Source organism: Chenopodium album, chromosome 5 (assembly GCF_948465745.1).
Source record: "Chenopodium album chromosome 5, dcCheAlbu1.1, whole genome shotgun sequence".
Lineage (NCBI taxonomy): Eukaryota > Viridiplantae > Streptophyta > Magnoliopsida > Caryophyllales > Amaranthaceae > Chenopodium > Chenopodium album.
Window position 1 is genome coordinate 9,757,352 of NC_137838.1, and position 62,677 is coordinate 9,820,028.

The following is a 62,677-nucleotide window of genomic DNA, read 5'->3' on the forward strand; positions in this document are numbered from 1 at the left end:
TAAGAGTAGACTTAGAAACTTCTTGTATAAAGGAAATTTTCAAATCATCAATTATTACTTTTTGGATAAGTAAAGAATACATTGTTCCCAAACTTAAATTTCAATTACCCCAAAACTCACTCTAAGTTTCAGTCTCATTTTACCATTATTTATTTATTTTATTTACTTTTAATCAATCAAACCCAACCATCTTCTTATTACGGAGTAATTCTCTTCCCGAAACTTGTGCAAAAGGCCAATGAGATGTTTGATTGAGGAGGGTATGGAGGCAGAACCTTGGGTCTTTTAGAAAGTTATAATAATCACATATACAAACATTTGTTTCCTCACAAAAAAAAATTATAGGTTGTACTCCCTCTATCCCTAAATTACATTCCCACTTCTCTATATTATGTGAGAAATAAATGCTAGAAGTAGGAATGTAATTTAGGAACGGAGGGAGTACAAAATTTGCTATTGAAGTTTACACATCGGTTTCTTTCAGAAAGTTCTACACAACCACTAATTAAAGTCTTATATTCCACTAAGTTGACTTCATGCCTTTTCCTTAACAGCAAAAAAGTAGACTTCAAGTCTTCTCACCGTATTTGAATGTTTGTTGATGGGGTCCTTTAGACTTTTTCAAATTAAAGAATTCAGATTTTACTTCTAAGTATTCAAATACTACCTCCGTTTCTAATTTGCAACAAATGAATTTTTATGTCTCACGTATAATACCTTATGAGAGTGAAAGATAGTTCAAGTGGTTAGAATTTTTCTTTCGATTTCAGGAGATTCTTCTGAAATCGATAATAATAAGAATTAAGAAATGAAGGTAGTAAATCCATTCATCCATGTGTTCGTTAGACATGTGCTTAAACAGTTAAGACATTTCACCGGTGTCTATGCAAAACAGGAGGCAAACTATGATTCTATGAGGGGTTCTAAACAATTTATCGCGAATTTGAGAACTATTTTATATAAATAAATCCCCAATATCTGCAAAAAAACCCTCTCTTAAACCCTAAAAAACCCCACGATCACGATGAATTAACAATCTGTATCAAATTGATGAATTGGGCAACAAAATGGGGCAATTTAACATAATCAAGTCAGACAAATTCAAAGTATATGATGCATGAATTTGGAAAAAGCAAGGCGTAAACAATCAAACATTGAAAATGACAAGCCAATTACAGCAAATTAAGAGGTAAATAAAAGTAACTTATAGTAAGTAGCTAACAATGTTGAGTTGAAAACATGCCTTCATAAGATATCCAAAAGGCAAATCACCAAGATGACCCAACAAGGCAAGAATTCTGGCAGGTCAGCTCATTATCGCTAAGTTTGATTATACTATTGAGTTAATAAGGGTATCAAACAGAAAAAGCGAGAGACGATGAATGGGAACATACACTTAGGCTTCTAGTGAATAGTGATACATCGGTCATCGGGGCCTTACCCTTTGGTGTGCGGTCTGTCCACTAGGGTGATGAGAATCAATCTCAAGATATCTTGGAATCGGGAGAAAAACTTTAACCATTTGGGTTATTCCTCACTTTCTCGGTCCACCTTATTTTTACTATACGTAATACTCCCTATGTCCTACTCCCTCCGTCCCTGAAAAAACGACTCATTTGGCCTAAATTTAGTCCCAAAAAGAATGACTCATTAGCATTAAAATACCCACTAATTTGCAACAATATTTGTGCAAAATTAGCTTCCCCATGTAAAATTTTTGTTTTTCCATATACTTTTATTATTATCTCTCTCTACTTTTTTTGTAAACCCCATTAAAATTTATCTTTCCAATATACTTTTATTTTTTTTTATTAACTTTATTAATAACCGCGAAATCAACCCAAAAGGGTCGTTCTTTTAGGGACGGAGGGAGTATAATACTTAACACAGTTCTCATTTTTGTCCATCCCAAAATATTTAACACGTTATTATAAATGAAATAGGACCACTGATAAAATAATTTTTCCATATTTTCTCTCTCCTCACCTACCCGACTCCCACAGTCCCACCCAATTTGTAGTTTTCTAACCATATAAAATATAAAAGAGAATATTTTATATAAAATATTTTAAATGCACTCATTTGTAATTTTTTTAAATTACGTATCCATCCCAACTTTCCAAATATTAGGGACGGATGGCAGTGACGGAGCCAGGAATTTCCTACCGGGGGATAAACGGACATCACTTAATTAATTAATCCGACAAAAATGGTGTAACACACAAATATTTAAATAGCTAAAGTTTTACAATTATTTTTTTAAAAAAAATGGATTACTTACAATACTTAGTAAAAAATACCAACATCATATTAACATTCTTGGCTTGTGGGTTTAGAATTATTGCATAATTTAAACATTAATTAATTGAATGCATTTAGCTTGTCATAATAAAATGTAAATCAACAATTACAACTATTCAAATAAAGATATGAATATATGGAGTAACTGCTAAGAAAAAAAAAGGAAGGAAATAAATTTAAAATAAAAAAAATAGTAAAATGAGTTGATTGAAGCCAGTGCGATTTGAACCCGTAAGGTATTAACCTCTACACCAACTTATTTTATAATGAATTAATGATCTATTTTCACAACATATTGTATTTAATTAAAAAATTTTTTTTTAAAGTGGGGAGATAGCTGTCCTCCCATGTCCCCCTTTAGCTACGCTCCTGAAAAATGGAATATTTTTTAATCAAATAAAAAAATAAAGGTAATAATATATGTAGTCCTAAGGTATATAAGCATTCAATACACTATTAAAGATTGTATAAAATTAGGAATTCACGATAAAACACGCGTAAATCATTGTAATTAGTATTTATGTTTTTATGATTTCCTAAATTTTAACGATTTTCGAGTGTATATTTAATGCTTATATGTAGTCTTGAGGGATATGTATAGCATTTTTCTTAAAAAAAAAAAAAGTTCATATTATATTGAGAAAAATAAGTTCTATCACACTTCATAATTTATTGGTTTTTTATCGTTAAATAATAAATATCATTAATTTCAAAATGAACAAAATTATCAAGATTGCATATTACTATAATAAATTACACAATCTTACATTGTTTTTTTTTTAAGAAATCAAATCAATTAAAAAAAAAATACAGAGTAAAAGTTCAAATTTGACTAAGTAAGGCCCTGTTTAGTTCACCTGATTTTTGCTTATTTGATCTGGTCTGATCTGGCCTAATCTTTTTGTCTAATTTGACCAATCTTTGACATTAAGTGTACGATAATCAATAAGGTAAAAATATATTAAGTGTGATCTTGTTAGATTAGTAATAATGTGTATTTTATTAATATTTAATTTTCATAATTTTTTTCAATGCGAAATTAAAGAGATAAAAAATTGCACATAAAACAATGATCTGATCTGGACTTATTTTTTCTGATCTGAATTTATTTTATCTGATCTGAACATTTTTTTTTCTAAAATAAGTAAAAATAAGGTGAACTAAACAAGACATAAGATTATAAAGAGTGGTGATTTTTAAATTTATTTACTTTAAGGGATGGTTATTTAAAATCAATAAAAGGTGGAAGGTAAAATCAAGTTAAGGTGATTTGAAGGTAATTATTTTTTTTTAAAAAAAATGTTGATTTGAGGGTAATTATTAACATATTTTCCTTTTTTTTTTTAGAGACAGTGAATGCATTATTATTAAATCATTAGAGAATCTGCAAAGCATATGTGGTAACCTCACTTGGAGCGTGGTTGACCCAACATTATTCAACATCAAACGACACTAACTTAGCAAGATGATGAGCTACATAATTACCTTCTCGCTTTACATGAGATCAAAAACAGACAAAAAGAAATAGCCAGTAGCAACAATATCTTCTAAAAAGCTATCCACAAAGGTGAGCGACACTAACTTAGCAAGATGATGAGCTACATAATTACCTTCTCGCTTTACATGAGATCAAAAACAGACAAAAAGAAAGAGCTAGTAGCAACAATATCTTCTAAAAAGCTATCCACAAAGGTGAGATCAAAAGAGTCCTAATGTCAATTAAAACACACCATACGCTATAGAAGAATGGAAAAGGAAAAAAAAGTAAAAGATTGAATGCATTACTTTTTTTTTTTTTTTTTTTTTTTCTAGTAACTTTATATTATACTAGTTTTGTGCCCCGTGCGATGCCCGGGTTATTTATTAAATTTTAACATAAATTTTTAATCTATATGTCAAATTTTAAAATATATCATTGATACAAAATTAGTTAGCAATTGATGTGCTATTGTGACTATTTGCTATCAAGTAGGCATGTAATGACTAATACTAATTTTGGTGGAAATGTTCGATTTAGTACATTAAAAAAAAAAGTAAATAAAATAAATGTTCAAAATCTGTTGGGTTGACTTGAAACCAAAACTTTGGGCAAGAGTTGAACATTTCTTGACTCATAACTTGAAGTGACTCAATCTAAGATGACTCATGACCTGACCCTAATTGACAGGTCTACGTAGTAATAAAATTCTATTAGTTGTGAAGTATATTATTCTAACCGATTAGTATATATTATAAATAGATGTTTTACACTTTAAACTACTTCCTTCGCTTCAAAAATATTATGACATAAAAAAAATTATAAAATAATTTTTTATTATTATAATCTAATAATTTTTTTGAATAAAATTATAATTCAATTTGTACCTCTGAAATATTGGTATTTTATAATAAAACTCTGGAAATTTTGCAAAAAACCACCTTTTATAAGTAGTTTTTTGCAAGAAACCACCTTATAATTTTTTTTTTGCAATGACACACATTAATAAATTTTTTTTTCCGCAATGCCACACCTTTTGCCGGAAAATAGGGTTTGACCCTATTTCTAGGCATTGACTCGACCACGTGCGAGGCACATGACCTCATAAAGCCACTCTCCAACTACGCCACCCACCAAAACGCCAACAAATAGAGTGGTTTCGGTGGTGGTGGGGTGGGTAAGACGATTTTAATGGGTGGTTTCGGTGTCGTTCTGGTGGTTAGCGTAGTTTGAGAGTGGTTTTAAGATGTCACATGCCTCGCACGTGGTCTGGTCAACGCCGAAAAATAGGGTCAAACCCTCTTTTTCGGCCAAAGGTGTTTCATTGCAAAAAAAAAATTGATTAAGGTGTGTCATTAAAAAAAAAAATTGAATTTCCTAAAATTCTAAACCAACAATTTTATCCTAAAATTCTATCCAAATATAATCCTAAATTAATTTTTTTATCTTATGAAATCTATCCAACGTGGCGCGACATTTGGCGAAAAATTGGAACGGCAAATGTTGCGGTCACATGACCTGGCTAAAAGTTTAGCTTTATATATTAGGGTTCGTTTGGCATTGTTGCTGTTTTCAGTTTTTTGAATTTTAAAAGTGTATGATATATGTTAGAGTTAAGGTAATAATTGGGGACTAAAGTTTTATACTTTTCACCTTTTGGGACCCGAACTTTTTTCCTTCACCGTTTGGGACCTAAGAAAGAATTTTAAACAAATAAATTAACTATGGTTAAGCATTGGAACCCACTAATTATTTTAGGTCTAATTTATTTGCAAAGAGAATTTTTATTGGTTCTCCAAAATAAAAAAAAAATAACCGTGTTTACCCAAAAAAAAAAATTTTAAAAAGGTGTCTTTTCAACTCTCATTGTTCATCAGAGTACTCCTTCATCATCAAGCTCCCTTTGAAAAAAATTGAAGCTTTAAAGTTGATTTTAGTGCAGATAATTAGCGGTATATTAAGTATCTTAACACAAGTAAGTTGTCTAATCTTGTACAAATTTTTTACTTCAATTTTTTTTTCTTATAAGTTATCGCTGGGTTTAGGGATTTTTTTGTAAAAAAAATAAAATTATGGGTATTCATGAATTTTGATGTTAAAATTGACGATTAGTGTTGCTATAGTGTTGAATTTATTTGTTTGTTCTTGTATTTGAGAATGTATAATTACAGTTTGGGTCAATTTATGCCTAGTCAAATTTATGCTCTGCAATTCTCGAACATGGTACTAGTAAAATTATCAATTATATAATTTGGCAAGATAACATCCACACCACTAGTAGAATTACCAAGTATATAGTTTTGATACGAAAGGTTAAAAGTTAGGCAACTAGTTTACTACATTCTCATATTTAATAATTTTAATTATATAATTAATGGATCAGACGATCAGTTGAAGAACTAGTTAACCGTTTCAAACTAAATCAAATGATTGTACATTGATGCAGGGTTTTAGTTACCGAACCAATAACCATACTAACTAATGAGAAATAGAACATAACTTTTGGAATTTTGATGTATCCCTGCGAAAAGGATAATGCTCACCACCCAATACCTCAAGGTGTTTATTTGGTTTGGAATTTTTTTTTTTTTTTTATAAAAAATATATATATAACTCCAATTAATGCTCAAGTTGGTTAGTAAATTTTTCAGATGGGTTAAATGGCTTGAAATTTAACTACAGGTCCCAAACGATGAAAAAAAAAGTTTAGGTCCCAAAAGGTGAAAAGTATAAAACTTTAGTCCCTAATTATTACCTTAACTCATATATGTTATATAATGAATAAAAAATTAGTCAAACTTATTAAAATCATGCTAATTTTGAAAACTAACAACAGAAAAGTGAAAACACCTTTTTCTTGTTTCCTGTTTTTGGTTTTTTGTTTTAAAAAAAAAAAACTGAAAACTGAAACAAAAAATAATGCCAAACAAGCCCTTTATCTGATTTGATTATTTATTTCTATTCCCTAATTTAAAGCCCCGCTCAAAATATTTTTCATTTTTTTTTCTTTTTCATGGTCTCTATGTTAAGTAAGGTTTTTTTTTTTTAATTATTTTTTTTTTCATTAGCGTGATTTCCCTACAAAAAATAATAAAAAAAATTAGTTTCTTTACTTATTATCTATGTAATGGTCCTCCCTTAAAAATAAATAAACTATGTAATGGTCCTAATTGTACTTTTATTCAAATAAATTAATCATCCATTTTTCCACTTGCAAAGTGTAATATAAAGGCAAACTAATTACTCCCTCTGTTCTTGAAAGTTTGACTCACTTTGTATTTGCACGGTCTCCAACGACCATCTTTGACAATTAATTTTAAAAAATTGACATTTGAAGGATCTATCATTAGGGAATCTAATAAGATCAAACTTGTTAATTTAATTTTGATCGTATAAATCATAAAATGTGGTTAAATTATTTTAGTTTGACCACATGAATAATAAATGAGTTGAACCTTCATGAACGGAGGTAACATATTAAAACACTGTGTAAATACAAATGATGCATTGAAAAAATTTAAGCATTAAATTTACACTTGAAAATCGTAAAAATTTAAGAAATCATAAAAAATATAAACACTAATTACACCGATTTATGCGTGTTTTTGTCGTGAATTCCTAATGTTATACAATGTTCAAGAGTGTATTTAATCTTATATATACTCCCTCCATCCTCAAATGATAGTCGTCCCATATGGACAAATTCTAGTCCCAAATGTACACCCCATTTGCTTTTTCCAATAACCATTAATATTAATTTTTTACCAAAATTCCCTCCAATTTGCAATAATATTTGTGCAACTTCAACTTTCTCATGTAAATTTTGTTTTTTCATGTACTTTTATTACTTTCTCTCTCTATTTTTTTGCATATCTAATGTCAATTTACTTTTTCAATGTAATTTTACTAATCTTATTTGTATTTATTAATTCCCAAGAAAAATATCCATAAGAGACTATCAAAACAGGACGGAGAGAGTAGCCCTTAGAGCTACATATAATATTACCCTTTTTTGTTAATGCATAATTAAAGATAATGTTAGTAAAAGGTATATTTACCAACCATGAAATGTATTTGCTATTGAAAAGTTTCTACCATGCCCACGAATTAAAGTCTTAGTTGTTAACGACTGCAAGTCTTTCCATCAAAATATATTTTTTTCAATAAAAAGAAGTTGACTTCAAGTCTTCTTACCGCGTTTCAAATGTTTCGTTATTTATGATGGGGCCGCCTTTTCACATTGGAAATTTCAGGTATTATTTCCCTTCAGGACCTAATGACTAACACTCCACTAATGTATAATAGGCTTATAGCTAATAGTTTATACTAACTCCGTTGCAGGTTATGTGCAACGATTAGACATTTTTTCTCTCTGCTTTATGTCAAGTTGTCAACTCGTTGCACATAACCTGTAACGGAAGTAGTATATTCCACATCTTCTTCATACAAATAAAAGTGTCATTTCACCCTATAATTTTGTCTCTACAATTAAGGGTTTGTTCACTTCAGCTTAATTTTAGTTCAGCTCTAATCAGTTCAGTTCAGCTACTAATTTCCTTCTCTCATAAAGTATTATATTCATTTCAGCTCAATTCAGTTCAGTTCAACTCCAATCAGTTCACTTCAACTCAATTCAGTAAACGTGAACATGCCCTAAGTTAATTAGACTTTATTTATTTTCTTACTCGTAATGTTTTGTTAGGAAATAGACGAGGATCGATTGATTTAGGTCATGTGTTTGATATGCGAGGAATATAGACAACAATATACTTTGTATAAAACATAAATATAATTTGAGAAATAAAGTAGAAAAAAAATGAGGTGAATACACATATATACATGGTTCGGTTAAATAACACCTACGTTCACAGGATAAGGGATAGTATTTTCTTATTAGTTTTCATGGAAGATAACAAGAGATGAAATAAAGGAGATACAACACTCTACTCCATCTCACAAAATAACTCAATGGAGTTACATATTGGCTTGAATTGGTTAGGCTAATTAAATTTTAGCACTTCTAATTTTCCACCTAACGACTTTTTATAAGAAAACCCTAAAGAAACCCTAATTTATTTCCCAAGGAATACCGTTAGTAGCCGTCATAAACAAACCCAAAAATAGGAAGCAAAAACATCTTCATTCGACTAGGCACAAACATGCTATGTAGGGTATGTCTGTGTCCCTTCCCCAGCTTCGATAATCTTCTGTAAAATGATTATAACTTTTTCGTTTCTTATCGGAATTGGGCGTATAATATATCGTTGGAAAGATCTTAAAACAAGTTATAACCACCAACTTGAATCATCACTTTTGGCCGGTTTGGGAGATATTTGTGTTTGAAGTTTGCACACTAAATTTCAAGTCACAACTAACAGTTTTAAGATGAGATTGATGAGAAGAATGGGTGTGCATAGATTTTGAATTGAACATTTATATATAATTACAAAATGTAGAAATTTGATTTTCGATTTGTTACAGAGTATAATTTTCCAAGTTTCTGGAAATACAAAAAGCCATGCACAATTGCACGTTATATATACAAAAAAAAAATATATGAGATTGAATTCAACATACTTCAGTAGTCAAAAATTTTGTACTCCGTACATATTTATTTAAAAAATATACAAATTCTCTACAAGAAAATGTTAATTTACCTATATATATGTCCAAAAACAATTTAAAACCATTTGTATGTTAATTAAGGACAGCTCGCCATCGATAAAGTGTCATCGGAAGTTCGCTTGAGCATAACTCTACGTACTGTAAAAAGTTATATTGGTGAAGTGATTACACTACGAATTTAGCATTTGTGACCTCTGAAGTCGGACCACGTATATAGCTACACTCACATATATCTGGTTCATTATCTCGTATATAGCGTATCTCCAAGAATGTTATTTGACTAACATCCGGAGGGTTTTCCTCCATCCTGACCCTCAGTTCATTGTAAGCGAGGGAGTGCTGCTAAATTACATATTCTAGGACAAGATGAGAAAAAATTGAACTCAAACTTACTATCCATGCTAAGAGTATCTAAAACAGAGGATTTTTCATTTTGTGCTCCCCGGAGAAGCTTGTATATGGTAGGCCATGAGCAAAATATTTTTTTTTTTTTATTAAGATAAATTCTCCTTGTCAGCAAGGATTACATATTTACATGATTAACATCTTAGTTCATTGTAAGCGAGAGAGGACTTAGCATTGAAATGTGCAGCTCTATTACATAATCTAGGACAGAACGAGAAAGTACAGAACTCAAACTTCCTAGTAGTGCTAAAAGCATCTAAAACAAGAATCTCAACAGGACTTTTGATTCTGTGCTCCCTGGAGAAGCTTGTATTAGGTAGGCCGTAAGCAAAATAAGTCAGTTCCTCTAGCACCGAATCTTAGCCAGCTGCATATTTGTAAATTTGTTACATTCGATACAATCATATTAAATTCATCATAGATACAGACATACAGTCAATACTTGATAATATTCTGTCACAGTCAACAAAAAAATTGAAACTAGAAAGAATAAAGATTAAGAACTTATTGGATTTAAAGCCTCCTTTTAAATTTAGCCTATCTTTCATGTCATCAAAGAACTGAAAAAAGGCATGCCTCCAAGATCTCTTCAGCACCAATGTTCCATAAACTCCCCAAAATCCTATGATAAATCCGAGCACAACACTTACATACAACCCCAGAAAAAACACCTTGTCATCATCAGTGTCATCCTGGGGAGCAGTATTATTATCTCCCCCTGTCGAGTTGTGGTGTGGTTGATCCCAAGAGCAATTCGAGAGAGGAGCTCCACAAAGTTGAGGATTTCCAGCATATACTGAAGCATTGAAACCTTGAAGTTGAGTGCCCTTCGGAATTTCTCCTGAGAAGTGATTGTTTGACAAATCCAAGTTGCTGAGAGAGTTGAAAGCAGTGATGCTTGCAGGAATTTCACCAGAAAGGTGGTTGTTTGATAAATCGAGAACTTCTAAAGTTGTCAATTGTCCGATTTCTGGTGTGATGCTTCCAACCAAACTGTTTCTTGATAAGTTCAACGAGACAAGACCTTGCAAAGCTGAAATTTCTATGGGAATTTCTCCTTCCAACTTATTGTTTGAAAGATCAATAAGCTTGACTAGTCCTAAAAACTCCCCAAAGTCCCTTTCTAATTGCTTCCACATAATTGTTGCAGCATCAATGTTTAGACTGACAACCCCATCACTAAGGTCTTGCACAAGGTTATAATATTGCAATTCTGGAGTAAAATCTGTTGCATTTCGCATTGCTGTAAGATTATGAAGGCAGTTTGGAATGGTCCCAGTAATTTGGCTGGCTGCAAGATCCAATATTTGAAGAAAGGGCAATTGCTCAGAGGTATTTCTCCAACAAAATCATTGCTTCCAAGGCTAAGCAAACTGAGATTTTTGTAATTAATTCCAATGCTTGGCAATATATGCCCCGTAAAAGAATTATGAGCAAGATCAAGAAAAATCAGGGATGTGCAATCTTCTAATGATCTTAGAACTTCTCCCGAAAAATTATTGTTGCGCAAATGCAATGACTCCAATCGCCTCAAGTAACTAACAGAAGGTGGTATACCACCAGAAAAGTTATTGTTCTCTAAACGGAGCATTGATAATTGCTCGAAATTCATCCAGCAATTTGGAAGTTTTCCGGACAGCATGTTATTTGATAGATCTAGATTAGATAGGAGTACTTTAACTTTAGGACACAAAAACAGGATAGGATCAGAAAACCTGTTGTTATTCAAGCGTAATGAAGTAAGGTTTGTTGGAAATGTTGGTATTATATTGCACCTTCAATATTGTTAAAGCTCATATCTATATCAAGGCCAGTATCTAGGGACGTTGCAATTAGTGTTTCAAAATTTGGAAGCGTTCCATAAATCATATTATGAGACATGTTAAGATAAGCGAGAGTTGATGGCAATGTAAAAAATTTCGGAATGTTGTCTAAAATTCCAGTAGAGGAAATATCAAGACGCGAATAATGTTTTTGACTCAGAAGCCAATTTGGAAAGATTGGTCCCAACCTACAGGAACGTAATGTTATAGAATCCAGCTGGAATGGAGGAACCCAATCATCTTCAATATCGAGCACCAAAGCTGGATTATTTGAAAGGTCTAAGTCCCGTAAACTTGAAAGATTTGAGAAGTGATTGTTGGTGAGAGTACCATACAGAGAGTTAGAAGAAAGAATTAAGCTATTGAGCATTGATAGTTGCCCCAAACGAGGACTGATGGTTCCATTCAAATGGTTATGATCAAGATTTAATTGTTGTAATGATGAAAATGTGCCAATCGTGTCAGGAATTGGACCCCATATATGATTATAACTCAGAGATAAAACCAATAAGGACTTGTTTGCGCATCCTGTTAGTGTTTGGATTATGTTGAGAAGTTCATCGGTGATGTTGGCTTCGTCCAAGTGGAGTTCTTGTAAGCTACACAGATTGCCTACTATTTTAGGAAATTGTGATAACGGAAAATTATTTGATGAGAGGTCGAGATGTAGGAGAGACTGTAAATTTGAAATTGTGTCTGGAATCGGACCTTGCAGTTTATTGTAGGAAAGTCCTAAATAGGAAAGATTATGCATATTCCCAAATGCGCTTGGAAAGAGACCATCAAGTTGATTGTAAAAGAGATCAACATGTGTAAGGTGAGTGTAAATTCCACTCAAATTAAAAAGCCATTGGAATATTGATGAATCATTGAGACCATTATAAGCAAGACTAAGATGTGACAGAGTGGTTGTGGAGTTTTCGTATGAAAGTGGCCATTGAACTCTAGAGGGAAGGTTACAACTCGAATGTCCTCTTTGAATTTCAACAAAGCTTCTTTCTCTTTCTCAATACACATGATGTTGTTGTAGTGGCTGCTAAGGGTATCAAGCCCATGAGCAACACAACTGACGTAGGAAAATAGTAAAAACCAAGAAAGGAGGAGTTGATGAGAATTCATTGTCAGCCAACTTTGGTTTGATCAATGAATGTATGCGTTAATTAAATATATAGAATTTGGTATGGTTGCATTAGAAATTTAAAATTGCACTCGGTAAAAATTAGCGTGCCTATGCTCACAACTTCACAAGTCAAAGTATGTGAGAGTGAAAGGAATTTGTAGTGGACTTAAAAAAAGTGTTAAACAAATCTAACTCATATATATATATTCTCTATTTCCAAATAAAAGTCTCACTAAAATACACCCATGTTAATAGGCGAGATTAAAAGTGTTAAAACCAATTTGATTCAAAATCGGTCAATAAAATCCGATCCAACCCAATCGATCCATAAATTCATAACTTGTTGCGTGACTTTTATTTTGACTCGTTTTGAGGGTAATGAACCCTGAAATTTTATCGGGATAGTTTTTCGCATGCAAATTGAAAAATTAAAAATTTAGTACACCGGTTCTGACAAGAATGGTGGCTGAAAATCTTACTAAAGCCACGCTTTGCACCCAACTTATTAGTTTGTGGTGTTTTGGCTACTACGCAAAGTATAGGGTGATGCCTCTTACAAAAAAAAATTATAGAGTGATGGCTTGATGGATGCACAGTTTTGGTGATTATTTTGGCCCTTCAGATTGAATTTAAGATTAGAATGAGAAAATTATTATTGGAAATGTCTTGTTTTCCATGTTAACATATAATTACCTCGGCATGCTTAACACAAAAAATAAGACATTTTCAATATGTTTAACAATTTTAACCTCAAATTTAATGTCTCAAAACACACTTTTTTTTTTTAAGTATTGAAATCTAACTTTTTATTTTAAGGGGTGGTATATTAAAATATTGAAAAAGGGTGGATTTTTAATTACTTTGTGCTTATAAGTGTTATACTTTGAAAGGCACATAATTGTTGACAATATAATCGACTTAAATAAAATAATAGGTAAATGGAATATGAAATATTAAAAAATTGTAAAAGAAAGATAGTGTATGTGGATAATATTTTATTGAAAAGTAATGAATATGAGCAAAAGAAACAATAATAAAAATAGTACTAGTGGGTTTGGGTGAGCATCATGAAAGGTGAGAGATATAATTTTATAACGTAGTTTTTGCCAACAAAAATTTTGTGATCAAAACTTGACCAAAGTTTTGATAGAAAAAACATAGTTCTTTTGGTGCTTAGAGAGCCACTACAATGACAGGGATAAGAATCGATCCCATAATCTTCTAGCATAGAAAGGGAAGCACTAACCACTCTCGCTACTCACTCTCACTCTCATAGAAAAAACAGAGTCATGTGAGTCATGTGACGACCTCATTCTTTTACTCCCTCCATTCTTTATTTGAATGCATTTTTTTCTATTTTTTTTAGTAACTTTGTATTATATTTAATTATTTATTTGTCTTCCCTAATTTAAAGCCCCACTCACAAAAAAATTTCATTTTTTTATTTTCATGGTCTCTACGTAAGTAATTAGCCTGGTTTTCCTAAAAAAAAAAGGTAAGAAACAAAAAAAACTAGTTTCTTTACTTTATCTATGTAATGGTCCAAATTGTACTTGTATTCAAATAAATTAATCAACTAATTACTCCCTTTATTATTGAAAGTTTGACTCACTTTGTATTTGCACAGTCTCCAATATCTTTGACCATTAATTTTAAAAAGTTGATATTTGAAAGATTTATCATTAGCTAAATCTAATAAGATCAAATTTGTTAATTTATTTTGATTGTATAAATCATAAAATATGGTTAAAGTTATTTAATTTTAACCACATGAATAATAAATGAGTTGAACTTTCACGAACGGAGGTGTATATTAAAACACTGTGTAAATACAAGTGATGCATTGTAAAAATATAAACATTAAATTTACACTTGAAAATCATAAAAAGTTAAGAAATTATAAAAATATAAACACTAACTAGATAAAGCCCGTGCGATGCACGGTTTGTTAGTATTTTTTTTTAAAAAAAAATTCATATTTATGTAATTAAAATTGTTACTCCGTATTATATTAGTTTTAAAATATTAGATAAATTCCTAATATTAAAATATCTATTCTCTCCTCAACTTTCTTCCCTTTCTCTTTAATTATATAACAGTTTTAAAATATTAGATAAAATTTCTAATATTAAAAGATAATATTTTATATCCTATGTGACTCTCTGAAAACTCGGGAAAAAACTCCCCTTTATATATATACTAGTTTTGTGCCCGTGCGATGCCCGGGTTGTTTATTGAATTTAAAAATTAATTTTTTAATATATGTGCTTTTGTGACTATTTAAATTATGTAGTAGAAATGTAATGACTAATAATGACATTGGGAAAATGTTCGATTAAATACATAAAAAAAATTATGTAAGCATGAAATATTAGAAAATTCTAATAATAACAAAAAATAAATTAAATTAAAAAATTGTTCTACGCTCGTCGATCCCGAACACAAACTTAAACTTTGGGCTAGGGTTGAATATTTTTTTACTTGTAACCTAGAGTGACCCGATCCGAAATGACTCATGATCCAACCCAATTAACATGTCGATCTATATTATGGTGTGTTTTATTCACTTGGTTTTTATTTATATGAACTTAGGGCCTGTTCTCATTGACTGAACTCAGCTGAACTGAACTGAACTGAGCGAGCTGAACTAAACTGAACTGAACCGAACTGAATATTTTATAAGAGAAGGAAATTAGGAGCTGAACAGAACTGAACTGAACTGAGCTGAACTGAACTGAACATTTTATAAGATAAGGAAATTAGGAGCTGAACTGAACTGAACTGAACTGAACTAAACCGAGTTGAACTGAACTGAACTGAAATGGATTTCAACGTAAGAGAACATGCCCTTAATAAACTTATTAAAACTTATTTTATTTTTAATTTGTACTTGGCTAAACCTTATTATATTTTATTTTTCCTGAACTGAAACTTAACTACTTCCCTTCGCTCCAAAAAAATATTATGATATAAAAAATAAATTTAGATGATATTTATTGACAATTATAATCTAATATTTTTTTTGAATAAAATAACAATTTTATTTGTATATATAAATATTGGTATTTTATCAAAAATAAGATTCTAAAGTAACAATTTTATCCCAAAATTTTATCTAAATTTGATTGAAAATAAAACTTTAAACTAACTTTTTTATCTTACAAAGTCTGTTTAAATCTATCCAACGTGGCGCGACACTTGGCGAAAATTTAGAATGTCAAGTGTCGCTGTCTCGTGACCTGGCTAAAAGTTTAGCTTTATATATTGGTTTTATGATTATTATGATTATTATTATTATTAGATTAGGCTAATTCACACGTGTTTTTGTCCTGAATTCCTAAATTTATACAATCTTCAAAGTATATTTAATTTTATATATAATTCTTGAGGCTACATATAATAGCATTATCCTTTATGTTAATGAATAATTAAATACTTCCTCCGTTCTGTTAATATTGCAACAAGGAGGAAATTACGCATCCCAAAACACATTTTATATGCTAAATATCTATAATTGTGTAAGTGTAAAAATTATAAAAAGTTGATATTGTGAAAGTATTATATGAGACGAATCCAACAAGATCACACTTGACTATATTTTGCTTAACGTATAACTCATATTGTATGGTCAAAGAAGAGTGATGAATAGTGCAAAAAGTCCATTGTTGCAATATTAATAGAACAGAGGAAGTATAATATTACTAAATAAAAGGGACATTTACCAACTATGAAATGTATTTGCTATTGAAGAGTCGTTAACAACTACAAGTCTTTCCATCAGATTTTTTTTTTTTTTTTTTTTTAATAAAAAGAAGTTGACTTCAAGTCTTCTTACCACGTTTCAAACCTTTCGTTGTTTATGATGGGGCCGACCTTTTCACATTGGAAATTTCAGGTATGATTTCCTTTGAGGACCTAATGACTAAGTAACTCTTCACTAATGTATTATAGGCTTATAGCTAATAGTTTATGCATTCCACATCTTCTACAAATAAAAGTGTTGTTTCAATTGGGGATGTCAATGGGGCGGAGCGAGACAGAGCGGGGCGGATGTTGGTCTTCCCACCCCCACCTAACATTTTCATCCTCATTCCCACGGTGGGTCCAATATTCATCCTCATCCCCGCTCCGGCGAAAATTTAGAATGTCAAGTGTCGCTGTCTCGTGACCTAGCTAAAAGTTTAACTTTATATATTAGTTATATGGTTATTATGATTATTATTATTATTAGATTAGGCTAATTCACACGTGTTTTAGTCCTGAATTCCTAAATTTATACAATCTTCAAAGTATATTTAATTTTATATATAATTTTTGAGGCTACATATAATAACATTATCCCTTTTGTTAATGAATAATTAAATATAATATTACTAAATAAAAGGGACATTTACCAACTATGAAATGTATTTGCTATTGAAAAGTCGTTAACAACTACAAGTCTTTCCATCAGTTTTTTTTTTTTTTTTTTTTTTTTTTTTTTTTTTTTTTTTTTTTTTTTTTTAATAAAAAGAAGTTGACTTCAAGTCTTCTTACCACGTTTCAAACCTTTCGTTGTTTATGATGGGGCCGGCCTTTTCTAATGTATGGTTGGTGCACCCGGAAAGAACATAAGGTATATTTAAAAGAACATGGGTAAAAAAAGAACATTATATATATTTATAAAGAACATGAGCATAATATATATTTAAGTTTGATGATTATGTTCTTTGAGTTTGAACTATATGTTCTTTATATTATACAATATATTCTTTAATGCATATACATTAAAAAAAACAAAAAAAAAAAAACCAATAACTCGAGTAACAAAAAAAAAGAACATGTTCTTTAATGTATTATCATGTTCTTTTTGTAAAGACTTTATGTTCTTTGGCTAGAAGTGATCAAAGTTAGAACGGCCCGACCCGATTTTGCACGGGTTTTGGGCAGAATTTTTTTCGCCCCCAAAATCGGGTCGGACCCAACCCTTAAATTTAATTTTTTGGGCAAGTTTGGGAATGCATTTTATGCATTTTAGTTGATTTTTTTACTCGACCCGAAAAGCCAGCACGACCGGACAATTTTGGGCACAAAAACTTCGGCCCAAAATTTGGCCCGACCCGAAAAGTGAGCTGACTTTTTAACCTTGGCCCGGCCCACCCAATGATAACCTACATCTTTGTCAAACACGAACATGTTCTTTTTTGTCAAATATAATGTTCTTTTTCAAACACGTTCAACACCTAAATAACCATGAAAAATAATATGTTCTTTTTGTAAAGATTCTATGTTCTTTGTAATGTCATGTTCTTGTCAAACACAAACATGTTCTTTTGTCAAACATAGGTAGGTTCTTTTTCTAACACTAGCATGTTCTTTTTTTTTTCCCATGTTCTTTAAAATATGTCTAATGTTCTTTCCAGGTGCACCATGCGCATGGTGCACCCGGGTGCACTATACTATTTTCAGACCTTTTCACATTGGAAATTTCAGGTATGATTTCCTTTGAGGACCTAATGACTAAGTAACTCTCCACTAATGTATTATAGACTTATAGCTAATAGTTTATACATTCCACATCTTCTACAAATAAAAGTGTTGTTTCATCAACTGGGGATGTCAATGGGGCGGAGCGAGACAGAGCGGGGCGGATGTTGGTCTTCCCACCCCCACCTAACATTTTCATCCCCATCCCCACGGTGGGTCCAATATTCATCCTCATCCCCGCCCCAGCGGATTCAACTCCAATACCATCCCCCCCCCCCCCCCCCACTTGGATATACATCCCTACCTATTCCCCACCAAGACCAGCCTAATCCCCACCCAAAATCCACTTAATCTTCGTCTCTTAAATACACAATCCTACATAATTAATATGGATTGAAATAATAAAAAAAAATTCTAAATATTACACACATTTGTTTATAATATAAGTATAGTACAAAGTATAATAATTAATATTTTATTTCACATAATTATTTTATAAAATAATATAAAGTATATGATTTGCTTTTAAAGATATATAGATGTGGATATGAGGTGGAGATGGGGCGGGTACGAAATGGGGCAGGTACAACTTAAAATCCACCCCTGCCCAATCACCCACAACGAGTATGGTTTTTATCCCCATCCCCGCCCCACCACCCGCCAAACCGAGATTCATCCCCGCCCGACTAGGGCGGGGATGAGGCGGGTCTATTACTTGACCCGCCCCATTGACATCCCTAATTTCACCCTTCAATTTTGTCTCTACAATTAAGTTAATTAGACTTTATTTTTTTTCTTACTCGTTTTGTTTCTAAAAAGTTGAAATTCAGCCAGCAAGTTTGTTAGGAAATAGACGAGGATCGATTGATTTAGGTCATGTGTTTGGTATGCGAGGAACATAGACAACAATATACTTCGTATAAAACATAAATATAATTTGAGAAATAAAGGAGAATATAAATAGTATTTTCTTATTAGTTTTCATGAAAGATAATAAGAGATAAAATAAAGGAGATACAATACTCTACTCCATCTCACAAAATAACTCAATGGAGTTACATATAAGCTTGAGTTGGTAAGGATAATCAATTTTAGCACTTGTAATTTTCCACCCAACGACTCTTTGTTTAATAATTTAGAGGTGGTGGCTGCTACAACTTGGGTTAGTTGGTAGGGGTTACTAGGTCTAGTAGGGGTTATTAGAGGGGTTACTAAAGGGGTTACTTGGTCCGGTCAAGGGTTTTTAAATCGGAGGGGTTACTTAAGAGGTTACTAGAGGGGTTACTTGGTCTGGTCAGAGGTTACTTGGTCCAGTCAGGGGTTACTTGGTCCGGTCAGGGGTTATTAGATATGTTACTTAAGGGTTACTTGGTTCGGTCAGGGGGTACTAAGTCCAGTCAGGGGTTACCAGGTGGGTCAGGGGTTACTAGGTTGGTGGGGTTACTTTGTCATTTGCTGATTTGGCACCCTGCCGCACGGTGCGGCCAGCCGCACCAGAAATAGACCTTAGTCCTTGGCATGTTGGTAAGGAGATGATAATCATGAGTTAAGAATGAGGTACAATCTCTATTATTTATTTTTCTATGGTCCCCTACAGTGGGAATTGGCCTGTATGTGGTGTGGTTCAAGGTGTTTTTAGTTATTGAGAGTATTCAAGATTTTATATTTGTTGGTTTGTTATTTGATTTACCCATGTCCAAGGCTAGGTATGGAACAAAGAGCATGTACGCCACACTTATGGGATAGAGATTTGAGTAAAGAATTGTATTATTATTCGAGGTTGAATTGTTAAAAGTTATTTTCAGAGTATCACTAGTAGAAAAAACCAAATTGGCACCGGTTCAAAACCCCTCAATGCCACCGGTTTTGAACCGATGCCAATGTGGGGGGTGCCAATAATCGCATTAAAAAGCCACCAGTTTGAACCGGTGGCAATACTTAAAATTGGCACCGGTTAACCGGTGCCAAAAGTATCCAAAAAAATATTATCCCTCCTAAACGGTGCCAAAAATGTCCAAAAAATATATATATTTTTTATTTTTTTTTGTGTGTCTTTGTTCACTTAAAAATTAGCAGGAAACTAATACAACACCAATTCACCAAATATAAAAGTAATTCATAATCAGTAATAACACACCAAATGCTACACCAAATATAATTGAAATTCATAATCACCAAAATGTTATATATATACATAATACATTAATACATAATATAATTGAAATTCATAATCAGTAGTTTTACACTTGCCAAAAAAAAAAAAAACGAATGGATTCGACGAGCTCAACAGCTGAATTGTAGAAGCAGAGTATCGGCCATCAGTTTTCTCCTCTGACGATGACTCACGAACTGAAAATTGAAAAAAAAAACCGATTAAATTCGGATAATTATACCCAGAAAACACAAAATTAAATAAAAAAAAATCCCAAAAAAAAATAACCCAGAAAACTCAAAAAAAAAAAAAAAACACATGCATGTAATTATAAAAAACACCCAAAAAACACATGCATGTAATTAAAATTGATTAATCAACCCAAAATTAACCCAGAAAAAATAAGAAAAATCGAATTAAAATACAAACCCTTTAAATTCGAATAATTATACCCACAAAATCAAATTAAATCTAAAAATCGATTAAATAAATCTAGAAAAATCGATTAAAATCCAAAATCAATTACTTAAACCCTAAATAAATCCAACAAAATCGAATTAAACCCTAACCTCGTATTAATTATACCCAAAAATTGTTGTTGATGTTGATGTCGATGAGATTTGCGGTGGTGTGGTCGAACTTTGTGGTGGTGGTGGCGGTTGTTGACCTGATGTTGCGGTGGCGGCTTTGGTTTCTACGGAGATGAAAGAAGATCTAAGGGGAGAGGAGATCGAAGGGAGATGAAAGAAGAACGAAGAGAGAGAGAGAGAAGATCGAAGGGAGATGAAAGAAGAACAAAGAGAGAGAGAGAGGAGATTGAAGGGGGAGGAGAGAGAAGGAAATCAGAGGAAATGGAGAATGAAGGAGGTAGAGAGAGAAGCAAGTTATTAGGGGTTTAGGGTATAGATGAACCGGTTTTTTTTTTATTTTTAACTTTTGCCACCGGTTCAAAACCGGTGGGATTAACATTTTCCCCACCGGTTCGGTTTGAACTGGTGGCAAAACTCTTCTATTAAAAACCCGCCCATTTTCTCCCTTTTTTTTCCCACCGGTTCTTAAGAACCGGTGGCCAAAACTCGGTGTCAATTAATATTTTACTACTACTGTATAGAATTATTTTACTTTGAGGTATATATGTGTGATGTGTTTTCAACTACACTGTTTAATTGAGCTAGTAATGTTAATTATTCTATTATTCTTTGTATTCTGATATGTGATGATTACTCAGCTTTTTGCTGACGTGTGTGTGTTGTTTTGTTGTGCTATTTGTGTTTGTGGCCATGTCATTTTTTTATGGTGGCCCTACGACGATCTATTTTAGAATTTGTCCTTAATGGTGAGCAGTCAAGATTTTCTAAGCAGGTTTAACAACTGATCGTAGCTCAAGGTGCTCAAGTGTTTCGATTAGTATGCTTTCACGAGTTCATAAAGTTGTATAAATAGCTCAACTAGTTTATTGGGTTGTAATTATTGGGATTTGTAAGCCGTAACACTTGACAGATTATCGAGTGTGGAAGTAATACCTCCGATTTAGGTGTATGCTTCCGCAATTTTATTTAAAGGTTGTTTATTTTTCCTTTATTCTTGTTTATTATTAGTTAGTAAATCGGGGGTGTTACACGATGATCATATATTAATTAAATATTCAATACATAAGTTCAAATTTTTTATTACAAATGGATGGATTACAAAGTTAAAAAAAATTTTAAAAAAATCTACAAAAGCATTCTTCAAATTTACATACTTTGAAAATGTGCTAAGTCATTACTACTATAAATCTATAATTCTATTTCAAAAAAATCAATATAATTACACATAAAACAAAAATCCCAAGTCCCCAATAAACACAAATTTGACAATGTAAGCTTCTTCTAATTATCAATTAAAAGACCAAGTAAATATTTTAAATTCTAATTTTCTACAATTTAAATTGTCAACAATTCAAGTATTCAACAATATATCAAAACTAATTAAACAAATCATTAATTAACCTAATTATCACTAATTTACAAACAAATAAAGATTTAAGAATTAAGAGGGGTAGAGGAATAAGAGGACTGTTGAAACTAAAAATAAAGGATAAAAATAATAATATTAGATAGTATGAAGCAAGTAAAATAAGGAACTCAATAATATTTCTTCATGCTTAACTCACGAAATACAAGAGTCATATATATATAGGGGTGAATATGGTCTGGTTTGGTGCGGTTTTAGTCCAAACCAAACCAAATCACAAAATACGGTTTGGTCAAATTTCCAAACCAAACCAAACTATATTAGTATTGAAACCAAACCAAACCAAACCGTAATAATGTGGTTTAGTGCGGTTTGGTTTGCGGTTTATGATGAGACGACATTTTTTTCCTAAACATTGTCAAATAATACTTAATAAATTTATAATAAAATTTAAATGATTAGCCCAAAGGGATTAAATTACATTACAAAATTATAATACCTATTGAATTTGAAGTATTGAGAATGAGTATAGAGTATACTGACCGTATAGTTTTCTTTTGATTTTTCGTTTTTTTTATTATTATTTTTTTATAACATATAATAATTATTTTAATTTATTTAAAAAATATATAAATATTAAAATGTGGTTTGCTGGTTTACAGTTTAGTTTGGTTTATATTTTTGAAAAACCAAACCAAACCACAAACCGTATTTAAAAAAAAAAATCGAAACCAAGCCGTATTGTTACAAACCGTAAACCAAACCAAACTGCTACAATGTATGCGGTTTGGTCTGGTTACGGTCCAGACCAAACCGTGTACAACCCTATATATATAAGCTAACAAACAACAAATAATAAGCTAAAACAATAAATCTAATTTCCTCATTCGATTTATTCGGTCAAAGGAGTTTTAGAAGGTTATGCGTTGATTTCCTTTGTTTAATTAAGTTTTTAACTTAAGAGTTCATTTGGCATCGCTGTGGTTTTCTTTTTTTGGTTGTTGTTTTTCAAACTCATATGATATATGTCATATAATGAAACGAAAAGTATTCAAACTTATTATAATCATGATAATTTTGAAAACTGGCAACTGAAAAGTGAAAACACCTTTTTTCTTGTTTCCTGTTTATAGATTTTTGTTTTTTTTTTTTAAAAAAGAGAGAAAACTGAAAATAAAAAATAATGTCAAACAAACTCTTAGTAATGAATTTTCATTCTAATATATTAAAATACCCATCTTAAGTCTCTACAAGCTCTCGGCAAATCTCAATTTGATCTATTGCTTGGCAAATTGACCATCTGCACTCCACCTACTCCAACTTGAGGGGGATGTTAGGAAATATTATCATATCTTTGTGATTATTACCATATACTTAGTTTCCTATTTTATAGGCTCAAGATATATATATCTTGAATATCTTATTTGATATGCTTTAGGGAACTATGTACTCTATATAATTATGATCAATCAATGAATGAATCAGGGAAAGATGTGGAAAGAAATTTAAAATAAAAAAAAAATAAATAAATAAATAAAATAAACAATACTCTGTAGTGCCCTTGGTAGATGGGTTGGTGTTCTAAAAGTTGAAGGTTATAAATTGTGCTTATCCAAATATTCAATTGAATACTTAGATTGATCGTTTTAGTGGGTATTTGTATTTACAAGACTATAACAGTCAGTAAAAGCATAATTTACATACATTAAAAAAGTATAATGGAACAATTACTGGTAATTTTGTTACACTACAAATTTTGCATTTGAGAATTCCTCTGAAATCTGGCCACATATATAGCTATACTCACATATATCTTGTTCATTATCATGTCTAAAGACTGGAAGTAGGCGTATCTCCAAGAATGTTTGAATACCAAAGTGCCACAAACTCCCCAGAATCCAAGGTAGAAACCAACCCCGGCGCTAACATATAATCCTACATAAAACTTATCAGTATGATCACTGCCTGTTTTATCTTCCTTCTGCTGCGATGAATCGTTCCCTCTTCTACAAGAGGGCAGTCCTCGGTTAGGGGCTCACCGCAGAGGTGAAGATTACCCGAGAAAACAAAATATTGGAATCTCCAAAGTGAGGATGGAATAGGCCCTGACAGATGATTAAAGGACAGATCAAGGGAGCTCAGGATCCCGGCTTGATCAAGTTGAGGGATAACTCCAGTTAATAAGTTGTGTGATAAGTCTAAATATGTGAGATTTGACATGTACCCAAGAAAATGTGGAATATTACTTGAAATCGAGTTGTTTGAGAGATCGAGATATTCAACAGACTTGAGGTTTCCCATTGCATCAGGAATCGGACTTGACAGTAAGTTATTTGACAGCTTCAGATATACAACAGACTCTAAATTCCCAATTGTGTCAGGAATAGGCCCTGAAAATGAGTTGTCAGAGAGTTTAAGGTATGCAAGAGACTGAAGGTTTCCTATTGCATTGGGAATGAGTCCTGCGAGTAGATTATTAGACAGATCGAGATATGAAAGTGAACGTATATTCCCGATTGCAGTAGGAAAAGTACCTACAAGTTGATTGTTAGAGAGATCGAGATATGAAAGAGTACGAATTTGTCCAAAAGTGGTTGGAATGGGGCCTGAAAGAGAGTTATGAGAGAAGTCGACGTGCACAAGGTGAGTGTTGATCCCACTCAGGTTGAACAACCACTCGAATATTGAATAATCATTCAAGAAATTGCTAGCGAGATTGATAACAGCAAGGTTGGCAGAGGAATTGATATAAGAAAATGGCGGATGGATTGTTGAAGGAAGGAGACAATAATCTAAGTGAAGGCCTTTTAAGGAGGGAAGGTTGTTAATGGCTTGGAACCAATCCGTAGCTTCGATAAGATAACAATTACTCAACCGGAGATTTTCTAACAAAGTAAGATGGGAGAGCCAATGCAAGCTAATGGAAGACAAGTGAAAATTATTACTAAGATCAAGATATGTTAAACGAGAAAGATTTCCAAGGTGTTGGGGTATTTCCCCTGCAAATCGGCTGTTAGAGAGATTAAGGTGCTTTAATTTAGACAGGGAACCAAGAAAGGTTGGGATAGATTGCTGTTGAAAATCATTGGAACTGAGGTCCAAGTATTTCAAATGCTTAAGATCGGCGAGGGAAGAACTCAAATTACCTCCAAGATAACAATCTTCACGGCCATGAAGATCGAGCATGATGACATGGCCTGTGCGGTTGCTGCAACGAACACCAGGCCACTTGCAGCAGTCTACACTGTCTTCTTTATGTTCCCAAGAAGTTAGCAGATTGCACGAATCAAATTCAATGCCATGTTTAATATTTATGAGAGCATACTTTTCCTTTTCAATACACCTGATGTTGTTGTGACTCTGAATGCTTGTTGCAGAACTAGAATGACTACTGTGACAGCATAAGTAAATATAAAAAAGCTGAAACAGGAGGTAAGGGGATGCTCTGAGAGGGGACTGATTGTGAATCATGATAGCGATCTAACTTTGACATGAACTTTAGAGATCAATGGTGTGTATAATTTATCCATATATGCTCAAGTTAGAAGTTTAGCTTTTGGTGAGGAGTTTGATCATTGTCAATTTTGAAGATCTCAACAAGAAAGTCAAATTTGGCTTGCTTGTTATCCTAAAGTCAATGTAAGTTTTGAAATCTTCAAATGCAAATTCTTGCGGGTTTATATAGAGTTTGTTATCTATTCAAATCTGAAAAGTAAAGATTTTAATTGGGCAATTTAATTTAGCCCTTGACTTATTCCAACAATCATATATTGCTAACTACAGGAAACAATATTCATTCATTTAGTCTATGATCTGATTCACATTATTTCAAAACGCTACTATTGCATGTTCAAAGTTAATAGGTGTGTGATTAGCAGTCTAGTACAACGATAGAAGTAGCAAGTTAGCAACAATAGGTCTGTAGGACAAAAGGAGGATTTCGTACCATCTTCACATCCAATATAGGCTAACTGAATATTGGATGAAACTCGTAAAAGGGGTAAAACACTAAAACGAATCCATGATTTTAGAATTACTGCCTCCCCAATTTCTAGAAAACGGGTGTAATCAAACAATAGTACTAAGTATTATATTTTGAGAAACTGAAGTTTAATACTACGTAAAAAAATTTTGAGGACAATAAGAGTCATGTATGTTCTTACACAAGTGTAATCAAACAATAGTACTAAGTATTTTATATTGTATATCTCTAATAAGAAACCACAGTGTACTAATTTTTTAGTGCATATATGTAACGCCCCGACTTTTAATCGACGTCACCGGACCGTATATAACTCGTCATTCGCTGCGGAATTAATTAATCATAGATAAACCATTCTTTACTCATCATACTAAGAGGAATCAATTATATATAGATAATCTCATAGCCAACTGTGGATTATGGGCCCACAAATAAACATACTCCTTAATGCGAATATTCAATAATAAAAAAAAATACAACTCCAGTCTTCCTTACTGTAATAAAATAATCAATCTATCTCAGCTCTCGATGATCCATAATACATAAGCCTTGATTCCATAATCCCTAAACTAACTAAATCCTTTAATCCCTTTGCTTTTGATTAATTTCAGCTCTGTCATCATTATCCCTGTAATTATCCATAAAAATAGAAAATAGAGAAAACACAGGAAAATCCAAAAATGAGTTGAAAACTCAGTAACATTACTCTAGCCTGTAAAAACAGTTTTTCTTTCAAAATCATTTGAGCATATATCATACATACATAGTTGTTCAGAAATAATCTAACATCATTAGTTTTAAAAGCTGTGTCGGCAAGGATCATTCCCTTTATGTAAGATCATAGGTAAGTACAGGTTTTGGACATAACATAACTTTCATTCGTGTGGGAATGTTTCCTCCTTTCATTAACATACTTTCCTCCACCTGTAACTCGCCTATTTTCAACGTTTAGTTCACTTTCCAATGCCGACAAAAGTTCATCTATCGTATCATATTAAATCATTTCAGAACAACTTTACATTTCATAAAAATTCATAGCACATTGGCACATTTCATAATCATTCATTCGTAACACTTAATTGAATAAAATAATCATTAGCGTTAAACATTTAACAGGGGCTTAACATAACAGCTCACTTACACATAATTTATAAATTAATAAAATAACTAGAAATACATGTCGTTCATAGCATTCTTATCACCTTGTATGATGTTAAGATATCTTTATGTACTATCGTACATATCAGTACATCGTAAAACTCATCAATTGAGTATCCTTGTGAGTTCTCATAAGTCCTTTAATAAAATTCATGTATTCGTAATCTTTTTGGTGGACATGCTAGTCGCTGGATAATATGACATGGCGGAACGTCTTCCGCGATGGGCCGGTGCCCATAACATAGAGCAGGTGCTCGACATAGTTGGGCTGGTGCCCCATGGGTACATGCATTGCATGACCGAAACATAACATATACTGCCAGACGAACTAGGGCTTTCACTTTCATTTATCATGTTGTGTACCTTTTAACAATTTATTTGTACATTATTAACATACTTTCGAGAGATCCACAAATCAATAAAACATTGTACATATATAAAATCATTCATATAAACCAAAAGACTGAAATACATTAATAAACATGTTTATCATATTACAAGTCATTAAGAATATATACAAGGATATAAAAGATCATGCCATGTCATGTGCACATAATACACTTTTAAATCATAACACGTCAAACATATCATATAGGCATACATATGATGTAGTAACAGTCCATTTAAGATGTCAAACATGTCATGATTACACAGGTGCATTCTTGATTACCATACATAATTGTCACACATACGGGACTAGACACAGTTGCTAAACATAATAGTTACATATACGAGACTAAACACAATTGCTAGACATAATGGTTACCTCATTTGATCATCTTTAATCATCTCACCCATTCTCCAATAATCATTATTCGAACTCTCAACCTCCGTCATTAGTTCCTCATCGTCATGATTTATTCGATCATACCCAAAAATAATAAATACTCATTAATAACTTCTTAATTCAAAGTCTTTGATAAAACAAGTATAAAAATATTTTTAGAAACAAAACAAGTATTACCTCGTCATTTTGAGTAAAATGAGCATTACTTTAAAAATAGATACTACCACTATTTATATTACTAGTAGAAAATAGATTAAAAACATATATACTACTACTATTCATATTAGTAGTGAATAAGATTAAAATTATAAACATTCAAAATCATAAATTATATTTAGTATGAAAACAATAACAAAACTCATTTGAGAAATGAGTATTATTACTACGTAAGTTATCTAAGTATATGATAGTATGACCATTTAAAAGCAAATGCTACCATAATCATTAATTTAAGAAATAAGAGTAGTTTTCCCAAAGTAAAAGTCAAACTTATACCAAAATTACAAGCAAAAAGAGTAACTTACTTTGGGTTTATTGAAAAGTAGCTCAAGAACTTAGTCTTAGGAGACTATTTTTGGAGCAAGAACATAATTATGAATGATGGATAGGGATTAGTGAATGATGAGCGACAGCCATGGTGTCGATAGCTTCTTAAGTCGTTGGAATAAATGTAGGAGTATTAAGTGTTGCTAATAAGCTTTCTAGAAGAAAAATAAGAGATAAAGTTTGGTACGTGATAATCATGGAAATTGTGCAACAAACGATAAAAATCGAAGCAAAGATGAAATAGTCCTCTTTGCCTTAACTGTGAAGAAGTGATAACTATAGTTTGATGAAAATAGAAATTGGATGAGGCAAAACTTGGTCTTATCTCAAGTAATTTCTTAACCATAAAGGAAGAATTAGGAAGAGGTGAGGTGGTAACGTTTAACACTTAAGTGGTATTATTAAAAGAACATGAAAGAAAAGGAATGATAAGATTAAATTTCCTATTGTGATAATAATGGATTTGAGCAACCAATAATTATAAAGGAGCAAAAACTAGACTTTGTATCATTAATTCCTTAACCGTGAAGGACAAGGAGAAATAAAGAGGCAGGTTTTGTCTCTTTTGGTGAGCGAGGGCATTTAGTCATTTCACCGTCTCTTTAAAAATATAGATTTTGATGGAAGTATTTAAATAGTTAACAAAATATAAAAATATCATTTGAACGAAATAAATTTAACAATAAATTACTTTCTTTCGTAAAATTTGCTTCTAAAATGATCTATTCTTATAATAAAATTTAAGACTAAAACATTCTTAATGGTTAAAATAGAGATTAAAACTTAATCAAGCTTATAATATAGATTAGAATATAATAAATCATATTTTAAAATCTCGGGTATTACAATATATATGATATGTCAAATTTTATACTTCGTGCATACATCAGAATCACACAATAATTTCACGAAATTCGTCACTTTTTGTGCTAGAGGCTTGAGCTAACCAAATCTTGACCACGTATGATCTAAATCAAAAATCCAGGAAATTTTTTTTAGGATGATTAATTATAGGAGTAAATAAAATGAACTAAGTGCTACGGTCATATTTGAGAAACCTTAGAAATCTAGCAGTTACATATAGGAGCCTAAAATGAACTAAGATATGCAAGAGACTGAAGGTTGTTGCCTATTGCATTGATTGGGAAGGAGACTTGTGAATTTGTGATTGCGATTATATTATAAGATATATAGAGATATGAAAAAACATATATACTCCCGATTGCAGTAGGAATAAGACCTACAATCAGTTGATTGTTAGAAGATCAAGATGAGGCCTAAAAGTAAGTTGTAAAAAAGATCGACGTGCACAAGCTAAGGTAAGTTTTACCTTTTTTTTTTTTTTTTGACAGAAAAATACTTTATTAAGATAATTTCTTCTCATCAGAAAGGATAACATGAGTAACATCCGGAGGGCTTACAGAGGACTCAGAAATGAAATGTACATACTTTAGGACAGAACAAGAAAGTACTGAACTCAAACTTCCTAGCCATGCTTACAACATCTAAAACGATCTGATGTGCTCCATGGAGAAGCTTGTATTAGGTAGTTGGTGAGCAAAATGAGTCAGATTCCTCTTGTACCAAACCTCAGCCTGCTGCAAATTTGCGATTATGTTACATTCAATGCAATCATATTAGATTCATCATATATACAGTTTATAATATTCTGCTAAGATCAATAAAAAAAATTGAGTAATAACTTACTAGAGTTAGAGCCTCCTTTTAAATTTAGCAATGCTCAATGAGACCATGACATAGATCCTATCTTTCATGTCATCAAAGAACTTAAAAAAGGCATGTCTCCAAGATTTTTTGAGCACCAATGTTCCAAAAACTCCCCAAAATCCTATGATAAATCCGAGCACCACACTTACAAACAACCCCACAAAAAACATCTTGTCATCATCACCGTCATCCTGGGGAGTGGTCGTTGAGTTCTGGTGTGGTTGATCCCTAGAGCAGTTCGAGAGAGGAGCTCCACAAAGTTGAGGATTTCCAGCATATACTGAAGCATTGAAACCTTGAAGTTGAGTGCCCTTCGGAATTTCTCCAGAGAAGTGGTTGTTTGACAAATCCAAGTTGCTGAGAGAACTCAAAGCAGTGATGCTTGCAGGGATTTCACCAGAGAGGTGGTTGTTTGAAAAATCGAGAACTTCCAAAGATGTCAATTGTCCAATTTTCGGTGTGATGTTTCCAACCAAACTGTTTCTTGATAAATTCAAGGAGATGAGACCTTGTAGAGCTGAAATTTCTGTGGGAATTTTTCCTTTCAACTTATTGTTTGAAAGATCAATGAGCTTGACTAGTCCTAAAGACTTCCCAAAGCTCCTTTCTTTTTGTTTCCATGTAATCATGGCAGCATCAATGTATTGATCAAGGGGCATGGATGCATTTGAAAACATAAAATCATAATACTGCAATGCTGGAATAAGATCTGTTGCATTTCGCATTCCTATAAGATTATGCATGCAATTTGGAATGGTTCCAGTAATTTGGTTGCCAGCAACATCTAAGATTTGTAGAAAGGGCAATTGACAGAGGCTCAAAGGTATTTCTCCAACAAAATTATTGCTTCCAAGACTAAGAACACTGAGGTTTTTGTAAGTACTCCCAATACCTGGCAATACATGCCCAGTAAAAGAATTATGAGCAAGATCAAGAAAAACCAGGGATGTGCAATCCTCTAATGATTTTGGAAGTTCTCCCGAAAAACTATTGTTGCGCAAGTGCAACGAATTTAATTGCTTCAAGTAACTAATGGAAGGTGGTATATTACCAGAAAAGTTATTGTTCTCTAAATGGAGAAATAATAATTGGTCAAAATTCATCCAGCAATCTTGAAGCTTTCCGGACAACAAATTATTTGAGAGATCAAGATTTTTTAGACATACTTTCTCTCTAGGACACAAAAAAAGAACGGGATCAGAAAACCTATTGTTATTTAAGTACAGTGAAGTAAGGTTTGTTGGAAATGTTGGTATTGCACCTTCAAAATTGTTAGAACTCATATCTATTACAAGCCTCTCATAAAGAAGTGTGATTGGTACTTCAAAATTTGGAAGTGTCCCATACATCATGTTATGAGATATATTAAGATAAGAGAGGTTTGAAGGCAATGTGAAAAAATCGGGAATGGTGTCTGAAATTCCAGCGGCAGAAATATCAAGTAAGGAATAATATTTTTGGCTCGCAAGCCACTTTGGAAAGATCGGTCCCAATCTGCAGGAACGTAATAAAATAAATTTCAACTGGAATGGAGGAACCCAATTGTCTTCATTATCGATCACCAGTGCTGGATTGTTTGAAAGGTCTAAGTATTGTAATCTTGAAAGATTTGAGAAGTGGCTGCTAGAGAGAGTACCATGCAGAGAGTTAGAAGAGAGCTCTAACCACTCGAGCATTGATAGTTGCCCCAAACGAGGACTGATGGTTCCATTCAAACAGTTACTATCAAGAGATAATTGTTGTAATGATGAGAGTGTGTCAATCGTGTCTGGAATTGAACCCCATATTTGATTTTCACCAAGATCTAAATACAGTAAGGACTTGTTTACGCAACCTGCTAGTGTTTGGATTATGTTGGGAAGCTCATCGATGATGTTAATTTCATTCAAGTTGAGTGTTTGTAAATGACACAAATTGCCAAGTGTTTTAGGAAATTGCGAGGACTTAAAATTATTTGATGAGAGGTCGAGATGTTGGAGAGACCGTAAGTTTGAAATTGTATCTGGAAATGGACCTTGCAATTTATTGTTGGAAAGGTCCAGATAAGAAAGAGCATGCATATTACCAAGTGCATTAGGAAGGGGACCTTCTAGTTGATTACTAGAGAGATCTAGATATGAAAGATTATGCATCTTCCAAAATGCGTTTGGAAAGAGACCATCAAGTTGATTGTAACTAAGATCAACAAATGAAAGATGAGTATCGATACCACTTAAATTAAAAAGCCATTGGAATATTGATGAATCATTAAGACCATTTATAGCAAGATTAAGATATGAAAGAGTGGTTGTGGAGTTTTTGTATGAAAGTGGCCATGTGACTCTAGAGGGAAGGATACAAGACTCCAGCTGAAGAACCCTTAAGAATTGGAGGTTGTTCACGATTTTTATCCACTCTATGGCTTTACTGAGATCGATACCACTCAAGTTGATATATTTTAACAGTTTTAGATGTGAGAGCCACGACAAGTTTTTGACAGAAAGGTCACCGACGTATAAATGAGTGTGAAGATCAAGAGAAAGCAAGGAGGATAGATTACCGAGCTGGTGTGGAATTTCTCCACTGAATCCAGTGTAGGATAAATTAAGGTATTTCAAACTCACAAGGGAACCAACAAAACTAGGGATGGGTTGGTTTTGGAAATTGTTGAGGCTGAGATCCAAGTAACTCAAATGCTTTAAATCAGCAAGGGAAGAACTCACTTTACCTTGCAAACAATAATCATCATCCTCAACACCACGAAGGTCGAGCTTGATTACATGGCCAGTTCGGTTGCTACAACGGATGCCCCGCCATTGACAACAGTTTTTGTTATCATCATCATCTCCCCAAGAATACAACATCCCACAATGATCGACTTGAATGCCCTCTTTGAATTTCAATAAAGCCTCTCTCTCTTTCTCAATACACATGACGTTGTTGTGGTGAATGCTAATGGTATCAATCCCATGAGCAACACAACTAATAAAGTAGGAAAATAGAAAAGACCAACAAAGGAGTTTATGAGAATTCATTGTCACCTTTCTTTGGCTTAGCTTGCCTAGATAGATCAATGAATATTTGTGCTAAACATACGTATGTGCTAAGCATATATAGAATTTTGTAGCGTTAAATTAGTCATCACCTGAATGATAACAGTAGCATTAGAATTGTACTGTAAAAATTATCATACACCTTCACGGAAAGTTACAGCAAATGACAATAAAAGATTAAGGAGTAGACGTAGAAATTTTTTGCTCAAAAGAAATTTTAAAGTCAGTTACTTTTTACTCCGTACATCAATTTGGATGAGTAAAGCATATAGAGAGCCAAGAAAGTAAAAACCATGTTTGACTGGTGATGATTGTACATACGAATTGAAATTAATAAAAGCTGTAAAACAAATCCAACTCATGTAATTAATGTACCCAAATTAAAGTTTCAATTACCCCAAACCCTCTTTCTAAATTTCAGTCATTATTTTTAGAAAAAAAAAAAATGTGTTATTTATTTATTTTAGTACAATGTACTACGTATTATTTATTTCTTTTATTTACTTTTAACCAACCAAAGCTTACCATCTTATTATTACAGTGTTATTTCAAAAAAAAAAAAAAAAAAAAAAAAAAAAAAAAAAAAAAAAAAAAATCTAATTATGGAGTAATTTTTTTTCATAGAATGAATATGTGTAAAAGGAAAATGAGATGTTTTGATTGGAAACTAGTTTTGTCCCCGTGAAATGCACGGATTTATAAAGTTTTTGTCCCCGTGAAATGCTCGGATTTATAAAGTATGATATAATAATAGTCAAAAATTTTCCCTCCAATTTTTCTTTCCTTTTTTATTTTATTTTTATTTTTTTATTTTTTGTCTTTATTTTATGTTTTTTTTTTTCAATTTTCCAAGAAAAGTATTTATAGCCTGTAATACTCTCTTAATGAAATATTATTATATGTATATATTACAGTAATTTTTGTAATATTCTCTAATGTTTTTATAATATTCTCATGCTAATATTATTATTAGGAAAAGTCTTACTTCTATAATAATCTCATGCTAATGTATTTTTTTTTATAATAGTATTTGATGATTCATTATGTTCCTTAGTTTACTTATATATTATAATAAAAACCTACGACTAGCTCACTCTTTTTTAAAAATTTGATTTTTACATATAAAAAAATAAAGTTTTAATTAAACTTGTATAAACACATGTGTATGTCAAAATTGTATCAACAAAATATGGATATGATAAGGTATATAGTATGGGTTCTAAATAATCAATAGCCGCAATTTTTTTTTCATATTTATAAAGTCTAACGCATCAATAGCCTTTACATGCATCATTAACCAAAAAAATAAAATAAAAAAGGGTAAAATAATTTTTTTTTTTTTTTTTTGAAGTTTATAAATGTAATTCTTTGTTATTATATAATTGTAAATTAATGTTATAATTTGTTAAATAATTTAATAAAACTCGTGCATGGCACGGGACTTAAACTAGTGTGGCACTATGAGAGAGGAGCATTTGGGTTTAGTAAATTCAAAAAAAATATAATAGTGGGTTTAGTAAATTCAAAAAAAATATAATAGGAAATAAATACGTATTAATATGTTTATTTAGTAATAATTATTTCAATTCATTAAAAAAAATTAAATTGAACAAAATTAATTTAAATTCACTAAAAACAATTTTAATTCAACAAAAATAAGGTGAAGTGAACAGGTCGTTAGTTTTGTGATTATTGTGAAATTCATATACATATTTTATAATATATTGTTTGTACAGCTTTTAATATGTAACTAGTTTTAGGCCCGGGCGATGCCCCGAGTCATTTTTTATATACTTCCTCCATTTTTATTTTATTACACCATTAGGACTTTTACACTATTCACTTAATCTTCTTTGACCATCATTTGTGATATACATTAGGAAAAATATAGTCATGTGGGATCTAGTTAGATTCGTATCGAACTCTACTTTTCAAATATTAAATTTTTATAATTTTTATAAAAGTATAATCGAAGATATTGATAGCTAAAGTAATGCATTGGCAAGCGTGAAATCGCTTATGGTGGAATAAAAAAAGAACGGAGGAAGTATAAAAAATTATAATAAATTAAAGTGAAATATATTGGTGGTTTTATAATTTAATAAAATATTATTGATTTTTTCAAAATTTATTATGAAATATGCAATAACCTAACTTTAATACTTCATATTTATTTGTTTTATTTGTTACAGGAATCTTTATCTACCATCATATACTTTTGTAAACAAATGTTGAGGTTTTAAAATCGTTATATATATAATTTTTTTCTTCAAAGTAAACAAATGTTGAGGTTTTAAAATCGCTATATACTTTTGTGTTACATATTTTAAATACATAGTACATATAACCTATATGAATTATGGATGATTAAACGAAAGAATGAGATTATATAAGTTGAATTAAAAGTTTAGAATTTATGAACATAAATTTTTTGTGAGGAAACATTGATGATCGATTTTAATATGACATGAGTCACATGACCCCACATCATTTATTAAGTCACGACAACACGTGGCAAGAATCATGACATGTGGCATGATTACAATTCTTGCCATGGGTTTTAATATATATATAGACTAGTTTTGTGCCCCGTGCGTTGCTCGGGTTGTTTATTAAATTTTGAGATAAATTTTAAATCTATATTCAAATTTCAAAATATATCTCTAATACAAAATTACTTAGAAATTGATGTACTTTTGTAACAATTTAAACTATATACTTACCTCTGTTTTTTTTAGTTGACACGTATTCCTTTTTAGGAATTTTTTTTTGTTGACATGCATGTTTCCTTTTTGGGTAAGTTTTATACCTTGTTTTTTAAGTGTACCTTACTTGCTTTATCATTCTCTCTCACTCTCTCTCCTCTCATGTGTGCCTAAATTGAACGTGTCAACTAAATAGAAACGGAAGAAGTATGTAATAAACATGTAAATGACTAATAATAATAGGAAAATGTTATACATAGCCCTTAGGACTACATATAAGCATTAAATTTACTTGAAAATCGTAAACAGTTAAGAATTCATCAAAATATAAATACTAATAACACTAATTTACGAGTGTTTTTGTCATGAATTCCTAATTTTATACAATTTCCAAGAGTATATTTAATACTTATATATAGCCCTTAGGGCTACATATAAAATTACCTACCAATAATAATAATCACTAGTAGAAAATATCAAAAAAACACCCCCTAATTGGCACCGGTTCAGTCCAAATCGGTGCCAAAAATGGCCTACAAAATTGGTGGGAAGCTGAACCAGAGTAAAAGGCACCGGTTCACTTCAAATCGGTGTCAAAATCATAAAGGCCACCGGTTTGAACCGGTGCCTTTGTGAACCGGACCTTTAATTATTTTTTTTTTAAAAAAGCCGGCCATTATATTTACTTATAATTCTAAAAAACTTATCCTTCTCTCTCATCTCACTCCGCCTCTTTACTCTCTCCTCTCCCTTCTCTCTCCTCTGCTCTCCCTTCTTTCTCCTCTAGTTCTCCTTCCCAATCTCTTCTCTTTCTCTTCGAGCATCTCCGCAACAACAACAACAACACCACCGCAACAACACCAACGCAAAGCCGCCGCCACCACCGTAACATCAACACCACAAATTTCGATTTTGTAACTCAATTTCCTCATTGTTTTTCGATTTCTGGGTTAATATTCGGTTACAATAATCGATTATTGGATTAATGCATGCGTTTTTGGGTGTTTTTTTTATGGGTTTGTTCGAAGTTGAATATTTTGGGTTAATACAAGTTGATTTGGGTTTGTTCGAAGTTGATTTTGGGTTTAATTGATTTGATGAGTGTCTTCGAAATTTTTATGGGTTTCTTCAAAAACATTTTGGTTTAATCCACCACGAACACATGCATGAGCAAGGTTTGGAAATAATTTCTTGATTTTAATTTGATTTTTTTTTTTATTATCTGGGTTGTTAACTGATTTTCGAATTTTCTTTTATTTTAATCGATTTATTTTTTATTTTAATCGATTTTAATTTGTTTTTTTAAGTGATTTTCGATTTTCTAGTTTGGTTAATCAATTTTTAAACTTATTTTAATTCGAATTTTTTTAAATTTCTGGGTTTTTTTTGTCACATTTTTTTTTATTTTCTGGGTTTTAATTGATTTTCTGGGTTTTATTTTTTGGGTTTTAATTGATGTTCTGGGTTTTTGAACTGATTTTCTTTTCTTTTTTTTTTTTTTGATTTTCTGGGGTTTTGAACTAATTTTCTTTTTTTTTTCGATTTTCTGGCTTTTTTTTTTATTTTTTTCGCAGCTAAATCATGTTAATCGATTCATTTTGGTTGTTTTAATTGATGCAGGTATATGGATTTAGATCTAAAATCAAAGAATCAACATGCAAGTATATTGATTTAGATGTTGTATGGGTTTTTTTTTATTGTGAAGTTGTAATTTTTTTTTTTATTTATATTGAAATTTTTTTTTATTTATATGTCGTAATTTTTTTATTTTGATTTAGCTGTTGTAATTTTTTTTTTGATCTATACTATAAATTTTTTTTGATTATATATATATAATGAACAGATTTGATTATATTAATATTTTGGCACTTTTGGTTAATACAGATTTGGTTAATACAGATTTAATTTTTAAGTAAAAAAAAAAATATATTTTGGCACCGGTTAACCGGTGCAAAAAATAGTGAATTAAATTTTTTTGGGATTTTTTGGCACCGGTTAACCAGTGCCAATTCTGAATTTTGGCACCGGTGCCTTTTTAAACCTCTTATTGGCACCCCCCACATTGGCACCGGTTCAAACCGGTGCCTTAAGCCGGGTTTGAACCGGTGCCAATTTCATTTTTCACGTAGTGAATATTGGTATTTTTTTTAGAGTTATAATTTAATATTTTTTTGAATAAAATTATAATTCAATTTATACATATGAAATAGAGTTATAATCTAATATTTTGAATAAACTTATAATTCAATTTATACCTATGAAATATTGATATTTTATTGAAAATAAAACTCTTAACTTACAATTTTATTTTAAAATTCTATCCAAATTTGGTTGAAAATAGAAATCTAAACTAATTAATTTATCTTATGAAATCTATCTAAGTATTTCCAACATGGCACAACACTTGGCGAAAAATTAGAATGCCAAGTGTCGCTGTCTCGTGGACTGGCTAAAAGTTTAGCTTTATATATTAGTTATATGATTATAGATATTAATGATGAAAAAAACATTGTTCTTGGACATTGGCTTCTTCGACAGTTTTACCAAGCCTGATGTCAAAATAATAACAGACAGTTCTAGCAACCAAGCCTAGAGGTGAGCAAAAATTCTAGGTACCCAGAATTGGAACTGAAACCAGTAAGGAACCGGTGGGTTCGGATCTAGCACTACAAGAAATAGGTCATTTTGCGACGGAAACCTTGCAACGGACTACAATTCCGTCGCAAAAAGGGTTAATTTGCGAGGGAATAAATTCCGTCGCAACTTTGCGACGGAAACAAACTTTTGCGACGGAATTTCCGTCGCAAAGTTTGCGACGGAATTTATTCCCTCGCAAAAGTTTGTTTGCGACGGAAATAATCGTCGCAAAACAATATTAAAAAAAAATAAAAAAAAAAACATTTTGCGACGGATTCTGCGACGGAAATTCCGTCGCAAAAAGTTTTTAAATTTTTTTAAAAAAAACTGAAGTTTCGCTGAAGGAGAGAGAAAAAGAAAACGAAGAACAGAAAGAGGAAAGCGTAGAGAGAGATAGAGGAAAGCGTAGAGAGAGAAAGAAAATCCGGCCACTTCACCGCCGCTGTCGCCACCGGAACGACCGGAATCCGGCCACTCACACCTACTAACGCCCACCCCTTCCGTTCACTCCCACTCACGCGCACTCACGCCCACCCACGCCACCCCCTCCGTTCAAGCCCACTCACGCCCCTCCGTTCGCCGGCGGTGTGCAGCCACCACACCACCCTCCTTCCGGCAGCCGGATTTCCGCCACAACACCCTCAAATCCCGGTGAGTATTCCACTATCCCCCTTTGTTTTTGTTTTCAATTTAATTTTAATGTAAACCCTAACTTTTTCTAATTATGTTTTTTAATTTAATTTGTAACTAAATTTTATTATTTAATTACTTGTGTTTAGTGTAGTGTAGTTTAATTTATATTGCAATGTTAGAATTAGTTTAATTTTTAAGATATATTGCAATGTTAGAATTAGTTTAATGTATGTTAGTTTAGTTTAAAATACATGTTAGATTAGTTTATAATGTATGTTATTTTAGTTTAAAATATATGTTAGTTAGTTTATAATGTATGTTAGTTTAGTTTAAAATATATGTTAGATTAGTTTAAAATATATGTTAGATTAGTTTAAAATATATGTTAATTTAAAAATACATGTTAGTGTATGTATGTTTATTTGAATGTGGGTAATTGTGTGTTAATTATATGTGTTTCATCACTAGGCATACATTCACTAGTGAGATAAGATGTCCAAGGATGGGTTAGGTTGGAGTGATAAGGACCCCTGGATATATGTCATCTAAAACCTCATGTAGGTTTGATTTTATGAAGAAAAGAACTTAGCTTGATACTTTGCTACTATTGTTTGTGACTGATATGATTATATGCGTGAGTTGTGTAGAAGTTGTGACAATGAAACGAACAGAGCGTAGCGGTAATAACTAGTTTTCGCCCATTTTCAAGCCACTTGTTTCCTATATTGCCACTTATGAACTATTTCAAGCCTCGAACTCAAGTAACTATGTTAGGTAGGTGTATTATGGTCAAAAATAAGCTCATTTGATAACAAATGTGAGAAATAGGCAAGTTAGAACCAAAAACGCCCCATTTTCGCCCATTTTTTCTAGTTTTAGGACCTAGTGAACCTATATTGCCACTTATAAACAATTTCAAGCCTCAAACTCAAGTAACTATGTTAGTTAGGTGTATTAAGGTCACAAAAATAGGTTCATTAGATAACAAATGTGAGAAATAGGCAAGTTAGAACCAAAAACGCCCCATTTTCACCCAATTTTCCTAGTTTTAGGACCTAGTGAACCTATATTGCCACTTATGAACTATATCAAGCCTCAAACTATTGGTTCTCATTCTTTATTTTTATTTCTGCATTGTATATCCTTTGTTTGTTACAGGAGGCGTACCAACACAGACAGGAGGAATCAAGAACCCAGGGTTCCCAACTGTCTGAAAATGAAATTTTCTTTGAGGCGGCTGGTGGTCGTAATAAGAAGGGTCGTGTTAGAGGTCTTGGTGTTGGTGCTGACTTGTACTACGGCACATCTAGGGGACGAGGATCGGGTTCTTCCAGCCAATACGTACCGTCGGTCATAACTCAAATGCAGGAAAACTTCCACAAGGAGTTGAATGAGAGGGTGGAAGCAATTGAGAGCCAGATCGATAGCCGTGTGGCGGAACAGCTCGATGCTCGAGTGGAGGCTCGAGTGGCAGAACGGATGGCTGAAATCGAGAGGAAGAACAAGGAGTTCTTAGAGGAGTTAGCCAGTAGATTTACAGGATTGACCACTCCTTTCACTTGTTCTACGATTCAGCCTCAGATTCGAGACCCCAGGAACGACCCGGGTGGTGGTGGTGGTGGTGGTGCAGGCCAAGGACAGCCAGCTTGTGTTTAGTTAGGTGTCATTTTTCGATTTTTGTATATGGATGACATTGTAGTTTAAAAAATTATATCATGTACCGTACTTGGTAGTTACGGCTACGTGTTGTATATATTTGAATTATGTTAGGGCGTGGACTTTTTGACTGAAATTATTTTAAATGCACGTATTTTATTAAACAAGATTGCATGAATACAGGTTCCAGGAAAACAAAACAAAATACAAAAAAATTAAACAGGATTGCAGGAATACAGGTTCCAGGAAAAAAAAACAAAATACAAAAAAAAAAAAAAATTAAAATTACAATAACTTTGCGACGGAATTTCCGTCGCAAAATTTGTGACGGAATTACATTCCGTCGCAAAATTTGTGACGGACTATTCCGTCGCAAAAGAATCCATTTTGCGACGGAAATACATTCCGTCGCAAACTTTGTGACGGAATATTCCGTCGCAAAATGACTCCTCTTGCTACGGAATTTTCGTCGCAAATGTTGTTTTCAGCTACAACTACCTTTCCGTCGCAAAATCCGTCGCAATTCGTTTTGCGACGGATATTCCGTCACAAAAGGACTGTTTGCTACGAAAGTTCGAGCGACGCCATGCCTGTGACGGAAATCCGTCGCAAAGTCACTTTGCGACGGAATTTTGCCAGTTTGCGACGAATTATTTCCGTCGCAAAACGGCCCTTTTCTTGTAGTGTAGAATTGGACCCGGTGGTTCTAATTTCGGGTAGGACCTGGTGGTTCTAATTTTGGGTAATAAATTTAGGAACCGGTTGCAACCGGTTTCAATTCAAATTCCCAATATTTTGGACCCGAAATCAGTTGGGTACCCGGCTACCCAATATATATTAAACTAAATACACTTTTTTAATATATATATATATAGGGTCGGGATCCGGTGAGAACCACCCTTTATGTGAGAACCCACACCTTATGTGAGAACAAATCTCAGCCGCTAGATTAGATGAAATCCAACTGCTGAGATTATAAGCATGCCTACAAGCTAACTTTCAGCATCTAATTTATCTCTCCCCTCTATTATGTCTGCAATTCAAAGCTCATCAATGGCGATTTACTTATCAATGGCGATTCACTGAGTATGCTCTTCTTTCGGCAAATTTCAGCGGTTTCTTTCTGCAATTTTCAACGGTTTCTTTTTGCAAATTTCAACAGTCGCAATTTCATCCACCATTGAGGTTTGTTCGTAATTTTAATTTTGAATTGCATGTTAATTTGAATATTCAATATATTTTTATTTTACATCTCTGAAAAATTTGGAATTGCATGTTAATTTTCGAATTGAATTACATGTTAATTTTCGAATTACATTAATCGAATTGAATGTTTAATTGCATCAATTATTTGATTGAATTGAATCAATTATTTAGGTTTGATTAATTTGATAGAGATTTTAATAATATCAAATTAAACTTTATAGTGATTGAATCAATTATTTATGTTCTTATTTTCAATCAAATTCAAAATGAGCAAATAAATTAAAATGAGCAAACCTAAATATGTATAATAGAACAAAGTGGATATGAAATGAGCAAAGTGGATATGGAATGAGCAAAGTCATATAAAAATGAGCAAATTGAACTTTGTTGTTATTATGTTCTTATTTTCAATCAAATTCAAAATGAGCAAATAAATTAAAATGAGCAAACCTAAATATGTATAATAGAACATTTAAAATGAGGTAACTACAATTAAAATGAGCAAATATTAATGACATTCATAAGTAATTCAAGGATCTATAAGTTTTGCAAATATTAGCTTGTAAAAACACTAAGTATACAGAATTGTGTATGTATGTGTGTGTGTGTGTGTGTGTGTGAGTGTAACAGTGTGTCTGTGTGTGAGTGTGAGTGTGAGTGTAAGTGTAAGTGTGATTGAGTGTAAGAGTTTATATATGTGGGCATTGAATTGCATGTTCATTTGACAAATGAGCAAACCTATCCCCCCCCCTGCCCCCTCCTCTTTCTGCTTGCAATTCTGATTTCAGAAACTGATTTCAGTTATAATTATAGATTATGAAATTATTGAGTGTGTGTGTGTGTGTGTGTGTTTGTGTGTGTGTAAGTGTGTATCTATGTCTGTGTGTGTGTAAGTTTGTTTAAGAATCTGATTTCAGTTCTAATTATTAAGAGTGTATGTGTGTGTTTAAGTGTGTTTAAGGAGGTGCATATTCACAAATGATGAGCAACAACGAACAAGTTGAGAGTGAATCAAGTACCATCACAAATGTGCCAACTACTCCTACAATAGTAGTTTCTCCTAAAGTAGCACCTTTGATCACTCCTGGAGGAACAAAAGAATGGCATCCAATATGCCCCAATGAGTTGAAACCAGCTATAGGGATGAAGTTTAATAATCTTGAAGAGGGCCTTGAATTTTATAAAGGCTATGCATTTGCTTCTGGTTTCAATACAAGGAAGTCTACAACTAAAAGACAAAGAAGAAGCAAAGAATTAAAATATCAGTATATCTTGTGCAATAAGGAAGGATACAAAGAAAAAAGAAAGACTACTGTAGAAAAAGATTTAAATAACAAGGAAGGGGAAAACAATGAAGAAAAATCTTCAATCAAAAGGAAGAGACTCGTTACTCGTGTTGGGTGCAAGGCACATATTGTCCTAAAGCATTGTGATGATAACACATTCATAGTGACAAAATTTCATGAGGGACATACTCATGCACTTTATACACCTAGCTGCAATCTATTCCAAAAAGAAGGAAGGAAAATGAACATTTTACACAAAAAAATAATTGTGAATAATTCTAAGGTAACACTTTCAAATTCTCTTATGTTTCATGAATTCTATGTATGTTCTAATAAAAGTTGTTAGCTCATTTGACAAATGAGCAAATAATTTTTTGCTCATTTGTCAAATGAGCATTGAATTGTTTCATGAATTCTCTTATGTTTCATGAATTCTCTGTATGTTCTAATAAAAGCTGTTTGCTCATTTGACAAATGGGCAAATAACTTTTTTCTCATTTGACAAATGAGCATTGAATTGTTTGCTCATTTTAAAAATGAGCATTGAATTATTTGCTCATGTGACAAACTGTTTTGTTCTTTAAATAGGTGAATATTGGTCCCGTTACAACTTTTCGAATGATGAAGGAAATTGTTGGAGGATATGAAAACATTGGTGCATCTAAGGAAGATTTCAAAAATTTTCATAGAGATTTAAAAGCATACATTCAAGGAAGCGATGCTCAAATGTTCGTGGATAACTTTACCAACAAAAAGCTAATGTGGAGCGCTTTTTTCTTTGATTTTGAGATGGATGAAGATTATTGTCTTTGTAGAGCATTGTGGGCAGACCCCCTTTGTAAAAAGAGTTATGCTCTATTTGGTGATATGGTATCCTTTGATACCACATACCAAACCAATAGGTAATTCATTTATGTGTTATTACTAGTTTTGCTGAAATTAATGACTTTGTTTTAAATAAAATTAGTTTAATTGCTCATTACTTCTATGTGAAAATTGAATATCCCCATAAGTCTAATATTCTTTGATAAGAGTATGTATATGGGCATTGAATTACATGTTCATTTGACAAATGAGCATTGAATTGTTTGCTCATTTGACAAATGAGCATTGAATTGTTTGCTCATTTCACAAATGAGCATTGAGTTATTTGCTCATATGACAAATGAGCATTCAATTATTTGCACATTTGACAAAAGAGCAAAGAATTGTTTGCTTATTTCACAAATAAGCATTGAGTTATTTGCTCATTTGACAAATGAGCAATTGATTATTTGATAATATTTCAAATGAGTATTAAATTATTTGATCATTTAAACTATATTTTGTATGTGTAAACAGGTACAATATGGTGTTTACTCCATTTACAAGCGTTGACCATCATAAGAATTGCATTAATTTTGCTGCTGGTTTCATAGCAAAGGAAGATATCGTGTCATTTGAATGGCTGTTCAGATCATTCCTCAAGGCAATGGGTGGGAATGAACCTAATTGTATGATCACAGATCAGGATCCAGCAATGAAAATTGCTATTAAAAGTGTGTTTAAGAAGACTAAACATCGGTTCTGTATGTGGCACATAATGAAAAAGTTACCAGATAAGGTGGAGAAATCAATCATGCAAGAAGAAACTGGTTTCCTAAAAAAATTATGTGCTTGCGTTTGGCACCTTGAAATTGAACCTGCTGAGTTTGAAGAAAGGTGGAACAAGGTGATGATTGAATACCACTTGGAACAACATGAATGGTTAGGTTATATGTACAAGATAAGAGACAAGTGGATTCCGGCCTATTTCAGAGATGTGTTCCTTGGAGGAATAATGCGTACAACATCAAGATCCGAAAGTGAAAACAACTTTTTCTGCTCCTTTATCAATCCTCATGTGTCACTTGTTGAGTTTTACTTGAGATATGAAGCTGCAATTGATGCCCAGAGACACACTCAAGGTCAGAATGATAATGATTCAAAGCACAAATATCCTGAGTGCAAAACACCACTAGGGATAGAAAAGCATGCCTCACATTTATATACTAACTCTGTGTTTTATGAATTTCAATACGAGGTTGAAATTGCTTGTTTTTCTTGTGGTGTTGATGAATTGAAGAAAGAAAATGAATTGGAAGTTGCAACAGTAAGTGAAGGAAATCGGACTAGAACATTTGATGTTGTGTTTAATCCAACTAACTATGACACCACATGTTCTTGCAAGCTATTTTATAGGCAAGGAATTCCATGTAGACATATGATTTGGGTTTGGAAAGCAAAAAGGTTTGAAACCATTCCCGGGCAGTATATGCTACACAGGTGGACTACTATGGCATTAAAGAAACCTATTTTTGACTTGGGAGGAAACCTGTTGGAGCAATGTGCTAATATAATAGACAAGAAAAAATTGTTAAATGATTTATGGTCAGAGATACACACTTGTGTAAGTTTGGCAGAAGGCAAAGATGAAGATATTCAAGACCTTGTGATAAATCTTCAAGGAATAAGAAAGGATTTGGAAGCAAAGAGGATTGCAAGAAATAATGAAACAACAGCTGGAAGTGCAAAAAACAAAGAGCAAGACATTGAGCTATTGATTGGAGCTAGTGTGCCAACTGAAATAATTGTCAAACCTCCAAAAGTTTCAAAGAATAAAGGGACTGGAGTTCATGTATCAAATGAAGAGACATCAAAAAAGAAAGCGACTGAGACTGATGTGTCAAATGTTGAAACAAGAGGTAGAAGTGCAAAAAGGCTTAAGGGAGAAAAAGAAAAGGCTGTAGAACAAAACCAAAAAAAGAAGAGATTATGTAGAGGTTGTGGTGAATTGAGTCATCATGATATTAGAAATTGTCCAAAAAAAGTGTAATGGTACTTTTATATACATATAAGATTTTGTTGAATTTTTATATTTAATAATATATTATTAATTTTGTACTAATCATAGTTTAATGCTTTGAAATATTGTTGAATTGTAAATAGAACATATTCAAATGAGTGACTAAATATTTGTTCATTTCTCAAATGAGCAATAATTCCTTGCTCATTAATCAAATGAGCAAATAATTATTTGCTCATTTGGTAAGTGAGCAAATTAGCTATTATATGAACTTGGAACAATTACACTCTTATTTCATCTCCCAGTCCAAAATCAGCTCTCCTTGGGTCAAATGAGCAAACATATCTTTTCTCAATCATCAAATGAGCAAGTAATTCCTTGCTCACTTAGCAAATAATCAAAAAAGGTAAAAGCTCATTTCTTAAATGAGAAAAAATAGTTGCTCATTTGTGAAATGAGCAAACATTTCTTTATTCATTTATCAAATGAGCAAGAAATTCTTTGAACATTTCTCAAATGAGCAATAATTCCTTGCTCATTAATCAAATGAGCAAATAGTTAACTACTCATTTTGTCAAATGAGCAAATAATTATTTGCTCATTTGGCAAGTGAGCAAATTAGCTATTATATGAACTTGGAACAATTGCACTCTTGTTTCATCTCCCAGTCCAAAATCAGCTCTCCTTGGGTCAAATGAGCAAACATATCTTTTCCTTAATCATCAAATGAGCAAGTAATTCCTTGCTCACTTAGCAAATAATCAAAAAAGGTAAAAGCTCATTTCTTAAATGAGCAAAAATAGTTGCTCATTTGTGAAGTGAGCAAACATTTCTTTATTCATTTATCAAATGAGCAAGAAATTCTTTGAACATTTATCAAATGAGCAAGAATTCATTGATCTATCATTTAATGAGCAAACATCTGTTTGCTCATTGTTTGCTCATTTAACAAATGAACGAATATTTCAAATGAACACTGGTTGTATATAACAAGGAATGTGAAGTAAAAACAAATAAAAAATTGAATTTTAATTCAAATATAATCATCACTATAGTAAAAAAGGGTAGGCTTCTATTGAGAAAATCTGTTTATAAATCAGTTTTACATCATTCAAAGACTACTTAAAAGTAGATAAAATCTTAATTTACCCAATTCCCTAAACCAAAAAAGACAAATCATCACTACTAACTATTTAATTCCCTAACATTCAGCTTTCTTCAGTCTTTTGCTCTTTCTTCCTTGAACTTTTTCTTCTTCAGGCTCTTCTTTTTCAGCATTTTCTTCTTTGTCAGCAACAGAAACTTTACTTTGCTTTTTCTTCTTCTGAAAAATTTCTTTAACAGATTGAATAGTGTTCACTTCACTTGTAATTATTCCCAGGGTGTACTTTTCACGAAGTTTAGTCAAGATTATCAGCTGCAAAACAAATAACATAATCAAACCCTATACAATTAAGGAGATTTCAATAACATGAGCAAACATGTAAAAGTAACACCACAAGTTGCAGTTGTAACTTGTAAGGCAATGGCCTACGGTATTGCTAGATTAATGGACCATAGACCTCAAAATTAAAGTAAACATTTGATAGGAATCCTTGCTCATTTATGAAATGAACAAGTAAATCCTTGCTCATTTGTCAAATGAGCAAACATTTCTTTGCTCATTTGATAAATGAGCAAGTAATTTCTTGCTCATTTGATAAATGAGCAAGTAATTTCTTGCTCATTTAGCAAATAATCAAAAAGTTAATTGCTCATTTCTTAAATGAGCAAAGAATTAGTTGCTCATTTGTGAAATGAGCAAACATTTCTTTGTTCATTTATGAAATGAACAAGTAAATCCTTGCTCATTTGTCAAATGAGCAAATAATTTCTTGCTCATTTAGCAAATAATCAAAAAGTTAATTGCTCATTTCTCAAATGAGCAAAGAATTAGTTGCTCATTTGTGAAATGAGCAAACATTTCTTTGTTCATTTATGAAATGAACAAGTAAATCCTTGCTCATTTGTCAAATGAGCAAATAATTTCTTGCTCATTTAGCAAATAATCAAAAAGTTAATTGCTCATTTCTCAAATGAGCAAAGAATTAGTTGCTCATTTGTGAAATGAGCAAACATTTCTTTAAAGTAAGCAAATAGACCAAAACATCTTATTATTAATGAGACTAATCTAAAAAACTTACATTATTTTTCTTCAAACCAGGATCCCACTTTGCACAACCCATGTATGTTTCCATGAGTCTCATCACTGCAACTCCACAATGCAAATGATTTTTATCCGAAGACTTCCATGAACCATTAATCACAGAAATTTCCATCCGCTTGATATCATTTGCCAAAATAGAACTCTGTACATTTCCTTCACATTGAATAAAGTTTGAAAAAGCAGTTCTCTGAAAATTAAAACATCAAATAAGCAAACATAATAAAATCTGATCATTCAAGTAAAAGAAACAAACATAATGTGAATAAAGATTAACTTTTAAGCCATACCAAATGTTTTAAAAGCTGTTTATGATCTCCAGCATCTTCGTTATAATCAAAAAGCTCGATATTACCATTTAGTGTGGTAGTGTTAAAACATACCAAATAGTAATGATCTTCTTCATAAACTGGGAAGAAAAAAAGTTGAATATCCTTGTGTGGTACAAGTGATTTTATGTACAAATTCTCAGCAACCTCAAAAAACATCTTATTCCGATGGGCAACAGAATCTATCTCATAGTGAATAAGACAGTCCTACATGTTAAAGAAAAAAAAATTAATTACAACAAAAAAACAAAATAATTCAATAAAACAAAATAAATGAAAGAATTTGAACTTACGGTAGCACTAAGGTCAAAAAAGAAACGAGCAGAAGAATTTGGATCTCTAAACTGCTCATTATAATTCAGAATGCTACACCAAGCATTAATGATCTCTGTATCAACTTTATATTTATTATAAAGATTCTCAAGATGTACTCTCAAAATTTCAAGACCATTCTCTCCATTAAATACTGGTTCACTGCATAAAAAGAATAAAGAAAGTTAGTATGTCTAAAACAAATGGAAGTTAATGTACAAGATAATAAATTCTATAGATAAAAAAAAATACTTACAAACGATTTTTATCATCAGCAAACATTGCCTTCAAGACACTCATCTGAACTGGTGATAATGGATTGTAAATTATCATAATGCGGGACTTAAAAGGTGATCTAAGAAGCACTGATGGCTGAGGTTTGCGTTTCTTTGGAATAGAACTCTTCTTTTCAGTATCACCTTTTCTCTTATGCACAATTAAAGCTTCTTGAGCATCAGAAATGAGATCTTGAGGATTAGCAATCAGAGCATCACCAACAGCTTGAGAAGCATCAGCAACAGAAGCACCAACTTGTGCACTGACAGAAGCAACTACAGGTTCAGTAGGCGCATTGCTAGGGGGAGAATCAGTTTCTTGAGAAAAGACTCCTAAACTGAATGTAGGAGTTCCAGATTCTTTGGCAAGTGAACGTCCTGAAGCAGATTTGAAACTTGAATCTCCAATTTTTTTTAACACATTTTCAGCAGCCCTATCTGAACATCCAACATCTGGGATACAACTTGCTATCTGAACACTTTCAGAAGCAATCTTAGTAACATCAATGGGTTCCGATTCATTTGGATGAACAACCATTGCATTGATTGAAGATTCAGCATGCTTTTTGTTGCTTGAAATCTCAGAAAACCTATCCCAAGCTTCAATTACTGCTGGATCTTGCCAATACCCTTCATCTTGGCTAAATGAAAGAGTATTATCTTCAGTCAAAGTTTTGGAGCTCATCTTATACTCATCACAAATGCCCATGGCATCTTCCTTCAACTTTTGTATCTTCTCGTTGTTTGGAAAATACTTGATGGCAGTTTCATGTTTTTGACTGAAATGCATGTATGCCAAGACCAGGTTTGTAGATGCTGTTGCAAGCTCCATAAGGCATTTCTGTAAAAAAAAAATAAAAATAAAAAATACATAAATAAGATAAATATAAATGAGAAGAGTAAATATGAAATGAGCAAAGTGGAAATGAAATGAGCAAAGTGGATATGGAATGAGCAAAGTCATATAAAAATGAGCAAATTGAACTTTATATGAGCATTGAAGTTTTTGCTCATTTGACAAATGAACAAAAAATTAATATTGGTTTCCAGAAAACTCATATAAATACCTTCTTTGGATCTTGTTCACTTTCTTCATTTTTTGTACGAATTGGATCAGATTGTTCCTAAAGACAAACAAACAAAAAAAGAAAGTTAGAACAAGTTTGAAAGCAAATATCTTAACAAATATAAACCAATCTTACTTATAACACATAACCAATTGCATAATTTGCTCATCTGTCAAATGAGCAAAAAATTATTTGCTCATTTCAAATATGAGCAAGTAATTGCTTACTCATTAGACAAATGAGCAAAAATTTAGTTGGTCATTTCCAAAAAGAACATAGAATATTACAGTATATATGGTTACCTTATTGGCAATTACTTGAGTTTCCACTTCAAAAGGAATGAATTTTTCCTAAATAAAAAACAAAAAAGTTATAAAAAGTAGGATAAAAAGGAAAAGAATAAAACAGAAAATTATAGTTAAACACCATTTTAGGCTGTATCATGCTAAAAGAACCAGCATCAATCTTTTTAGCACGAATATTTCCAAGCCTCCCTTTAAAGAGTTCCAATTTCTCACGTGTTGACAACATAGCTGTTGTCCACCCTTTCAAGATTGGAATTTCACGTGCAGCTCGAACTTCCTCAAGTACAAATTGATCAACATATAATAACTACAAACAAGTAAGAAAAGAAAAATTAGTAATTAAAAATAAAAAATAAGTAAGAAATACTACATTAAAAATAAACAAAAATTAAAGTAATACCATAAGAAACAATAAAGACCCAGGAAAAGAACGAGTTGGACGTTCTTCCCATAAAAGCTTGCCCTTCACGAGAGAATCAAGGATATACTTTGACCAATTCAAGTCCTTGATTTTATCAACATCAGAAAGAAATGTAAGAATATCAGAATTAATATTCATGTTTTGTTTCCCTGACAAAAAAATGAGCAAAACAAAAGAGAAATGAGCAGATAGAAATTTAAGTGAGAAAAATAAAATAGAAATGAGCAAACTAAATTGAAAATGAGCAAATTGAAAGTAAAATGAGCATAATAAAAATAAGAAGACTACCATCCATCAGTGTAGACACACAAAGAACTACAAAGTTCCGTTTGAACATAGCACCAGCTGACTTATGCTCCTTCAAAAACTCTTTAAGCTCCCCTATTTTGATAGAGAGTGAGTTGCTTTGGAATTGCTTTTTCCATTGCTGAATGACTTTTTTATTTCTGGAAAAATTATTTTTATCAATCTCTATGCCCCCTATTGGCAACCCAAGAACTTCATGCACATGGTCTTCAGTAATACGGAAAGGATCAGAATCAGGAATATTTAATGAGCACGTCTTAGCATCAAAGTGCTGCACCAACCATAAACCCAACCGCAAAGGCAGTTGGGTCACCTTCAAAAACTCCATCGACCCAAATCCTATATCTCTAACTGCTTTCAACTGATTTTGTGAAACTAAAACTGATTCCATAACTTGAACAATGGATGAGGGTGACATCCGACTATGCAATGTCCCATGAATGTGAGACTTCAAACCTTCCACTTCATTGCCTGACTTCAAACCTTGCAATTCATTGCTGGATTTCATCTCCACTACATTAATCATTTGTTTTTCTTTCTTTAATGTGTCCTTTAAAACCATTTTTCCTTTGTCATTAGAAGATCTTGTCTTGTAACTCATTTCTTTATATTGTGGCTGTGTAGAACGACCAACAACTCCTAATTGTGCTGGCCCTGGTGCATCTTCGTCACCACCAACAACTCCTAACTGTGATGCCCCTGCTGCATCTTGGTCACCACCAACTCTTAACTGTGCTGCCCCTGCTGCATCTTGGTCACCACCAATAACTCTTAATTGTCCTGCCCCTGCTGCATCTTGCTCACCAACATTAACAGCAAAATCTGTCTCAACAGATGTCCTGCTCAACAAAATAGGTATCCTTGATGTCAAATGAGCAAATACTTGGCTACTAATTTAACAAAATGAACAAAAACTTAAATGCTCATTTCTCAAATGAGCAAATAGTTAATTGCTCATTTCTCAAATGAGCAAATAGTTAATTGCTCATTTGTCAAATGAGCAAATACTTAGTGCTAAAATGAACAACAAAACATAAAATGAACAAGTTATCAACTACTTTCAAAGTTGTGAAGAAGTTAGAGAACTTGTTTTTAAACTCAAATTCTTTCTCACTGATATCTACTTTAAGACCTGATGTGCAACATAATGAAATAACTTCTAGGCTTCTGATGTGAAAAGCCGAACAGTAAAACGCCTTCAAACTATTAGCTTCTTAGCTTCTAATGTGAAAAGCCGAACTAAGTACACGACGAAGTTGGTAGCTTTGTGGTGACAATAGTAATAACATTGCACAGGGAATTTTGATTGTGATAATTTCTAAGACAAACAAAAGAGATGAGAGCCCTGTACTCCCATCTTAAACTGTTTTTTTTCTTCCTATTTGCTTTCACATACAAGTATTAACCAGTGGCAGTTTTAGATGTATTGAAAATTACTTCCTAACATAATCTACAACTTTTTATTGCTTGTAACTATCAATTAAAAAGCTAATATTTCATAAATGAACAACAAAACATAAAATGAACAAGTTATCAACTAATCTACAAGAACTCCCATACAAGTAATACAACTCATCAACTAATCTACAACAACAACAAAAATAATAATAACTCAAATAATAAAAATAAAATGAGCAGAAACACATACATTGTATTTTCTTGAGGAACATTTGCAGAATCCATAGCAATTACTTCTAGGTTTCCAAAAAAAACAAAGAAAAGGTAAGATAATTACTCATATGAAGCAAAATTAAAACTAAAATCAACTAATAAATACTCAAATAAAGCTATAATCAAACAAAAAAATAAGATAAAACCAGAAAATAAAACATAATTGAGAACTAAAGTAAACAAAAATCAAATTAAAATACACAAAATAATTAAACACCTAAAATCAAGCTAAAATCAACATAATAGCACAAATTATCAGTGATTTCTAGGTTACCAAAAAAACAAAAAAACTGGACAATAACGAAAATAAGCAAAATCAACTTGATAACTACTAAAAAAAACGAAAATAAAACTAAAATCAATGAAAAAACAAAGTAAAACATTATCGACACAAATTGATAAACAATGTGAGCTGAAATCAGCGAAAATCAAACAAAAATCAAAACGAAAATCAACAAATGTAAGTGAATGTGACCTAAAATTAATTGAAAAACACGAAAATATAAACAATAAACTCACCTTGACAAAGAATTGATGAAGATTGAAGGAGTAGTGATGAAAAATCAGAGAGAATAGCAGAGAGAAAGAGAGTAGAAAATAGAGAAATTGTGAGGAGAGAGAAAATACCGCGTGAAAGAAGAAGGAGAAGAGGGAAAAAATGCAGGAGTTTTGTTTGACCAGGATTTAATTGTGGCCGTTGGATGTAATTGATCCAACGGTTATAATTAGTCCTCACATATAATAGGGTTCTCACATAAGGGATGTGGTCTCATATGATCCCATTTCTATATATATATATATATATATATATATATATATATATATATATATATATATATATATATATATAGCTCATGTAATAACCCTCCTCTATTTATGAACCCAATCTTATATAAGAACCAATCTCAACCCTTTATTAGTTTTAATCTAACCATCTAAAATGATCCTTTAGTAATGGCATTTCTGTAATTTTGAAGAGTTTATATTTAGAACATATAAAAAATTTTAGAACATAAGCAGAAAAAATTTAGAACATAAGCAAAAATTTAGAACATAAGAAAAATAATTTTAAACATAAGTTGAAAAAATAATTTGATTGATTTTCATGTTTTATTATTAAGTTATTATGGTTTATTTTCGAAAGTTTTTATTATAGAGATAATCTATGTAGGAATTGAACCTACATTTTCTATGCATTTGCATAGTCCTCTACCAATTGAACTAATAAGTTTTAGCATATGTTCTTTTTTTTTCAGTTACTTACGCCTTTTTATATATTCTAAATTATTTTCCTTTCATCTAAACCTTTTCATCCATTACTTTAAACTTTTCTATCTATGCTCTGAATTTTTCGTATATTTCTGAAAATTTTCACCCAATGTTCTAAATTTTTTCTATCTATAATCTTAAAATTTCTCAATTCTAAAATTTTTCACCCTATGTTCTAAACTTTTTTCTTATGTTCTACTCTGTACTTTTTTCACCCTATTTCTAAACTTTTATCCTATATGCTAAATTTTTTCACCCTATGTTCTAAACTTTTTTCCTATGTTCTAAACTTTTTTCCTATGTACTAAATTTTTTCGCCCTATGTTCTAAACTTTTTTTCTATGTTCTATTTTTTTTTTCACCCTATGTTCTAAACTTTTTTACTATGTTCTAAACCTTTTTTCTCATTTGACCTTTTTTTTTTTTTTTTTTATCAATGTTCTAAGTTTTTTCTTATGTTCTAAAATTTTTCACCTATGTTCTAAATTTTCTGTCTAAGCTCTAAATATATGTTGTAAATTATTTTTATATGTTCTACCTATATGTTCTAAACTTATGCTCTAAATTTCCTTTAATGTTCTAAATTATTTTTCCTATGTTCTACACATTTCCTTAAGTTCTAAATTTTATTTCCTATAATCTAGATTTTTTAATATTTTTTTTCTACTTATATTCTAATCTTTTTTCCCTATGTTCTAAAATTTTATGCTTATGTAAATAATTTCAAATGTGGGAAAACTTTAGAACATAATAGAAATACTTTGGAACATAATAATGAAATACTTTAGAACATAAGGGAAAACTTTAAGAACATAAGGGAAAAATAATACATAACTTTAATTACCTTTTTCTTCCATAAGTAATTTTTTCATCTTGTATAATAGTAATTTCTTCTGATTTTTCTTCATTTTGGCCTTGCATTTTGCTGCAATTTTACGAAATCAAAAACAGTAGCAACATTCCAACATTAGTAATTAGTACGGAGTAATATAATTTAAACATAGGAATAGTTTAGAACATGCTGAAAATTAGTTTAGAATATGCTATCATAACAATAGAGTACTAATTTAATTCACACATTCTTTTGTCAATTCCTATGAAATATAGTAATCAATAGGATACTAGAAAGAACAATTCGAAATTGACGGATCTATAATCAATTGTTTGAATTTTAAGAAAAAAAATCAAAAATTGAGAAATTCTGCTAAGATCTGTTCTAAATTGAAACGAACACATAAATCCGCACAAACTGGTGAAATCGCAAAATCAAACTTATTAATTCGAACAATATTAAAAGATTAGCATATAATCGAACGAAATCAAAAGATTAGCCTATAATCGAACAAAATCAAAAGATTAGCAAAAATCGAATCCTAAATTCGAATCCTAAATACGCAAAAAATGAACCCTAAATTTGCAAAGATCGAACTCAAAAAAAAAAAAATCAAACTCCATGCGAAATTTATTAAAATCAAATTAGAAATATCAAACTCATGCAAAATTTCATGAAAATCAAAACAGAAAAACGCAAATATCAAATCACAAAAATCACATAGAAAAACTGCAAAATCTAGTTGAATATCATGCTAATTTCATAAAAATTTGAACAAAATCAAAAAGAAAAACATACAAGAAATTAAATGAAGATCCTTCAAATTGCAATTCTATGGAGATTTTTGGGGGTTTGAGGAGAGAGAAAATGAAAGATGCGTGAGGAAGAGAGAGAAGTTAGAGGAGAGAGAAAAATTTGGGCGGTGGCCGGTGGGTGAGGAGTTAGAGGGAGGTTACGTGTTTTAATCTTAACCGTCTAAAATAACTTAATCCTACGGCTGAGATGGGTTCTTATATAACTAGGGTTCTTATATAAGGAGGAGTTCTTACCGGACCTATATATATATATATATATATATATATATATATATATATATATATATATATATATATATATATTAAATGTATCTAGTTAGTTAAATAAAAAAAAATAAAAATAATACGGAGTATTAATATCTAACCTAAATAAAATAGCTTCATGCAATCATGCATATATAAATATAAGCATTAAATGCTAAAAATGAAAATGGATCAAAATAAGTATTAAATTTGTATTAAAGTTTAATAATTATGTACATAAGTGGGTACCCGGAACCGGACCCGGTACCCGGTACTCGGCCCGTACAGTTCCAATTCCTAAAGTTTAGGACCTGGTTAAAGTGGTTCCAATTCCAATTTTGAATTTTTGGACCCGGTAACAACCAATTCCGGGTCCGGTTCCTAAAAATTTGACCGGGTACCCGGTTTGCTCACCCCTAACCAAGCCTACCATTTATTAAGTCTTATTTGCTCACTAAGTTGACTTCAAGTCTTTCCTTTAACAATTTTTTTTTTTTAAATGTACACGTTCTCTCCTCTCATTTTCGGAGAACCCCTAGCGTTAAAAAAATATAACCACTCTCCAACTACGCTCTAGTGGTTGGCGTAGTTGAAAAATGGTTATTAGAGGTCACGTGCCTCACACGTGGTCAGGTTAACCCTGGTCCCTGGAAAATAGGGTCAAATCCTCTTTTTTGACCAAAGGTGTGTCATTGCAAAAAAAATACTTCCTTCGTTTTTCTTTTATTGCACCATAAGGACTTTTACACTATTCACTTAATTCCTTTGACCATCATTTGTGATTTATTCATTAGGAAAAACATAGTCTTGTGGGATCTAGTTAGATTCGTCACGAAATTTACTTTTCAAATATCAAATTTTTATAATTTTTACAAAAGTAAATTGAAGATATTAATGGATGATTTACAAAAATATAGATTTTAAGAAACTTATTTACGGTTTTGCATTGGAATGAAACTTATTTACGAAAACATAGTCCACGTAGGCTTGGAGATTGTTTCCTCTTTTGATTGTTTTAGTGGAAGGAGTTTCAAAAGGACAATAAAATTTGAATTTTCCAATTTGAAAAAGTGTAAGGGACCCTATTATCAAACACGGTAAGAAGACTTGAAGTCAACTTTTTTGTTGTTAAGGGAAAGACTTGAAGTCAAGTTAATTAGTGAGCAAATAAGATCATACTTTAATTTGTGGTATTGGTTGAATTTTCTAAGAAACCAGGCTTCCATAGCCTTTTGTATAGAAACTACGTAGTAGCCGCGTAATGTCCGAAATGTTAAGTCAGTACATTTATGTTAAAATTGATTAATATTATACAGTAAAAAATAGGGACGTGATTAAAAAAATAAATATAAAAATAAAAAATAAAAAAAAAACCACAACTTTGATTGGATAAACTTGGATAGAAAACTAACCAACCAAATAGCAGCAAAAATATAGGAGGGGATTAAAAAAAAAAAAAAAAAAAGTAAGTGTTGTATGTGGTTAGTCATACAGTGTGACCACATTGATTTATAAGAATAATCATATAACTAATATATAAAGCTAAACTTTTAGCCAGGCAATGAGACAGCGACACTTGGCGTTCTAACTTTTCGTCAAGTGTAGCGCCACGTTGGATAAATTTAAATAAACTTTATAAGATAAATAAATTAGTTATAATTCCATTTTGATAGAATTTTAGGATAAAATTGTTAGTTTAGAGTTTTATTTTCAATAAAAACTCTAATATTTCAGAGGTACAAATTTTGTTTAAAAATTTTCGATAAAGTAGCAAACCGTCACAAAAGCACAATAATTCCTAACTAATTTTGTATCAATGATATATTTTAAAATTCGATATATAGATTAAAATATATTTTCAATAAACAACACGGGCATCGCACGGGTTAAATAAACTTTAAAAGATAAAAAAAAGTTAGTTTAGAATTCTATTTGAATAGAATTTTAGGATAAAATTGTTAGTTTAGAGTTTTATTTTCGATAAAATACCAATATTTCAGATGTACACATTGAATTATAATTTTATTCAAAAAAAATTATTAAATTATAATTTTAGTATTGTTTAAAGCGTAAAACATCCATTTATAATATATACTAATCGGCTAAAATAATATGAGTACTTCACAATATAATAGTATTTTCTTACTATGTAGACCCATCAAAAAGGGTCAGATCATGAGTCATCTCAAATTGGGCCACTTCAGGTTATGAGTCAAGAAATGTTCAACTCTTTCCCAAAGTTTTAAGTTCAGACCAACCCAACGGGTTTTGAACATTTATTTTATTTAATTTATTTTTTTAGTGTATTAAATTGAACCTTTCCACCAACAACATTATTATTAGTCATTACATGCCTATTAGATAGCAAAATCGTTACAAGAGCACATCAATTCCTAACTAATTTGCATCAATAATATATTTTAAAATTTGATATATAGATTAAAAAATTATTTTACAATTTAATAAACAACCCGGGCATCGCACGGGCACAAAACTAGTGTTTATTTAAATATAATCCCACGAAGGTCGAGTTTGATTACATGACCAGTTCGGTTGCTACAACAGATGCCAAGTCATTGACAACAATTTTTGTTATCATCATCATCTCCCCAAGAAGACAGCAGGCCGCAATGACTGACTTGAATGCCCTCTTTGAATTTCAGCAAAGCTTTTCTCTCTTTCTCAATACACATGATGTTGTTGTAGTGGCTGCTAAGGGTATCATGTATCAAGCCCATGAGCAACACAACTACGTAGGAAAATAGTAAAAACCAAGAAAGGAGGAGTTGATGAGAATTCATTGTCAGCCAACTTTGGTTAGATCAATAAATGTATGAGAGTAAAAGGAAATTGTAGTGGACTTAAAAGTTTTTGTTCCAAGGAAAGTTTTTAGTCATAATGTATCAACTTGGATTAGTAGAAATTAAATGGCCTAAAAAAGTCTTAAACAGATCTAACTCATAAGTTCTTTATTTCCAAATAAAAGTCTCACTAAAATGCACCCATCCATGTTAATAGACGAGATTAAAAGTGTTAAAACCGATTTGATCCGAAATCGATCAATAAAAACCGATCCGACCCAATTGAACCACAACTTCGTAACTTGTTACCTGACTTTTATTTTGACTCATTTTGGGGGTAATGAACCCTGAAATCATAACGGAATATTTTTTGATATGCATATCGAAAAAATAAAATTAAAATTTAATACACTGGTTCTGGCAAGAATTGTGGCCGAAAATCTTACTAAGGCACGCTTTGCATCCAACTCATCAGTTTGTGGTGTTTTGGCTATTACGCAAAGTATAGGATGATGTCCCTTAAAAAAGTTATACTGTGATGGCCTGAGGGGTGCACCCAAGCCATAATTCAGAGTGTTGAGGTCAATTTGCCCTTTTATTTATTATTTATCTTCCTTAATATTATTTTATCTCCTAATACATAGGGCCTGTTCTCATTGACTGAACTCAACTGAACTAAACTGAGCTGAACTGAACTTAATATTTTATAAGAGAAGGAAATTAAGAGCTGAACTAAAATGAACTGAACTGAATATTTTATAAGAGAAGGAAATTAAGAGCTGAACTGAATTTCAACGTAAGAGAACAGGCCCATAGTATAAACTTTGTAAATTTTGTAAATAACCACTCCTCAAAACACTATATTTACAAGTAATCACCCTTTTTCAATATTTCAAAATACCACCATGCACTAAACATAAAAATTAAAAAAGTTAGATCTTACATCCACTTAACAAAAGTTTCATCAATATTTGTGTCAAAACTCACTCTATCTATTAAGGTTTTGGTGGTCATTTTAGCCCTTTAAATTAAATTTAAGATTAGAACGAGAAGATTATTATTGGAAATGTCTCGTTTTCAATTCCATGTTAATATATAATTACCTCGGCATGCTTAAACACAAAATAAGGCATTTTCAATAACCTGTTTCAATTTTAACCTCAAAATAAATGCCTCAAAACATACCCTTTTTTTTTTTAGGTATTGAAATCAAACTTTTTTTATTTTAAGAGGTGGCTAAGTGGCTTGGTGTATTAAAATATTGAAAAAGGGTGGATTTTTAATTACTCCATGTTTTTAAGTGTTATACTTTGAATGCCACTTAATTGTAGACAATATAACCGACCTAAATAAAATAATAGGTTAATGGAGTAGTTGAAATATAAAAAAATTGTAAAAGAAGATAGTATATGTGGATAATAGTTTATTGAAAAGTAATGAATATAAGCAAAAGAAACAATAATAATAAATAGTAGTAGTAGGTTTGGGTGGGAATCATAAGAGATATAATTTTATAACGTAGTTTTTTGGGAACAAAGAAAGTGTAACACTTAAACAAACACAGATATATTTGATAAGTTTAACACTTAAAAAATACAGAGAGAGCACTCATTTTCCTTATTTTAAATTTTGTGATCCAAATTTGACCAAAGTTCTCATAGAAAAAACATAATTTAATTTTTTTTTTTTTTTATTTTTTTTTTATTTTTTTTTTTGTGTGTTTAGAGAGTCATCACAAGGGTAGTGTTGAGAATCGATCCAAGATCTTCTAGAATCGGGAGGGAAGCGCTAACCACTTGACCTATCCCTCACTCTCATAGATAAAACACTAGGTTAAATCTTGTGTCATACACGGTCATAATTAAACTTTACAACAAAATTTATAAAGAATGGTGTTAATTCAACAAATTTATCCAAAAAAAAAATATTTGTAACAAACTAATAGTCTCTAATTAAAGATATTGATGATCAAAGTTGTGTCTCAACAAATGTGCAAATCCAACCATAACTTATAAAAAAACAGAGAAGTATAATATAATAAAATGATTTGTTAAGTTGTTCATATAAACGTTGTAAGATTTTGTTAAGTTGTAAGATTTATACAAATTATCCTACCAAAATTATTATTCCTATTTTTAATTAAAATAAATTTTAAGTTAGAGGAAAAAAATTATAATAATATTATGATAATCTTGGATGATGATATATGTCAATACCTTAATTTTAAACTATGTTAGTATATTTGTAACTAAAAGATTTATAGTATATAAAATATATGTTGAAAAAGAAAAAAAAAATTAATTGAGTATGATTGGATTAAATGTGTTGTCAAAATGGAAATAATTATTATAGTAGGTTATAAAATGGAAGTCATTAATATTGGGAAAAAAAAAAAGACAAAAAGGCGGGAAATTTTTTTATAACATCGTGACAAGTGTCACTTTAGGTTCGCTTTTAGTATAGGTTAATTGATTGATAGTGATGTGAGCTCATTCTTTTTTCTTTCTTTTTTATTTTAATTTATTTTAATTTTTTTTTTATATGTGAACTCATTCTTTTACTCCCTCCATTCTTTATTTGAATGCATTACTTGTTTTTTTTTTTTCTAATAACTTTATATTATATTTAATTATTTATTTCTCTTCCCTAATTTAAAGCCCCGCTCAGAATATTTTTTTCATTTTTTTTCATGGTCTCTACGTTACGTAAGTATTTAAAAAAAAAAAAAAAAAAAAAAAACCTACTTGCATTAGCCTGGTTTCCCTAAAAAAAAATTAGTTTCTTTACTTAATTATTATCTATGTAATGGTCCTAATTGTACTTTTATTCAAATAAATTAATCATCCATTTTTCCACTTGCAAAGTGTAACATAAAGGCAAACTAATTACTCCCTTCTTTCTTGAAAGTTTGCTTCACTTTGTATTTGCACGGTCTCCAATGAACATCTTTGATAATTAATTTTAAAAAATAAACATTTGAAAGATCTATCATTAGGGAATCTAATAAGATCAAACTTGTTAATTTTTTTTTTTTTTTATCATATAAATCATAAAAAATGGTTAAGTTATTTTATTTTGACCACATGAATAATAAATGAGTTGAACCTTCATGAACAGAGGTAATATAATAAAATACTGTGTAAATACAAGTAATGCATTGAAAAAATATAAGCATTAAATTTACACTTGAAAATCGTTAAAAGTTACGAAATCATAAAAAAATTTACACTAATTACACTGATTTACGCGTGTTTTTGTCGTGAATTCCTAATTTTATATAATGTTCAAGAGTGTATTTAATCTTATGTATACTACCTCCATCC

General features: G+C 31.5%; 4 protein-coding genes, 1 long non-coding RNA gene and 1 pseudogene across 5 annotated transcripts; 2 read left to right on the plus strand and 4 right to left on the minus strand.

Annotated features, from left to right (window-relative positions):
* Positions 1 to 10,209: 10,209 nt before the first annotated feature.
* On the minus strand, positions 10,210 to 25,796 carry LOC145632554 (receptor-like protein EIX2; annotated as a pseudogene).
* An 876-nt stretch (positions 25,797 to 26,672) lies between these two features.
* LOC145630375 (uncharacterized) lies at positions 26,673 to 28,423 on the minus strand. The gene is made up of 2 exons (XR_014112038.1): positions 28,232 to 28,423; positions 26,673 to 26,935 (listed from the first exon to the last, which is right to left on the minus strand). It is a non-coding gene; the product is annotated as an uncharacterized LOC145630375 (long non-coding RNA).
* A 2,087-nt stretch (positions 28,424 to 30,510) lies between these two features.
* Positions 30,511 to 33,540, minus strand: LOC145632555 (receptor-like protein EIX2). Its single transcript, XM_081684921.1, has 2 exons — positions 32,685 to 33,540; positions 30,511 to 32,612 (listed from the first exon to the last, which is right to left on the minus strand). Exons 1-2 carry the CDS (start codon positions 33,538 to 33,540, stop codon positions 30,511 to 30,513), a joined length of 2,958 nt encoding a protein of 985 aa, XP_081541047.1.
* Positions 33,541 to 38,757: 5,217 nt separating this feature from the next.
* Positions 38,758 to 41,496, plus strand: LOC145632556 (uncharacterized). The gene is made up of 3 exons (XM_081684922.1): positions 38,758 to 38,817; positions 39,288 to 39,551; positions 40,692 to 41,496. Exons 1-3 carry the CDS (start codon positions 38,758 to 38,760, stop codon positions 41,187 to 41,189), a joined length of 822 nt encoding a protein of 273 aa, XP_081541048.1. The 3' UTR covers positions 41,190 to 41,496.
* Positions 41,497 to 43,341: 1,845 nt separating this feature from the next.
* LOC145630376 (protein FAR1-RELATED SEQUENCE 5-like) lies at positions 43,342 to 46,535 on the plus strand. The gene is made up of 4 exons (XM_081682637.1): positions 43,342 to 43,964; positions 44,270 to 44,583; positions 45,023 to 46,331; positions 46,377 to 46,535. The coding sequence occupies exons 1-4, from the start codon at positions 43,374 to 43,376 to the stop codon at positions 46,533 to 46,535; spliced, it is 2,373 nt and encodes a 790-aa protein (XP_081538763.1). The 5' UTR covers positions 43,342 to 43,373.
* A 1,171-nt stretch (positions 46,536 to 47,706) lies between these two features.
* On the minus strand, positions 47,707 to 49,527 carry LOC145632557 (uncharacterized). Its single transcript, XM_081684923.1, has 3 exons — positions 48,999 to 49,527; positions 48,689 to 48,898; positions 47,707 to 47,922 (listed from the first exon to the last, which is right to left on the minus strand). Exons 1-3 carry the CDS (start codon positions 49,194 to 49,196, stop codon positions 47,707 to 47,709), a joined length of 624 nt encoding a protein of 207 aa, XP_081541049.1. The 5' UTR covers positions 49,197 to 49,527.
* Positions 49,528 to 62,677: the final 13,150 nt, after the last annotated feature.

Excerpts from the sequence above, each read along its gene's own strand:
- LOC145632557 (XM_081684923.1), bottom strand. The coding sequence starts at position 49,196 with ATGTTTTTTGAGGTTGCTGAGAATTTGTACATAAAATCACTTGTACCA. Across the intron at positions 48,899-48,998 it reads AACAGCTTTTAAAACATTTG|AGAACTGCTTTTTCAAACTT; the intron begins GTATGGCTTAAA and ends TTTAATTTTCAG. Across the intron at positions 47,923-48,688 it reads CTGGTTTGAAGAAAAATAAT|CTGATAATCTTGACTAAACT; the intron begins GTAAGTTTTTTA and ends TTTGTTTTGCAG.
- LOC145632556 (XM_081684922.1), top strand. The coding sequence starts at position 38,758 with ATGATGAAAAAAACATTGTTCTTGGACATTGGCTTCTTCGACAGTTTT. Across the intron at positions 38,818-39,287 it reads ACAGTTTTACCAAGCCTGAT|AGAGAGATAGAGGAAAGCGT; the intron begins GTCAAAATAATA and ends AGGAAAGCGTAG. Across the intron at positions 39,552-40,691 it reads CACAACACCCTCAAATCCCG|GAGGCGTACCAACACAGACA; the intron begins GTGAGTATTCCA and ends TGTTTGTTACAG.
- LOC145630376 (XM_081682637.1), top strand. The coding sequence starts at position 43,374 with ATGATGAGCAACAACGAACAAGTTGAGAGTGAATCAAGTACCATCACA. Across the intron at positions 43,965-44,269 it reads TAATTGTGAATAATTCTAAG|GTGAATATTGGTCCCGTTAC; the intron begins GTAACACTTTCA and ends TTCTTTAAATAG. Across the intron at positions 44,584-45,022 it reads ACCACATACCAAACCAATAG|GTACAATATGGTGTTTACTC; the intron begins GTAATTCATTTA and ends ATGTGTAAACAG.
- LOC145632555 (XM_081684921.1), bottom strand. The coding sequence starts at position 33,540 with ATGAATTCTCATAAACTCCTTTGTTGGTCTTTTCTATTTTCCTACTTT. Across the intron at positions 32,613-32,684 it reads TAGTTACAATCAACTTGATG|GTCCCCTTCCTAATGCACTT; the intron begins GTCTCTTTCCAA and ends ATCAACTAGAAG.